General features: G+C 38.9%; 1 protein-coding gene across 1 annotated transcript; it reads right to left on the bottom strand.

The window, feature by feature from the left end:
* Positions 1–25,427: 25,427 nt before the first annotated feature.
* Positions 25,428–53,111, bottom strand: Cpa3 (carboxypeptidase A3). Its single transcript, XM_052180743.1, has 11 exons — positions 53,003–53,111; positions 52,808–52,883; positions 49,869–49,993; positions 39,020–39,122; positions 38,813–38,914; positions 37,276–37,377; positions 35,258–35,368; positions 34,120–34,210; positions 32,986–33,188; positions 30,307–30,391; positions 25,428–26,010 (listed from the first exon to the last, which is right to left on the bottom strand). Exons 1-11 carry the CDS (start codon positions 53,068–53,070, stop codon positions 25,823–25,825), a joined length of 1,254 nt encoding a protein of 417 aa, XP_052036703.1. The 5' UTR covers positions 53,071–53,111; the 3' UTR covers positions 25,428–25,822.
* Between the last annotated feature and the right edge of the window lie 6,887 nt (positions 53,112–59,998).

The raw sequence follows: 59,998 nt of genomic DNA, 5'->3' as shown, positions 1-59,998 counted from the left end.
ACTCGATTCATCAGGCTTGGCTACACGTGCCCTTACCCTCTAAGCCATCCTTGCCCTTTTTTTTTCCATTTAGGGCACACACTTTTTTACACACACACACACACACACACACACACACACACACACACACACACACACACACACACTATCACCACCACCACCATTGTGGTTCAGGAAATATGAGTCCTGGTTCCAAAACAGTTCCCAATACAGCAAGTCACTCATTTTGATGACAGTCCTCATCTAGAAAAGCACTGAGGAAGCCAGGTGCAAACTGTTATGCTATAGATGTTCACAGGGAGGAGGTGGAGCCTCACGGGGTAATGAATAGAAACTCATGCTGTGAACAAGCCAGGCCCTGGTCATAGTCATGAAGTCCGATTGTTGTTGAGTTCACAAGCTGTGGAGAGAGCGCACCCTAAGCCACCCCAACCTTTATGGCAAGGTGAATACTCGTCAATATTCTTTTATCAACTGGAAAGCTAACGGGGGAGGATAGAAGTAGGGGGGGAAGGGGAGGAAGAGAGGGAGGGAGTAAAGATTAAAAATGCTGTTAATGGCATTTTTAGAGGTAAAAGATGCAGGTCTTTTCTAATTAAAGTCAGATTAGATGCAGTAATGACAGAGAATGACATGGAGAGAAAGTTCAAGGGTGTATCTTACTTATTCCATTACCCACAAAACCTGGATGTGTGAAACAGTACAGTGGCTGCAACTCTGGGTGACAGCGGAACACAGACCCTTGGGGGAGACAAAGGGGCAAAACCCTCAGACTAATTTGAACTGAACCAAGTTGAGACGTTCAGTATTTTGTTCCGGTGAGATCCGAGCGGAACAAGGATACATTCTGAAGGCTGATGCTCCACTATGGCGAGGCCCATGTAGCCAACCTAACAGCTGCTGCGTCAAGGCTCCTTGCATTGCTACGTAACCAAAGACCATGTGCTTTCACATCCACTGAGAGCGGCTTCCTGCTGTGGCACACGTGTAACTTCCTCAAAGGCCAGGGTGGGTGCTAGAGCCTCAATCAGATCAGCTTCACTTACTCTGTTAAATATTCAAATTCTCAAATATATTCAAATCCCTGAAATGGCCATTTGAAGTCTTACAGACAAGTATTAAGATAAATAGAAATTCTTTTTAATTGTTTTATTAGCATATCCTAATTGTGTATAATATTGGGTGTAATTATGACAGTTTTGTATATGTATGTAAAATAGTGTTCATAGTTACCTGCAGTTATCTTCTCTTTCCCTCTTCCACTCCCATTTATCCTCTTCTCTTCCCAGTTACTTGCATGTGTGTGTGTGTGTGTGTGTGTGTGGTGTTTCTAATCAGTTTTTATTAGAAATTTGAATGAAATCAAATCATATTTTATTAGAATGAAATTAAAATCATATTTTATTAGAAATATGAATGAAAGATTATCTTACAAAAGCTTTGATGCCTTATTAATGACTCTTGCAGTGAAGAATGTGTCTTTTCCAATTCTATTCCTTTCTCAGCAACTATAAACTAGCTATAGATCCCCAGAAAGGGGAAGGACTTCCTTTTTTTTTTTTTTTTTTTTTTTTTTAGCTGCCCTGTGTTGATCTGCAGTTCCAGGATTCTACTTTTTTTCTTAAAAAAAAAAAAAACTTAAAAAAAACATTTTATATATACAGATGAGTAGACTGTTGCTATCATCAGACACTCAGACACACTAGAAGAGGGCATCAGATTCCCCCATTAGAGATGATTGTGAGCCACCATGTGGTTGCTGGGAATTAAACTCAGGACCTCTGGAAGTCAGTGCTCTTAAGCTCTGAGCCATCTCTCCAGCCCAAGGAAGATGGATTTTTTAACCAGCAGATTGTTAAATATGCTTATTCCCAAATTGGGCATAATGTATGAATGTATATAGCTTTGTTTTTAAATTGAAGAAGGCAATTTTCAAAGTGATTACATTTTAGAGGAGTAAATATAAAGGGATTAAATCTGTAAGACTAGTAGTCACCACATTCAGAAACAGGAACAAGAGCATGATATTAACAAATACAGTTTAATAAAGGACCACACTTAGCTCTTTTTGATGCAAAATTCAAAACAGGTTTTGGAAAAATATATTAATAAGATGTCTTATACTTAAACTCTGTGAATGATAAAAGGTAGCAAAACTAAGCACAGTGGAATGAAGAATTAACATGGTATTTTTGAGATGATTTTCATAGCATAATTTTGAGATGGCTTACTAAAGCTTTGTGAAGTTTATGTTTCACAGATATAATGTATTTATATTAGTTAATTTTGTATCTTAACCTTGTAGAAAGAATGACAGTGCTTTCATGTCTAAAGGATTTGGAAAGTTTAGAAAAGGGTAGTTGCCAATTTGGCTACCTTATAATAATTACATGAAGACTGCTTTGTAACAGAAATTCTGGGCTTAATCTGTGCTTTAGAACCCAATTATACTCACAAGACCTCCACAGTTGCTTTTCTTTTCAATCATGATCTTTTTACTTTAGGGAGTTGATAGAAAGACATTGTATTCTTGTGGCAGAAGTTATAAAAACATTTCATTACATGCTCATGTATTTAACAGTTCATTTAAAAAGAATCAATATATTAGTTTCTATTAATCACTCAATGCTGACAGGGTTCATGTTCAAGAATTGTATCTAGGGTCATAGAGATGAAAGCTTATATTGACAAAGAAGTTAAGAATTTGTTGTAGATTGCTTTCAGCAAGATGACCATCCATGTGGATTGGCAAGATAAATATAGTAAAAATGGCCATCTTGCCACAAGCAATCTACAGATTCAATTCAATCTCCATCAAAATTTCAACTCAATTCTTCATAGAGTTAGAAAAAGCAATTCTCAAATTCATTTGGAATAACAAAAAAACCCACCAGGATAGCGAAAACTATTCTCAACAATAAAAGAACTTCTGGGGGAATCACTATCCCTGACCTCAAGCTGTATTACAGAGCGATAGTGATAAAAACTGCATGGCATTGGTACAGGTAGGAAGAAAACTGGTAGAATTGAAGATCCAGAAATGAACTCACACACCTAGGTCACTTGATAGGAGCTAAAACCATCCAGTGGAAAAAAAGAGAACAGTGATTCAAATGGAGGTCAACATGTAGAAGAACACAAATTGACCCATTCTTATCTTTCTGTACAAAGCTCAAGTCCAAGTGGATCAAGGACCTCCACATAAAACCAGACGTGGAGGTCTAATAGAAGAGAAAGTGAGGAAAAGACTTGAACATATGGACACAGGATAAAAGTTCCTGAATAGAATACCCAATGGCTTATGCTCTAAGATCAAGAATTGGCAAATGGGGCCGGGCAGTGGTGGCATATGCCTTTAATTCCAGCACTTGGGAGGCAGAGGCAGGCAGATTTCTGAGTTTGAGGCCGGCCAGCCTGATCTACAGAGTGAGCTTCAGGACAACCAGGGTTACACAGAGAAAACTTGTCTCGAAAATAAAAAAAAAAAAAAAAAAAAAAAAAAAAAAAAAAAAAAAAAGAATCAACAAATGGGACCTCATAAAATTGCAAAGTTTCTGTAAGGCAAAGGACACTGTCAAACAACAGATTGGTAAGAGATCTTTACCAGTCTACATCTGATAGAGGACTAATATCCAATATATACAAAGAACTCAACAAGTTAGAGCACAGAGAACCAATAACACTGTTAAAAAAATGGGGAACAATTTGCAACCCCACCAGCAGTGGAGGAGTGTTCTTCTTTCTCCACATCCTCTCCAACACCTGCTGTTTCCTGAATTTTTAATCTTAGCCATTCTGACTGGTGTAAGGTGAAATCTCAGGGTTGTTTTGATTTGCATTTCCCTAATGACTAATGAAGTTGAGCATTTTTTAAGGTGTTTCTCTGCCATCCGAAGTTCTTCAGGTGAGAATTCTTTGTTTAACTCTGTACCCCATTTTTTAATAGGGTTGTTTGGTTTTCTGGAGTCTAACTTCTTGAGTTCTTTATATATATTGGATATTAGCCCTCTATCTGATGTAGGATTGGTGAAGATCTTTTCCCAATTTGTTGGTTGCCGATTTGTCCTTTTGATGGTGTCCTTTGCCATACAGAAACTTTGTAATTTTATGAGGTCCCATTTGTCAATTCTTGATCTTAGAGCATACGCTATTGGTGTTCTGTTCAGAAACTGTCTCCCTATACCGATGTCCTCAAGGGTCTTCCCCAGTTTCTTTTCTATTAGCTTAAGAGTGTCTGGCTTTATGTGGAGGTCCTTGATCCATTTGGATTTGAGCTTAGTACAAGGAGACAAGGATGGATCAATTCGCATTCTTCTGCATGCTGACCTCCAGTTGAACCAGCACCATTTGTTGAAAAGGCTATCTTTTTTTCCATTGTATGTTTTCAGCCTCTTTGTCGAGGATCAAGTGGCCATAGGTGTGTGGGTTCATTTCTGGATCTTCAATCCTGTTCCATTGATCTGCCTGCCGGTCACTGTACCAATACCATGCAGTTTTTAACACTATTGCTCTGTAGTATTGCTTGAGGTCAGGGATACTGATTCCCCAAGAATTTCTTTTGTTGCTGAGAATAGTTTTAGCTATCCTGGGCTTTTTGTTATTCCAGATGAAATTGATAATTGCTCTTTCTAACTCTGTGAAGAACTGAGTTGGGATTTTGATGGGTATTGCATTGAATCTGTATATTGCTTTTGGCAAAATGGCCATTTTAACTATATTGATCCTGCCGATCCATGAGCATGGGAGGTTTTCCCATTTTTTGAGGTCTTCTTCCATTTCCTTCTTCAGAGTCTTGAAGTTCTTGTCATACAGATCTTTCACATGTTTGGTAAAAGTACAACCACTCTGGAAATCAGTCTGGCGGTTCCTCAGAAAACTGGGCACCTCACTTCCAGAAGATCCTGCTATACCACTCCTGGGCATATACCCAGAGGATTCCCCACCATGTAATAAGGATACATGCTCCACTATGTTCATAGCAGCCCTATTTATAATTGCCAGATGCTGGAAAGAACCCAGGTATCCCTCAACAGAAGAGTGGATGCAAAAAATGTGGTATATCTACACAATGGAGTACTATTCAGCCATTAGAAACAATGAATTCATGAAATTCTTAGGCAAATGGATGGAGCTGGAAAACATCATACTAAGTGAGGTAACCTAGACTCAAAAGGTGAATCTTGGTATGCACTCACTAATAAGTGGATATTAACCTAGCAAACTGGAATACCCAAAACATAATCCACACATTAAATGAGGTACAAGAAGAACGGAGGAGTGACCCCTTGTTCTGAAAAGACTCAGTGAAGCAGTATAGAGCAAAATCAGAACAGGGAAGTGGGAAGGGTTGGGTGGGAAAACAGGGGGAGGGAAGGGGACTGAGGGGACTTTCGGGGAGTGGGGGTCCAGAAAAGGGGAAATCATTTGAAATGTAAATAAATATATCAATAAATTAAAAAAAATGGGGGAACAGAGCTAAATAGAATTCTAAACTGATGAAACCTGAATGGCCAAGAAGCACCTAAAGAAATGTTTAACATCTTTAGTCATCAGGAAAATGCAAATCAAGACAACCCTGAGATTCTACCTCACAGCAGTCAGAATGGCTAAGTTCAAAACCTCAGGTTACAGCAGATGCTGGTGAGGATGTGGAGAAGGAGGAACACTCCTCCACTGCTGGTAGGATTGCAAGCTGTTACAACCACTCTGGAAATCAGTCTGGTGGTTCCTCAGAAAATTGGACATAGTACTACCTGAATACCCAGCTATACCACTCCTGGGCTTATACTCAGAAGATGCCCCAACATATAATAAGGACACATGCTCTACTATGTTCATAGCAGCCCTATTTATAATAACCAGAAGCTGGAAAGAACCCAGTTGTCCCTCAACAGAGGAATGGATACAAAAAATGTGGTACATTTATACAATGGAATACTATACAGCTATTAAAAACAATGACTTCATTGAAATTCTTAGGTAAATGGATGGAACTAGAAAATATCATCTTGAGTGAGGTAACACAATCACAGAAGAACACACATGATATGCACTTACTGATAAGTGCATATTAGCTCAAAAGCTCAGAATATCCAAGATACAATTCACAGACCACATGAAGCTCAAGAAGGAAGACCAAAGTGTGGATGCTTCAGTCCTGCTTAGCAGGAAGAACAAAAAACTCACATGAAGAAATATGAAGACAAAGTGTGGAGCAGAGACCGAAGGAAAGGCCATCCAGAGACTGTCCCACCTGGGGATCTATTCCATATATGGTCACCAAACCTGGATACTATTGGGGATGCTGGGAAGTGTTTGCTGACCATAGCCTGATATGGCCATCTCCTGAGAGGCTCTGCTAAAGCTTGACAAATACAGAGGCAGATGCTCACAGCCAACCATTGTACTGAGCACAGGGTCCAAGATGGAGAAGTTAGAGAAAGGACTGAAGGAACTGAAGGGGTTTAAACCTCATAGGAAGGAAGAACAATAATATCAACTAACCACAACCCCTGCCCCCAAGCTCCTTGGGACTGAACTGCCAACCAAAGAATACACATGGAGTAAACCATGGCTCCAGCCTTGTATGTGGCAGAGGATGACCTTGTTGGACATCAGTGGGAGGAGGGGCCCTTGGTCTTGTGGGAGTTCCGATGCTCCAGTGTAGGGGAAGGCCAGGTCAGGAAGGTGTGAGTGGGTGAGTGGGTGAGTAGGTAGGTAGGTGGGTGGAGCACCCTCATAGAGGCAGGGGTAGGGAGGATGGGATAGGATGTTTCCAGATGGGAAACTTGGAGAGGGGATAGCATTTGAAATGTAAATAAAGAAAATATCCAATAAAGAAAAAAAATTGCTATTTGAGATGATTCCCCTCAAAAGAATGCATTGCGTTTTCTTTTTTTTTTTTTTTTTGCAATGAGAAAAATAATCATTGTTTTAAAAATTACCCAACTTTTCAATAAAATCTAATTCAGATGTATACACAATTGGCTTATTCTGTCTCAAAGTCAAATATTTAGACGTCTATTTAAATATCAGAACACAGCTTATTCTGCAGAGCTCAACAATGGGATACATAAGTTGTGTAATGTTACAGCACATGCCTTTTCCTCTTTAACCTTGTCTAAAATGTGACCTGGAAGAATTTGTGATTTTATAATATTTCTGAGAAGCAAAAGATATTTTTGCTGCACTCTTAAAAAAAATAGTTGGTGATAGTAAATGTGTGTCCAGAAAAAAAAATGCACGTGTGAGATAATTAAATTTGTGCTGTTTTCTGATTAGATTGAATAGTTTTTTTTTTTTTTTTTTTTGGTGGCAGTTTTTGCACAGTTGCAAGTATGTTATATAGAAAGATCACGAAGTAGAGATAGGTTCAGCTTAGCCAGCATACCCAACAGGTTTTTTGAAAGTAAACAAGTCTCATTTTTTGAAAAATCGAAACCAAGTGTTTCATGCCTTTCAACCCAGACAGGACATGTCTGGTCAAGCGTTAGAACTGTGCGTAATCTGAAAACGTAATTGATGAAAATCTCTGTCTACTCTGCCCTGTTTAATTTACATAATGGTGGTGCATTCAATGAGCTAACATCATAAAATGTACACTTTAGGAACTTGCATTTAATTAATATCATTGAATTCTAATCATTTTCTTTTCTCACTGATTGTTTTTGACATCAGAATCTGCACAGGGCTGGAGAGATAATTTACATGTCTGAGTTTTACCAGGATTTTACATAAGAAAAGCAGGCCATGGTGGCCTTTCCAGGGTAGCAGAGGTGAGGTTGGCTGATCTCTAGGGCTTACTGGATAGCACCTCAGCCTACATGGTGAGCTTCCAGACAGTGGGTGATGAGAGTCTGTCTTCAGAACTATGTGTGGACAACTGTTTTTCTAAGGAAAACACCTGAAGCTTTCTTTTGGTCACCACATGCACAAGCACACATGTGTACCTGTACATAATAGACCTTCACATATGTGAGCACACACACATATGCAATCTACACAAAAATCTACAACTACTTTTATTTGTAACAGTTCTTGCATAATAGATGTTGTAGATTTGGTATAACAGGCCAGTATAAACAATATAAGCAAAATATTGGCAGGTGGTCAGAGAAGCCAGACAAAAATGTAAGGCTGGTCATTGAGATCTTGCGAAAGCACTGAGTTCTCCAGACGTGGTCTAATCATCAAATAAAAGTGTCCCGAGAGGCTCCTCATTTCACGCTCCTCTGGACCATAACTACCATCATTGTGGACCATAACTACCATCATTGCTGATCATTACTTTAATACAGTAGGCCAGGGAGGAACATCACTCTGGGTGCTGTGCTGTTTTCTTAAATTTTTGTTTCCAGGTTCTTTGAACTTACCTTGTTGCACAATGTTAGAATGCTCTGATATCGAGAAAGAATCCAAGGCATTGGGTGAGTGAAGGATCACACCTTGTTAGAACCAGAAGTAAATCCTAAACTCAATTGTCTGCTTTGAATTTCCTTTGCATACAGATGAGGGGAAGCCATCGAGCTTATAGAAAGAATACGATGCAATTCAACACCAGCCAAGGCAATCCAGAATTACCCTTAGCCTATCTACTGCATTTCGAGTAGTTAAGTTGAAATATTTGGCTTTTCAGGAGTACTTACGTGTTGACTTTTAATTGATATCCAGAATCATAAAAGTAAAGTTGTAGGCACAGTACAGAACAAAGTGATAGTGCTAGCCAACATTTAGGTTTCCTGTTTCTAGGTACTGTTTCTAGGTACTATTTCTGGGTAGTGGTCTAGGTACTATTTCTAGGTACTGTTCTAATTCTCATAATTCTCATTGACTTCTCCTTGATCATCACTTTTCTTTTCACCTTGTAATTTTGTGTCATGCTCAGGCTGTTTTTTTTTTTTTTCCGAGTCTGCTCTAAAGACTTCTCCTGTTTGTACTAACTTAAGGCCACACATTTTGTTGTCAAAGGGTCTTGTCACAACAAATCTGATCTGTAATTCTATGGGGACTGTTGATAAACATCCTTAACAGGTGTAGACTCTAATTTTGTGTCTCTAGCTGTATTTAGTTTTTGAGAATGAGCAAGGGTCATCCACCATTCAGAGACTGGGCTTATTGCTTTAAAAAAAAATATTATTTGGTAGATTGCAGAGGTGACCTGGTTCCTTATATGTCTTTGATGACTTTTTTCTTTGTAAAAGATGGGTTATTGTTATATTTCTCAGGCTGGTTTTGAATTGATAGTTATTGCTCCTTATTATCCCCACTGTTTAGACTGCAGGTTGTGCCATTATGTCTGACTCTGGAATATGCTCAAATATTGCGTGGTCTCCCAAAATAGATATTTGATGGAACAAGAGGAAACGACAGTTAAAAATGAAACAGAGCCATCATGCAAATATATCCTAAGATTATAGTTCCTATGAGGGTCTGTGGATTCCTCAGGTTAGAGGTGACAGTGTCCAGATCTCACACACCCCAGGTAAGGGATCAGAACTCAGTCACTGAGATCACCTGACAGTTCAGCATGTGTCACAGATTTTCATTTACACTTTTAGGTGAAGACTATTACAGTCCAGAAGGAATAGGAGATAGGTCCTTGAGACTGGTGGTTTTAATTTGGTAAGAGAAGAAGGATGTAATTGGTATAGGGCAGATGATGGTACCACGTTTGATTTATTGGAAGAAGGCCTTGATCTTAAAGAACCAGGCCACGGGAGACAATATGAAGAGGAAGATTGCCAAGACTACCCTGAGCATGTTTTAGAAACATAGTAACTCAGTTAATTTCTGGTCTGCATTCACTACAGTGTTCTAGGTTGCTGATGTTTCCCCCCGAAAAAAATCTGACAAGCCACGAGGAACACGTTTGAGAAGATTATTCTTCTTTTAAGATAAGAATGCTTTTCATTGTCAAAAACTCAGTCCATGTTTAAAAGTTGTTGTGTATGGCATATCTGGTATAAATCAATTCCTTATGCATGTTGGCAGATCTGAAATTCAAACGTAGTTTTTTTCTGGTTCAAGGAGAAATAAGAGTAATTCAAACAAGAAAAATGCACTTCAGAGATATTAGGCAAAGAGATAAATCTTGGGAGGTGACATAGTGGAAGGGATGTACCACGTGGTTCACACCTTCAGTTTTACCTATATTTTTCAATGGGAGAGCGATGTTAACTCAAGAAAGAATCAAGCTTTTCAGCATCTCTCAAATTCTGAAGGTTTGGGAAAAAAATATCGTTTCTGACAAGGTTTAGGAGTTGAGTAGCAGTGCCACCTCGTGGTTCAGATTCAGATCTGCCATTGTTTGAAGCTATTCCCATCCATCCAGGTGTGATTTGCTGAGTTTGGGGATGAAGTCTCTAAAGATGCAATGGGTCCTGGGAGTGAGACCCTAATCTGATAGAAGTGAGAAAATAATTTTTGTTGCCTATAGAATTTTGTTGTTTCATGTCAATCATAATAAAATAGCAGTCTCACTTTGAATGTAACTCCTGTGAGTATTTGAGAGTGTGTTCTATGAACATGGAAGATAAGAGCAGTGAAGATCCTATTCCTTTGCTTTGTGTGCTGGCAGAGACAGAAAGACAAGGCCTTTTCATAAAGGCCCTGGCATGAGAGATGCACAGGATGATGTCAAAGGACAGAACTGACAATGGCTAGGGCATGAGGAAAGTATAGCAGTGCTGTTTGTGAGGGAAGAGCTGTCTTCACTTAATATTTTTTTTCATTTTTTTGTTTTGTTTTGTGTCTTTTTACACTCTGATACTTTTCTCAGGGCCTCCCCTGCCCTATCTGATATCTCTATCTCTGTCTGTCTAAGTATCTATGTATCTATGTATCTATATATCTATGTATCTATGTATCTACCATCTATCTATCTACCTATCTCACCATCCTTCAGAACACCTATTCTATGTATCTATGTATCTACCATCTATCTATCTACCTATCTCACCATCCTATTTTATCATTAACTTTTGCTCATGATTTCTTTGTTCTCAAAAAATTCAAGTTCAGATTAATTTCAAAATTCTTCATGGACCTCCTCACCTATACATGTGGTTGATCCTTGAATAACTGCTTTGATTCTTGTGCCCATAGTTCCCTCCATCTTCTACTTGTTGAGTCAGTTTATCTGGACGTGATATTCAATATGTTCCAGACTCACATAGACAATGTCCTCCTAACTCAAAAATCCACATATCGCTTTCTGACACAGAGATCCACATCTGTCTACCTGCTTGGGGTGAGGAGTCCCCATCCTACTCTTACTTCCCAGTCCACTTTGGAGAACCCAGAGACTCGAATCCAGTACTCACCATCCCTACATTTCTTCCTCTACTTCCTTCTCTTTTTGTGTAGTCATACCTTTCTGGTTATTGTTTGTTTGTTTTTAGAGACAGGGTTTCTCTGTGTAGCTCTGGTCTGCCTGTTTTGGAACTCACTATGTAGACTAGGCTGGCTTCAAACTCAGAGAGATATGCCTACCTCTGCCTTCCAAGTGCTAGAGTTAAAGGCATGTGTCACTACCACCCAACTCTCAATTTCTTTCTTTCTTTGTTTCTTTCTCTATTTCTTTGTTTCTTTCTCTCTTTCCTTCTCTATCTATCTATCTATCTATCTATCTATCTATCTATCTATCTATCTATCTCTATCTCTATCTCTATCTCTATATGTATCTGCCTTTCTTCTTGTAATATAAAAACAGCTACAAATCTGGAGTGTTAGCTCATAGTTCCTCTACCTGCCTTGCCCAGAAATCAGCTAATGTTCTTCGCAGATCTCCCAGTCTTTCAACAGTTAAGAAGCCCTCCTGTGCTGTGACCTTGTCCTTCCCATTCCCCCACCCCACACAACAGCAAGATATAAGTGTTATATTACCTGTTATCTGGTTCTGCACATGCTGAAGTTATATATAGTAAGTCACATGGTGTGGCATTTCCCATCAGTCCCTAAGAACTTATAAAAGTAAGATATTTCCTTTATTCCCAAGAATTTTCTCCTTCAGGTCCCCCATCTTGTGGCCCATAGTGGCTATTTCTCTTACTCTCCATCTTCAAGATACAACCCCATAGGCCAGCCTGGTCTACAAAGTGAGTTCCAGGACAGCCAGGGCTACATGGAGAAGCCCTGTCTCGAAACAAACAAACAGACAAATAGATACAGCCCCATAATGAAGATCCTTTCTAGGCATTGCTCCTCCTAGTGCCCTCCCGCTTCAAGGCCAGCTCATGGTCCCCCAAGATTGTTAGCCTCTCTCTCTTAACAAAGTTCATTCTCTGGCTAAGGTAAAAAACTCAGGAGACTGCAAGTGTTGGCAAGGATGTGGAGAAAGAGGAACACTCCTCCACTGCTGGTGGGATTTCAAGATGGTGCAACCACTTTGGAAATCAGTCTGGAGGTTCCTCAGAAAACTGGGCATGACACTTCCTGAGGACCCTGTTATACCACTCCTGGGCATATACCCAGAGGATTATTCAGCATGCAATAAGGACACATGCTCCACTATGTTCATAGCAGCCCTATTTGTAGTATCCAGAAGCTGGAAAGAACCCAGGTGCCCTTCAACAGAGGAATGGATACAAAAAATGTGGTATATTTACACAGTAGAGTACTATTCAGCCATTAGAAACAATGAATTCATGAAATTCTTAGACAAATGGATGGAGCTGGAGAACATCATACTAAGTGAGGTAACACAGTCTCAAAAGATTAATCATGGTATGCACTCACTGATAAGTGGATATTAGCCTAGAAACTTTGAATACCCAAGACATAATCCACATATTAAATGATGTCCAAAAAGAATGGAGGAGTGGCCCCTGGTTCTGGAAAGACTCAGTGCAAGAGTATAGGGGAATTCCAGAACAGGTAAGCGGGAAGGGGTAGATGGAGGAACAGGGGGAGGGAAGAGGGCTTATGGGACTTGTGGGGGGTGGGGACCCAGAAAAGGGGAAATCATTTGAAATGTAAATAAAAAATATATCAAAAAAAAAAAACCCCAAAGTTCATTCTCAAGGGTAATTTTATATGACTTCCTTTCTGGAAATTGTCACTTCTTATTTCTTTGTTATAGGAAGACCTTTGATGATTCTGGAGCAAATATCCAAAACATCATTTGATATATGTAAAGATCTTCTTGTCTCTGAGGAACTCCTCAAGGGGGGGGGACTAGATCTTGGGGACCAGCATTGAGCATTTGAATACACAGCATTACAATCCACTATGTGATAGCCCAGGGAATGACCTGTTGGGAGGTGTGGCCTTGTTGGAGCAGGTACATCCTTGTGGGTGTGGGCTTTAAGACCCTTATCCTAGCTGCCTGGGAGCCAGTATTATTATTATTATTATTATTGTTATTATTATTATTATTAGTTTGGTTTTTTGAGACAGGATTTTTCCGTATAACCTTGGCTGTCCTGGAACTCACTCTGTAGACCAGGCTGGCCTTGAATTCAGAAATATGCCTGCCTCTGCCTCCCAAGTGCTGGGATTAAAGGCCACCACCGCCTGGCTAAGGAGCCAGTATTCTGCTAGCAGCTTTCAGATGAAGATGTGGAAGTCTCAGCTCCTCCTGCACTATGCTTGCCTGCATGCTGCCATGCTCCTGCCTTGATAATGGACTGAACCTCTAAACCTGTAAGCCAGTCCCAATTAAATGTTCTTGTCAGAGTTGCCTTGGTCATGGTGCCTGTTCACAGCAGTAAACCCCTAAGACACACTACAATGTGGGTTCTTTAGAATGAATCATTGACATTTTTTTTTTTTCTGTGTTGACTCTCTCTGGTTCGTAGAATATATAGTGGTTATGTTTCAACACCTGGGTCTTCACAGCCTCTTTGAGCAAGACAACAGGTGACTGATTTATCTCCTGAGCCTAGCTTAACTGGGGCAACAGCCTCTAAAGTGTTTGTCCTTTTAACTCTTATATTTTTGCTACGTTTATTCTTCAAGTTTGGTTTTAAGTACCTGAAGGTCATTTACACTTGTCTGAAAGAAAAGCTTAGGTACAAAGCCCATTTGATTTCTTTTTAGTTTTGATAAAATAGATCCAGCTGGAGGTAATATTGAAACACAAATTGCCAGCTATTACCTATTTATTTTAAAACAATTGACATCAATTGCCAGTAGTATTTCACAAGGACAAGATAATCTCATTTATTAAGGCTTTGGTAATTAATTCATCCCAATTATAGAGAATGCACCAGAGAGGAAATCAATATGTTTTTTCTGGCTAAAACAAAACACCATGACCAAAAAAAGGAAGTTGGGAATGAAAAGGTTTATTCAGCTTACTTCTACATTGCTGTTCATCACCAAAGGAAGTCAGGACAGGAACTGAAGCAGTCTAAATACTGGTCTAAAAACAAACAAAAAATACAGTGATAAAGTGACTCTTGGTGCTATTCTGCTGTTCTCACAGTTCAGTGCCTTGCTCAGGCATCATCAGAGTAGCTTCCTCCCGAAGCAGAGGGGATCAAATACAGAGATCCACAGCCAGGCATTATGCAGATGTTATTGGAACACTCAGCCCTAAACGGGATGCTAACATAAAATCCCTCCCCTCAGAGATGAGGAGATCCTATGGAAGAGGAGGCAAAAGAGTGTGAGCCGAGAGGATGGAGGACACCAGAAAAACCAAGGCCTTCTAAATCAGCATGAGCAAAGCTCATATGAACTCGCAGAGTATCAGATATAGGACTTGCACAGGTCTGCACCCAGTCCTCTGAGTATGTATTATAGCTTCTAGTTTAGTGTTCTTATGGGATTCCTGAGTGTGAACCAGTGGGTCTCTGATTGTTGTGCCTTTCCTTGATTTCTTCCTTCTGTTTGTTTGTCTTATACAACTTTGATGTGATGGGTTTTTCTTTCTCTTATATTTTATTTTGTTATATTTTTAAATGGATGAGTGAGTGAATGAAAACACAGCCACAAGTGCAAAGGTTAACAACTGAGCTCTCACGTATGTCTGCTGGGAGAGGGAAAGCCAGTTTTCTCCAGGAGAGCAACACTGGGCCTGTCAACCACTCACGGACAGGCCTCATGTTCAGCAGTTGACCAACATATAAAATGGACTCCAGAGTTTTCTGTGTGTGGGTGTGTTGTTTTACTTCTCTATGTTTTCAGATTGATGGGCTATTTGGAGAGTTTTTTGCTTTGTTTTCAAGTTTGGGGCTTGTAGTTGTATTGTGGTTTGGGTTTTTTTTTTTTTTTTTTAAGAAAGAATTTAAAATTGAGTAAGTAGGGAGGGGAGAGACTGAAAGGACTTGAGGGAGAAAAAATATTATCCAAAGTTATTTAAATATAAAATGTTTTAAATTATCATATAATTAAAACAGAAAAAGCAATGAATATCTTCTAAAGCCCCATCTGGGTAATAGGGGAAATTTGGGAAAGGATGGAAGCTCACACTATAGCAAGATCCTACAGCTGAGCCTCATGTGGAGGAATACAGAAAAATGATTTGAAAGGAATTATAGATAGGCCTTCATGCCTTTCTACCAGAATAGGTGTGTGGGGGAGGGAGGAAGGGCCCACATTCTCTTCATCATCCCCATTCCCACTTTATGTTCCTGTTTCAGGTCCAACCCTCCCATAACTATATATTCTGTCTCTTTATCAAGATCTATCTGTTCCCTCTCATCCATAACTCTCTACAGTCTGCATTTCTATGGATTATAGCTTTATTATCACTGAGTTCATAGCTAATATCCACATATAAGCAAATACATATAATATTTATTTTTTCTTAGTCAGGGACACTTCAAGCAGAATGCATTTCCCCCAGAGATCCATCAATTTACCTTCAAATTTCATCATTTCATCTTTTTCAATGGCCGAGTAACACTACACTGTGTAAATGTGTCACATTTTCTTTATCTCTTCTGTTGAGCGACATCTGTGTGGTTTCCAGTTTCTGGTTATGATGAACAGAGCAGCAAGGTACATGATTGAGCAAGTGTCTCAATCATGATTTGTGTATTCCCGAGGGTAGTATAGTTGGATCTTACGGAAGATTGATTCCCAATTTCCTGAGGAATTCCCACCCTGACGTCCATAGTGCCTTAGGAGTTTGCACTCCTTCCTACTAGCAGCCAAAGAGAGCTTTTATTCCACATTCTCACAAGCATAAGCTGCCACTTGTTTTGTTCTTATTAGCCATTCTGGCCTAAGATGCAATCTTAAAGTACTTTTGACTTGCATTTCCCTGGTGGCTAAAGAGGTCACACATTTCTTGTGTGTTTCTCAGTCATTTGAGTTTTCTTTATTGAGATTTCTGTTTAGATAGTTACCATATATAAAAAATTGTTTTCTTGATGTCTAGATTCTTAAATTATTTATATATTTTAGATATTAGCTCTCTATCTGATATGGAATTGGTTAAAAATATTTTCCCATTCTGTAGGATGCCACTTTGTCAGAGTGATGGTGACTTTTGCCAGAAGTTTTTTCATTTGTGATCTCCCATTTATTAATTGTTAATATGAACTCTTGTGCTAATGGTTTTCTGTTCAGAAAGTCTTTTCCTGTGCCAATGAATTCAAGGCTATTCTCTGATAGGGCTTCTCTGCCAAAGAAACAAGTCAATTCAGCTGAATTAAAAGCTGAATTCAGGTGAATTATTTGAGTATGGGCTCCTGGGGCCAGTTCACCTGTCTCAGAGGACTAGACAGGCAAAAGGTTCCAGCAAGACTAAGACATAAGGTTTTTATAGACTGAGGACAGGGGCAGGGGCTTGGGTGGCTGATAACTTTAGGTGACAGGGGTTGGGGCAGCTGTCAGGAATGTGAGGTTATGCTTTTTGGTGCCCTTTCTGTTCAGAGACTTTCCAAGTGCGCAAGGTTGGAGAGGGGGGGGGGAATGGCATTTTTTTTGGCGCATATAGGGAAGGGGAGCAACCTGGAGCCTCCAACAGAACATCCCAACCTCTTTGGATGTCTGGGCACAGGCTCATATATGGCTACTTCCTGCTGAAAAGGGATGGCATGAAGTTGGGGAGTCAGGAGTTTGTGGGTCAGTGCCCAGGTGAGGCTTGGGTGAAGAAGCATTTGGTTGACTACTGGCTAGGAGACCTTTCAAATCTGCTTCTGGAGAAGGCTGGGGAGGCAAGGGGTAAAAAGAAAGATAGGCAAACGAGAATGAGGAGACCTATTATCAGAGGTAGCCATTGGAAAAAGGGAGACTGCCACCAGTTGAGGGGGGAGGTGCCCTGGTTTAGCCATCCTGGCCCCTCATTTGGGAACTAGAGGGTGAAATGTCTCAGCTGTTGCACAGACCACTCACCCTGCATAGTTGTTCTCTTGAGTGTGGAGAGTTGATACCAACACTGGTGTCCCAGGATCTTTGTAGCTGGAGGCATGGTGAAGATCACAAGGAAGGGTCCTTTGCACTGAGGCTCTAGAGGCTTGGGAGATAACTCCTTGAGGAGTACCTAGTTCCCTGGAAGGAGTACAGTGGACTCAGGAGCAGTGGGTCCTCTGAGCTCTAGAAAGCTTAGTGAACTGCTGTTTTAATGAGTCCTTTGGCTCTTTTAATTTTTCCTGAGGATTGTGAGTGGTAGGGGATGTGGAGTTCTTGAAGATCTTGCGAGCATCAGATATGAGTTCAATAATCTTGGAGATGAAGGCTGGACCGTCATTTGTTTGGATGGTCATGATGAACTGAGGAATTATGTGTTCAAGGGGTACCCAAGCCACTAACTACATCAATGGTTTCCCTGGAGATGGGAAATACCTCAGTCTGACCTATGAAACTGTCAACAAGGGCTAGGAGACATTGCAGCATTTTATGAGTAGGCATGTGGGTGAGGTTAATCTGCCAGTCCTTACCCAGTTGGTATCCTTGGAGCTGGAACATCGCCTGCAATATCTGGAAAGTTCATTGTGGATTGGTCTTGGTTCATATTTGGAAGGATGTATGGACCTGAAAAGTGTGGGCTCTGAGGTCAATAAGACTGAAAAGAGGCTCTAGAAATTGGATTAGGCCCTTAGGGCTAATGTGTAGGCTCTGATGTCTATCAGACATTATAGAAAGTGCCTGCTTTGGGGGAAGAACAAGGTATTTATTTAGGTAAAGCCATCCATTTCTGGCTTGTGTGGTTTCATCAAGGAATTTGTTTCTCCCCTCTCTGGCTGGTACTGAGGTTTGTAGGAAGATGTCAGGAAAAGAATGCCCCGTGGGTCTAGAGGAGCTAGACACAAAACTCTGGGCCACGGGAGTAGGCTCTGGCATTACCTCGAGCCACTGGGTCTGAGGAGGCCTGGTGCTCCTGGTAGTGAATTATTACTACTTCTGCTGGAAGTTGGATAGTCTTCAGATATTTGGCTTTAAGGGTGCCATTGACAAAGGCATGTCCTTGGTGGCAAGAATGCCCCTTTCCTTTCAAAATATGGCCTGGGTAAGAGCTATAAGAAAGCATACTTACAGGAAGACCAAGCTGTACCTCAGAGACTTGATGTGCCAGGATTTGGGATACCCAGGGTGAGCCCTCACCCTCTCAGAGGAGGAGGCGATAGGGGAAGTATTGTAGTAGGGGGTGACTGGGATGGGTGGAGTAAAGAAAATGAATAAAAATTAAATAAATAAATTTATAAATGTAAAACAAAAGAAAGCATACTTGAAGTCAATTTAGATGTTAGCCCTTTGGTCCTTCACTTTTTCTGAGCACCTTGGTTAAGGTAATTAACTCAGCCTTCTGTGAAGCACTCCCCACTTGGTGGTGGTTTGCCCCAACCATTTCTTTTTTTTATATATATTTTATTTTATTTTTTTAATTTACATTGCAAATGATTTCCCCTTTTCTGGGTCCCCACTCCCCGCAAGTCCCATAAGCCCTCTTCTGTCCCCCTATTATTCCATCCACCCCTTCCCACTTCCCTGTTCTGGAATTCTCCTATACTCTTGCGCTGAGTCTTTCCAGAACCAGGGGCCACTCCTCCATTCTTTTTGGACATCATTTAATTTGTGGATTATGTCCTGGATATTCAAAGTTTCTAGGCTAATATCCACTTATCAGTGAGTACATACCATGATTGATCTTTTGAGACTGGGTTACCTCACTTAGTATGATGTTCTCCAGCTCCATCCATTTGTCTAAGAATTTCATGAATTCATTGTTTCTAATGGCTGAATAGTACTCCATTGTGTAAATATACCACATTTTTTGTATCCATTCTTCCGCTGAAGGACATCTAGGTTCTTTCCAGCTTCTAGCTACTACAAATAGGGCTGCTATGAACATAGTGGAGCATGTGTCCAAACAGCTAGATCCCACTGTACATGAATGGCAACAATGTTTGAGAACGCTAGCATCTCTGGCAGAACACACTCAAGATGCTCTCAAGTTCACCCTGTTCCAGCCTATTACAATATACTCTACCCATCACCTCTCAGACCACCCCCAGTCATTCCTCTCTTTCCTTCCTTCTGGCCCCCACAGGTCCAAGCATTTCATCTCCTGTTTGCAGAAAAATCCACTTTGACCTCTAGTCTTGCCCTAAACCCTACAACCCTCCTCTCTGTCCCATTCCCCTCTGATACCCCCTCTCACTCCTGCCCAGAAGTTGTGGAAGCCATGTGTTCACCCTGGCTTAGTCTTCTAGGCCAAACCCTCAAAGACCTTGTGATGATTTATATATGCTTGGCCCAGGGAGAAGTACTATTAGGAGGTGTGACCTTGTTGGAGAAGGTGTCACTGTGGGCATGGACTTTAATACCCTCTCCTAGCAGCCTGGAAGCCAGTCTTCTCCTGTTTGCCTTCTGAACAAGATGTAGAAATCTCAACTTCTTCTATACCATGCCTGCCTAGATCCTGCCATGCTTCTGCCTTAATGATAATGGTCTGAACCTCTGAACCTGTAAGCCAGCCCCAATTAAGTGCTGTCCTTATAAGAGTTGCCTTGGCTATGGTGTCTGCTCACAACAATAAAACCCTAGCTAAGTCAGACCCCCAACTTACCCTCTTTGTGGATAGGAGCACTCACACTAACATGTGCTGTGGAACCATGACGCTGGGTTCATCTGCATTGAAATGGTTGGGGCACGTAGAAGGCTTTTGTCTGCCAGCCCCCCGGGCTCAGGGCCCGAGTCCTGCCCAGGAAGCTGTGGAAGGAGAGAAGCCCTGCAGCCATATTTGCTGTCTGCAGGGACACAAAAGGATCACTAGGTACTGTAACACCCTGAGTCTTAGATTTCTGGTGGTGCAAACCGCCAGGGGTCTGCCTGCACCCAGGAACTGAGCACATAGGCAGTTCATCTGCAAGCCAGTCCATCGTAGGACCTGTGTCCTATGTGAGAATCAACAGAGGGAGTGACACCCACCACAACTTCTTCCCTCCATAATAGAGCAGACAGAGAACACCTGGTTGACCTTGACAACCTAAGTATAGCATTGCTTGAGGCAAGATTGAGAAGGGCTCCAAAGGCACAAAAGAGGAAGCCATCATATCAGTAATCTGTGCCAGAAGAAACCCAGTTATCCAGTGTTGCAGAAATAACCTTAAAGATCCACAGTAGGTTGAAGCTCCAGCCAGTGACAATAAGACCATCTAACTCCTGGGAGAACCAGATGGCTAAAGGCAAACGTAGGAACGTTACTAACAGAAACCAAGGCATTATGGCAGTATCTGAACCCAATTCTCCAACATTAGCAAGTCCTGGATACCCCAACACACCAGAAAAACAAGATTTGGATTTAAAATCACTGGTCATGATGCTAGTACAGGAACACATGAAGGACATACTTAAAGAAATTCAGGAGAAAATGGATCAAAAATTAGAAGCCCTTACAAGGGAAACACAAAAATCATTGAAAGAAATTTAGGAGAATACAAAAGCCAATAAGGAGGAAACGCAAAAATCACTTAAAGAAATACAGGAGAACCTTGATCAACAGGCAGAAGTCATGAAAGAGGAAACACAAAAATCTCTTAAAGAATTAGAGGAAAACACAAACAAGCAAATGACAGAACTGAGCAAAAATTTCCAGGATCTAAAAACAGAAGTAGAAACAACTAAGAAAGCACAAAGGGAGACAACTTTGGAAATAGAAAACCTTGGGAAGAAATCAGGGGACATAGATGCAAATATCAACAACAGAATACAAGAGATAGAAGAAAGAATCTCAGATGCCGAAGATACCATAGAAACCATGGACTCAACAGTTAAAGAAAATGCAAAATGCAAAAAGCTTGTAACCCAAAATATCCAGGAAATCCAGGACACAATGAGAAAGACAAATCTAAGGATCATAGGTATTGATGAGAGTGAAGATTTACAACTTAAAGGGATTCAGTATCCCAGACTTTAAACTCTACTACAGAGCAATAGTGATAAAAACTGCATGATATTGGTACAATATCAGGCAAGCGGATCAATGGAATAGGATTGAAGACCCAGAAATGAACCAACAAACCTATGGTAACTTGGTCTTCGACAAAGGGGCTGAAAGCATCCAGTGGAAAAAAGATAGTCTTTTTAACAAATGGTGCTGGTTCAATTGGAGGTCAGCATGCAGAAGAATGCGCATCGATCCATCCTTATCTCCTTGTAACAAGCTCAACTCCAAATGGATCAAGGACCTCCACATAAAACCTGACACACTGAAACTAATTGAAAAAAAACTGGGGAAAACCCTGGAGGACATGGGCACAGTGGAAAAGTTCCTGAATAGAACACCAATAGCTGAGATTTCACCTCACACCAGTCAGAATGGCTAAGGTCAAAAACTCAGGAGACAGCAGGTGTTGGCGAGGATATGGAGAAAGAGGAACACTCCTCCACTGCTGGTGGGATTGCATGATGGTGCAACCACTTTGGAAATCAGTCTGGAGGTTCCTCAGAAAACTGGGCATGACACTTCCTGAGGACCCTGCTATACCACTACTGGGCATATATTCAGAGGATTCTTCAGCATGCAATAAGGACACATGCTCCACTATGTTCATAGCAGCCCTATTTGTAGTATCCAGAAGCTGGAAAGAACCCAGGTGTCCTTCAACGGAGGAATGGATACAAAAAATGTGGTATATTTACACAATGGAGTACTATTCAGCCATTAGAAACAATGAATTCATGAAATTCTTAGACAAATGGATGGAGCTGGAGAACATCATACTAAGTGAGGTAACCCAGTCTCAAAAGATCAATCATGGTATGTACTCACTGATAAGTGGATATTAGCCTAGAAACTTTGAATACCCAAGACATAATCCACATATCAAATGATGTCCAAGAAGAACGGAGGAGTGGCCCCTGTTTCTGGAAAGACTCAACAACAGTATAGGGGAATTCCAGAACAGGGAAGTGGGAAGGAATAGATGGAGGAACAGGGGGAGGGAAGAGGGCTTATGGGACTTTTGGTGAGTGGGGACCCAGAAAAGGGGAAATCATTTGAAATGTAAATAAAAAAATATATCAATAAAGAAAAAAAATGTTAAAAAAAACAAAGAAACAGGTCTCTGGTGGGAGTTGTTGACTGAACCCTGGCAGGATGGGGCCTAGCAGACCTGCCTTGTTCACTTTGCAGGAATGCCATTGGCTTACGGCAACTACAGATGCTTTCGCATGGAGTGTAGCCTTCTGCTGTAGCCTAGCCTGACAGGAAGTTTCAGCCATCTTCTCTCGGGAAGTTATAGACTTTAAAAGCCATTTATTTTAGTCAACTCCTGTATGGGGGATTTGGGAACCACCCTCAGCCATTTTTAATGCCCCGCCCCCCAAATATCTGGCCATGACTGAGAAATAAAATGGGTAGCAAGTATCCATTTTATGTGGCTCCTACTGGGGAGCCTGGGTCCACGTGGGTATATTTGGTAATAGTCTTTTGGAATCAATATAGAAAAGAGGCTGGATTTTGTCTGCTTGCTGCTTAATTGTTCAGACCTTATCAAAGTTAACAACTTTATTTGAGACTCATTCTATACCCTGAAGGATGGAGTGAGCCATGGGATCCCTCCTCTGGCAACTATCTTGACTTGGCTGGTAATCCTAGTTGGGATCCATAGGTGACACTGCTGAGTCAGCCACGGGCACTATATTATCCACTGGGGGAAGTGGCGAGCGCGCGTGCTCGTGTATGTATATGTGTGTGTGTGTGTGTGTGTGTGTCTGGTCTGCAAACTGCCTTGTGGCTGCCAAAACCTGTCCGAGTTTCTCAGGAATGAGGGTGGAAACCTGTAAGACATAAAGGTCGTGCTAAGTTAGGCCATAGGCCCAGCGCAGGTAGCAGAATTCTTTAATATATGTGGATGGTTTGGCAGAGGAGTTGGTGGCTTTTCAGTCTAGGAGTGGCCCTGCAGGGAGAAGGGAACATGAATATGAACAAGCCCCTCAGTTCCTGTTATCTTCCAGAGGAGACAGAGCAGAGCAGAGGTCTGTCAGGATCGAGTATGAGACACCACAGGGGAGAATCTAGGTGGGGCAGGCCAGTATGTAGATCATGACCAGGGTGTGGAGTGAGAAGTCATAGAAGGCGGACAGGGCAGAGTAGTCATGGAGGAGAGAAGAGGATGGGGAGGAGATGGGTAAAGAGGAGATGGTTGATTAGATGGAGCCTGGGAGGAGAGGTAGGTGGGAGGTGGGTAGGAGGGAAGAGGCTGGCCCTTGGCCTGCCTGGTCTTGGAGGGGGGAAGGAGCGGGTGAAGCAAAGAGGGATGGTCAGTAGGTGGAGCACATGGCAGTGTAGGAGGGAAGAAGCATGTGGGTATGGGTAAGGGGTGGAGGATTCAATGACTCAAGTGGCTCAGTCATGACAGGTGACTCAGGTCCAGGTTCCCAGATAAAAGGGAATGCTGTAACCCTGGCCAGCAAGACTTGGGTCATCAAGCATTGACTATAGAGGGAGGGGCAGGGGCACAGTTCCCAAAAAACCCGAACACAAGGGAGCTCAGTCCACTTGCCCCTACCCCGACTGAAATCATCCATGCCATAGAGAATGTTACTGAAGATTTTAAAAGATCATTATAAAGAAACACTATGTTCCTATTAGGCTTACTTAAGATCTATCCTGAAGTTTTCAGATTTCTCCTCACATTAAACTACTATGCTATCTTTTCTTCCTACTATCAGGGCTGTTCTTCAAGTGTTTGGTAGTCTTTCTCACAAAAACAATATGTATTAAATCCAAAATACAAAGACATATACTTAAAGTTTAATCCATCATGGCACTGAGTCTTCAACAACGAAAAGTTCATGATGATGAATACTGTTGCATTAGGTAGTATTACTCTTAACTTATTTTTCATATGCTCAACTTGATTATTTTAACTGTAATCTTGAAAGTAAAATGATGTGCTATAATTGATCTCTGCATCTGCTGAATGAGAATTCCTACTCCAAGTCAAAGGGATGCCAAGTGAGCTTGCGTGTCACAGCAGGTTGATAGGGAACACTGGGAAGGTATGATAGCTATTCTTGGTTGTCAACTTAACTACATATGGAATCAACTAAAATCCAAAAATGGAGGCTATAACTGTGGTGGATTTTTGGGTAATTTGAACTAGGGAGATCCACTTCTAACCCGGATCTATGATGGAGGGGTGCTGATATGTTATGGTCTACAGCCAATTATCTGAATCTATTTTTCAATCATCAAAGTGCTATGTATTGCTCACTTCTGTGTTTGACCTAACATCTTAGTGACTATTAGATATACTCTTTGTGGATTTGAGCTTTCACCCAAGATGCTATATGAAACCTACAGAAGGGATTTTTATGCTTTGATTCAGTTTGCCTACCTGAGTCTTACCATTTTAAAAAGCAACACAATTTGTGATTTTATTTGTTCTGTTTCTAGAAAAACATATGGGATTATTACTGTATTGGAGTGTTGTATTTAGGACAAATGGGATTTGTGTTCTTTGTCTATGGTCACTTACATTTGGCTCCTGAATAAACTTTGTTATATTCTTTTTGAATTGAGCATTGTGGTTTTATAACAACATAAGTGAAGTGTGCCACCCCACCTCTCTCTGTGTGTTTCTCTGTCTCCGCCCCACCCCACCCGACCCCTATACCCGAGTCCTTCCTTTGGTCAACCTGACTTTTAGTCACCAACTTTTACTGTATTGACTGGCTTTGTTTGTATGCATTGGAGGCAAAATTTCTCAGTTGTGCTTATAATTGCCAAATGATGTTGTCTGAGAAAGTTCCCTATGAATATTGCAGGTTAGGTTAAGCTATTTTTCATTTAATGAACATTGTAATGATGGAAACTGGATTGCTTGTTTAAAGCTCAGAAATTCATCTCTCCAAGAATTATTTTATTTACTCCACTGCTTTTTTGTTATTTTGAAGATATAAACAATGTTCACACCTCTCAGACAATATATGTTTGAAAGGCAAATTACATATTTGAAAATTGAGAATACTGTTTCCTGTCATCAGACTGAAGAACCATTGATATAGACTATTAAGGCAAATTGAGAAATGCTGAGAGCACAGTTTATTAAAAACAGAGGGTACCTTTGTAAAGCATCCAGATACAACTTATTTTTTAGTTTCTTATCATGTGGCATGAAGGAAGTCAATCAGATTCTGGAGGAATACATTTTTCATTCCCAGGCTCACTACGTATCATTTCAGAGTATTCAAAATATACTTTCTACAAGGCTTAAATTTTACTTACAAGCAAGAAAGGTATTTAAATGGATTTACTTAAAGCTTTATTGTTGTGGGGCTGTTGGGAGTAAATAAAAACAAGAAGAAAACGCAGGACTTCATGAGCAAGAGAAGGATGGATCCCGGTGATGCAGAGGTTGTCTTTCCAGGGAAAGACTCCACCCAAGGATTGATTAGCACATTTCAAAACAAGGGGAATTCATTATGGAGTATGCTTGAGGATATACTTGGCAATAAATTTGACAGAAAGCATGGTTTCTTTACACGTTGGCTTTATCTGGGATTCTGGAAGAAGGAAACCAGATTTTCCTTTATCACGAAGCTCAAAGGCAAATGTGTGTTTGATGCCCAGGTCATAAGCCCAGTCTAAAGAAGAACCTGATGTCTTATCTGCAAAACAGAACCAGTAAACATTTTATTAGAGGTGAGTACTGAGGCTATTTTGGTTTATAAGCCATGAGAATTTCTGGTGTAGACGATGGGACGATGACTCAGTGCAGGCAGTGCAAACAAGTAGTGTTTTATGGGTGCTTGGATTCTCAGCACCTATAAGAAAGCCAGACACGGTGGCTCATGCCTGTAATGTCAGTGTTGAGAGGATGCTCAGGGCCTGTTGGTCATCCTGTCTAGCCAACTGGAGTTTCAGGTTCCATAAGTGAACTTGTCTCAAAAAAAAAAAAAAAAAAGAAAAAAGAAAAAAAAAGAAAAGAAAAAGAAAGGGTTTAGAATAATAATGAAAGAAGTTGGCCTCTGGCCTCTTCAAACAGAAATTCATGCTTATGCACACACACACACACACACACACACACACACACACACACTCCTAAAATTACATGTGTAAAATTAATAATAAAAATAATTATATGTATAATTAATTGCAATAATGACAAAATAGAGCAAATGGTACTGAATGCATTTATAATTCACCATATATTTTAAATATGTACTTCCTTTAATTTTTAAAAAATTTCTTCTTATTACTTTTTAAGATTAGCATACAAAATTACTACATTGTGGCATTTTAATGCACATCTGTCCTTATATCTTTTTCGTATTCATCTTGTTCTCTTGTCATCCACCATCCCCCTGGTCTTCTCTAGGGGAGCCCTTCTTCCATTCAGATTTTTTCTTATGATTTCATGTCATGTGAATTGTATTCTTGTGGGTCAGGACTAGATTGAATTTATTTTCTGGGCTCACATTGATTAGCTGGAGGAATTTAGAGGGAGGACTGAAGAAACTTTGCTGGCCAGTGAAAACTTCACCCACCAACTGCAAGATCACATTCTTTCTCACACTTGTTTATGTGGTCAGAGAAAAATAGTTATAAGGCCAAGAAAGCTAACTATTTTAAGGATGTATTTAAAACTCTAATTCAAACTTTTTATCAATTTTTGCAAAACTTTGTTAGAGATGTCATTATTTGGTAAAAGGTAATTAAAGATTAGAACACATAAATACCACAGGGAAGGCACCCCACCCACTATCACTCCTCCTTTTAACTCTTGTCGAGCAGTGTGCCTTCCCTGTGGTGTTTACATGTGCTCTTGCTAAGACTTCTCACTCTAGTTTTGCCTTTACACTGCAAGATTCTGAAACCACAACTTATATTTGAAAACTTGACTTGCCTGTCCTCCCCGAGGCCAGGTTAATCTATTGGTTTGGGGTTTATTCGGTTGGTTAGGTTGTGTGGTTTTATTTTGTGTTTGGTTTTGTTTTTGTTTCTTTGTTTTTCTGTTTGTGACATGGTCTTACCATGTAGCTTGTACTGGCCTCACATCTTGCTCCCGTCTAAGCTTCTGTACTATTGGGACTACATGGGGGATGTCAGAGTTCAGTTGCTGACCAACATTATGGGTGGAGGTGATGCTTAGGATTATTTCCTCGTTGGTGGATTGTTACACTTGTCATTACAAATGTTTCTTTGGTTTTGCTTTGATATTTACTTTGTCTGATATTTAACAGAAATTTCTCCTTTATTTTGACTAATTTTTACCCTTTTTATTTCTCAAGTCTTCATATACATTGACTGTCTGATGGAATAATAATTTTTAATTCAATCATGAGGACTAGTTATAATTATATTATGTGTGAGTGTATACATATATTTCTATTATTTACCAACATGCCTATTTTATCTCTACTCTTAGTCCACTATTCTTCCTTTCTGCATCTCTCAGCTGTTTTTGCTATTATTTTCTTTGTATTTGGAAAGATTCCTTTAGCAATAATTGAAAGGATGATCTGCAGGTACTAAGTTCTGTTTCCTCTGTCTGTTTCCCCTTTTGCTTATTGCTTTTATTTCAGCACCTGAGATTACCTTTTTAAAACAATCATTATTTCATATGGAAAATAGTCAAATAAATATTTTTGGATAACTTAGGATACAAGTTTATAGGGATCATTTTTTTTATTTCTTCAGTGGTTTTATTATGATTAACTTTTTTATTGGATATTTCTTTATTTTCTTTTCAAATGTTTTCCCCTTTCCTGGTTTCCCCTCCAGAAACCCCCTAATCCATCCTGCCTCCCTCTGATCACCAACCTACCCACTCCCACTTCCCTGTCCTGGCATTTCCCTATACTGGGGCATCGAGCCTTCACAGGACCAAGGGCCTCTCCTCTCTAGGGATCAATTCTACTCTTGTTCCATCTTCTGCACTGTGGTGTTAGGAGCTCTGAGAGGCTGACTAACTTATACACATACTTACTTAGAACTATAACTCTTCAATTTTTTCTTTTTATTGAAAACAGATTTTTTTCTCACATAAAATATCCTGATTATGTTTTTTCCTCTACTTTTCCAAGTTTCTATTCACCTCCTTTCCTATTTATATCCACTTCCTTTCTGTCTCTTTTTAGTAAAAAAAAAAAAAAAACAACAACAACAAAAAAAACAAAAACAAAAACCAGGCTTCTAAGGGATAATAATAAATGAAACAGAACAAAATAAGACAGACTAGAACACTGACACATTGGAACATTGGAGTTGGACAAGACAAATGTGGAAAAAGGCCCAAGAGAAGGCACAAAACTCAGAGTTCACACACTCAGTAAGCCTAAAAAACACTAACTGGGAGCCGTAGTATGTACACAGAGGACTTGGTGCCAATCCCCGGGTGCCCCAGTCTCTGTGAGTTCATATGAGCTTTGCTTTTATTGAATTAAAGGACCTGTTTCCTTGAGTCCTCCATATACTCTGGCTTTTACACTGTTTAAGTCTCCGTTTCCACAGGGTTCCCTGAGTTCTGATGGGGAGGGGTTTGATGGAGACATTCTGATAACTATAGCTCTTCCTATAATAAAGAAATGATCATCAATGATCATTATTCACAGAGTTTTGTCTTTGGCAAAAATACAATGATGTTTGTGTTATTAATTTCTTGAAAATAGAAAATCTTGGATAGTCACAAAATCTCAATAAGGAAAGCAATATGCGCAGCAGTGAGGACTTTGGTTTTGTTATAATGTTGACTTTGTTGTTCCTTTGCCATTCAGTGGAACTGGTAGGTTATGCTTGCTCATGTTTTGGGTGTTTTTTGTGAGGAATAATTTTGATCATGAGAATCAAGTGCTGAGCCCAGTGACCAGCTTGTGAGTCAATGAACAACTACAGATAATGTCTAGAACACAGCTTGAGACTTGATAAATTATATCTGCTTCATTGAGGGTTTATATGAGCATAGCCGTGCTCATTTTTAACTTGTCATCTGTGGCTGCTTTTGAACTATAATGCCCCAGTTGAGTAGTCATAACAGAGGCCATTCTGGCCTTAAAGTCTAAACAAATAGTTGACCTTGTAAAAACTTTTCTGATTCAGTGTATAAAGAATAAGAGATAAAAAGTCAATCTGAGTAAAATCTAAGTAAAAATGTCAATAATAATAAGTCTATAAAATACTGAAGAATTAGAAATGGTGGTGAGGATATAAATAAAAGAAGAGAACTCACATCTTATCATCTCCTTTCCTATACTACCACACAGATTCATTTGCCTATAACAGGAAGAACAGATCAAAACCATAAGAAATATGAGTCCATGCCCAAAATGACTGCAATACACCACCCACATAGATAAGTAAGAAGACACTACCAGAATGGAGACATGGCCAACGAAGAGAAAAATTCAACTCAAGTTGAATAGATGAAACCAGATATTGCCTCTACCCCAACTAATTCTTGTTGGTTCTGCTGAATATGAAACATGGATATTGGAGAACAGGAAAATAGATGAATTAAGCTATAAACTTCTATTGATTTAATAATTTTTCTTAATTTTATAGCCTTATAAAAAGTTCATGTAGGACTGGAGAGATGGCTCAGTGGTTAAGAGCACTGACTGCTCTTCCAGAGGTCCTGAGTTCAATTCCCAGCAACCACATGGTGGCTCACAACAATCTAGAATGGCATCTCATGCCCTCTTCTGGTATGTCTGAAGACAGCAATAGTATACTCATATAAATAAAATAAATAAATACATCTCTAAAAAAAGTTAATTGTAATTTGTTTAAAAAAAAACAAACCCAGCTCTTTCTCAGGAGATAGGCACGCTTTATCCTTTCTGTTCACATTTAACACAGAATCCCCTGTAAAAGCTGGAGTTTATAAACTACAAATTTGCTATTTTTCCTTAGTATTTACCTAAGATTTACAGAAATAGTCACAATAAATGACAGAAAATACTTACAAATTGTGGATGCTATTGGGCCGTAGATGTAACGGGTTTCATATCTAGTTGAGAGAACATCAGTGGCAATCCTTGAAACCTTCATCTGGAGAGGAAAGGGGGAGGGGATTACAGAATGCTATATGAATACAACATATTTTATGAGTTAAAAATTGATTTTTCAGGTTGCTTAGTCCTTGAAGATCAAAATAAGATAAATGCACATTTTCAAAGGTCAATCAGTCAGTTAAACAGAATTATAATGTGTTCATTCATTCTGTACCCTTTCTATTTTAAAAAAAGTTTGAATATTTGTTTATTTATGTATATGAATGTTTGAATGTCTTGCCTACATGTATGCATTGGCACCATATGGGTGCCTGGTGCCCATGGTGGTCAGAAGAGGGTATCAGACTCCCTGGAGATGAAATTACAGATGGTTGTGAGCCACCATGCGGGTGCTGTAAGTAAGACCTCAGTTACCTGCAAGAACAAATGGTCTGCATTTCAAAGTCATCTTTCCAGCCTGATGTGTCCTTTCTTTTGTACTCTTTTTGGTTTTAGATATTAGATTATTTCAAAATATTTTTCTTTCATCTCTTTCTCTGTAATAGGTATATTATGAGGCAGAACTTTCTCTACTTGTGCTAAGAGAAGAAAGGTAGTTGATTCATTTTTATTTTAATCGCCATTAACTGCACATCTCTGTGTGTATATACACACACATGTGCATGTGTGTACATCTTAGGTTCTAACACAAAACAATGTATGTTAGCCAAACACTTGACCACTAAACTACATGTCCAGCATGGCTTGTCCGTCTTTAAAATGGTTCTGTTATATTAGGGTTTCTTTTCTGGGGTGGCATTTTATCACATTTAATCATTTGTGTGTGGTAGGAGAATAATTGTTGGAATGACCAGTAACAGATGTAGCCTCTAACACTGGTACTCCAAATGAATGTTTTTTCTCTTGCTATGTGTAAATGTATATAATTAAGAGTGGCCTTTTGTTCTAGAAAGACTCAGTGTAGCATTATAGGGCAAAACCAGAACAGGGAAGTAGGAAGGGGTGGGTGGGAGAACAGGGGGAGGGAAGAGGGCTTATGGGACTTTTGGGGAGTGGGGGGCCAGAAAAGGGGAAATCATTTGAAATGTAAATAAAAATATATCAAATAAAAAAAAAACTGCATGGTATTGGTATAGAAAGAGACAGGTTGATCAATAGAATAAAATTAAAGACCCAGAAATAAACACACACACTAAAAAAAAAACCCAACCCCCCCAAAAAAACAAAAAACAAAGAAATAAGAAATATATTTTATTTAACATATAAATGAATTAATGTAGCTACAGTGTAAAACTTTTAATTTACTCAGAATGGCTTGTTCTGTATATCTGTGTGCATTTCATCCATACCATCTTTTCTAATAGTATGCAATTGCCTTGGTGAATCTGTATAAATTAATCAGTTCATGGTTCAGATTCTTAGCTAGATTGGATCATAAACAACAGTATGGTCACAGAATATTAATTTATTTTCTTCATGTATATACATAGGTGAAATTAATGGCTGCTTGAAATGTGGATGTAGCTATCATTAAGTATGACTGTGATGAATACAAGTGAGTGATGTCAAGATAAAATCCACTACCCATCTTTTTCTCTAAGTTGATTTTAGGAAGTGTCTAAGTCACAGCAGTGACTGAATATGCTGTGTCTGTTGACTACTGTAGAATGTGTGATGCCAGACCTTGCGTGCTGCCTATCTTTTCTTCTATGGTAATTCAAGATAGTTATGTGTGCAGGTTAACTATGTTCAGAGAGTTCTTCCTAAAGCTAATGTGATCAAATCAGTTTGCACAGAAAGAAAGATAATGCTCAGTGGATCATAGATTTGAAATGATACCACATTCTTACTGACAGAGCACTGTGACATGTATAGTGTTTTGGGTTAGTGAAAGTATTACTATTTCTAGTTTACTAATAGAGAAAATTCTCCTGGGTCTCCTTAAATCTGGCATTCAGATCTTAGAACTAGCTTCTGTCTTTGCTGTTCAATTAGGCTTTTGCTCTGCAGGGTTTTAGAGTCTGATCCAAAGAAAGTGTTAAAGAACTACCTTATGAAGGTTTCTTAGAATTGCATTCAAATATGTGTTTACAACAATCCAAATAAAGTCTAAAGATCATCATTTTAACTACAGAGTAAACTTCACTGGTTATTTTTTATAGTATTTATAATGTGGGGTCTTGATGTGGTGGCCAAACTGTAATTCTAGAATTTGTGAAGCTGAGACAGAGCAATGGTGAGTGTGATGTGAGGCTGGGTCCGCATAGTGAGTTCAAGGTTACCCTGAAGTGTGTAGTAAGACCCTTTCTCAAAAGAAACAAAGAAACAAACTGAAGCTGGTTCAGTTCAGCATACCTCAAAGTTGATCTATCTGTCTGTTTGTCTGTCTGACTATCTATATGAGAAACTGAAAGTCGATCATGTTGTCAATGTACACACCACAGATTTTTTTTGGATTTTGTTTTTTTGAGACAGGGTTTCTCTGTATACCGCTGGCTGTTCTGGAACTCACTCTGTAGACCAGGCTGGCCTCGAACTCAGAAATCTGCCTGCCTCTGCCTCCCAGAGTGCTGGGATTACAGGCATGCACCACCACTGCCCGGCCAGATTTTTTTTTTTTTTTTAACATACCAGGTCCTGGTGGTTGGATGGCAGTTTGAATGTGTAGCCATAAGGAATTAATAGCATCTGAGAGTAGGAATGGAAGGTGATATAAGCCTTGATTGAGTTCAGATGGCTTCGAATGAAGTTAGTGACAGCTTTTGTCTCTTTCTCAGACTCCGGTGCAGGTCCCCTGTAGACAACGTGGCATGGGTTGCCGGTGTTTGGAGAAGCTACAGAAGAAACATGGAGGGGATCAGAATATGCTGTTTATGAGCTCCTCCACTGCCTCTTCTGATGGGGGTTCACTTGATGCTTAAAACATCAGATATATCCTGTTACACAGTCTCTAGAGGCTTTGTGCATGTATGTGCACAGACTGTCTGAGGGGGAATTCGTAGCCTAATTTGCCCTCCTTTTCTAGGTCATAGAAACACAGATCACAGTCATCATAAGGCTTAGAGTCAGATCCATGCCAGCTCCCACTCAGCTCCAGCCTTGACTGTTAGAGAACGTGTATAAATCACCTGTCTTGAGACAGAGTTTCTTCAGTTTCTTTCAGGGGAATTCTCTTGATTACTGCTATTTCAACATTCCTTATGGTAGAATAGAGTTAAAAGATGTGGTGTCCCTTTAAAAACCATATTGGACAAAGAAGAAATGTCCAAGACAGGGCAGAGGTGTGGTCTCCCCAAAAATCTCTAATGTAAAGTTGTCATTGTATAGAAATGATAGTATGATCTGAAGTAGCAGATAGACAATTAGTATTCCTATTAAATATTTTCACTGTCTACTGTCCCAAATGTTTCTTTGTTAAGCTTCTGAAGAATTACTACTTATACAAATAATTGGTATTTTTCAACTTCTATCAGATTAGGAAGAGGAAGGAGGCCCAAGGTCACCTCAGATAACCTGACTTTTGAACATTTATTTTTAATGTTCTGTAAGAGGTGACTTGATAGACACATAACATCTTCTCCCCACTTCCTCCCACAGAAAACCTTCATAACCTACTAGGCTAGTGATGATTATCTTCCACTTAACAGATAAGGAAATCATCACTTACTCAAGAGACCTCTAGTTCTGATGAGTTAAGTAGGTGGTTTATATAAACTCAAGGTCTAAATGCAAAGCCAATTTCTTGACACCAAATATGCAACTCACAGTCCCATGAGACATCAAAGTTCCTGTTGAGGTCAGTGCCAATGCAGGTGGAATTTTGGTTCTTGGAACGGTTTTTTCTCCACATTCGATCCTGTGAGAAGGGGCAAAAGAGTGCACACACATGGTCTGTCAGTTTCCATTGTTACTGTCTCAGTTCTCTTTGTAGCTGTCTACAAGTTTCTCTGTAGTTAACTTGAGCTCCTTTATTATCAAAGAATGTTGTCTTCCTACAATTTCTAATATTTTCAGATACATAGTTTCAATCTTAATTTTTTTATCATTGGTGGATTTTTTCAATAAGTTGAAAAATGGTTGATTAGTTTTCTGCATTAGAAAACGACCATTGCATCCATCAAAAAGCCGCAAGATGCTCATATTCTTTTAATGCCACTTGTGCAATCAGAATATCACAATTGATCAGTGGCTGGACATAAGGAACATGAGCACACTCAGCCTGAGGGCACTTGGCCCTAAGTGGGATGTTTGTAATCATCTTTCCCTCAAGGCTGAGGGATGCATGAGGAAAAGGGACAGGGAAGATTGTGAAGAGCCAGAGGTGGTAAGTGAGGTCTAGGAAAGAGTGTTTTTTAGACACAACGGGGCATATACACATGAGGTCACAGTGACATGACATCATGCACTGGAGCTGCACTAGCTCAAGCCAGACAAAAATGTAAGCATGGGGTAGGGAGGTGGGCATGAAGTCCGTGCCAAACTGAGGAGCTACTGATATTTTATTGCTGAGGGGAAAGGAAGAGTAAATTTTCTTTGCTGGAGTGATGCAGTGTATCAAGCACTCTGGACAAGCCCCATGCTCAGCAGTAGTTGACTGACACAAACTGGACTCTATTTTTCTTTTTTAAAGAGAGAGAAAACATGAAGTTGAATGAGTAGGAAGGTGGTGGGGGGTGGATCTGGGAAGTTGGGAAAGGAAATTGATTACGATGAAAATATACTGCATAAAATTCTAAGAGATTAAATAAAAAGTTTATTTTAGAAAATAGAAAAATACATTTTTTTTTCTGAACTGGAAATTAAGTAGTTACCCAAATGTTAAACCTAATAAGCAATAGTAAATGCACATTAAAGCCAGTGACTGATACATTACTTCAGTGCAGCAATTGTACACAGAGCATACCTGTGTCCACGACCAAATGTATCCATCCACATTGAATACAGGCAGTACGTAAAAATTTATCCGGTCCAAAAGTTTGGTCATGATTTTATTTTTTCCATAACTCTTGGTTGCCTAGAGGGGATAGGAAGTTAGGCTACTATGGAGAAAAACAGACCCTATTAACCATAGCTACCACTGTTTGAGTTGAGTTATGATCAGTGTTAAATGATCGTAAACATTGCTTAAAGTACACAAAATAAGTGACCCATATAGATAAATAAACCCACATATTAAATGCAGAAATATGAACTGAAATGAACATTATTTAAAGGTTCATTAAATTATCAGGCAGCCAGATGTAATCTGTTTAACCAGATCCACAGAAGAAACAGAGCCAATTGGAAATTAATAGCACCAAGTATTTGAGGAGTTCATTCTCTCATGCCCTTAAATAAATATAGATATAGCCTGTAAGCACGGGGAGATAGGAGCATTGGAGAGGGTTCATGAATAGTTACAGAGATGATTGATTAAGACAACCTCTATATTTCTGTGCATTCAACCCAAATTCTTGTGCATACTAAATATGTTCTCTACTGCTGTTCCATAATTTTGTCCAAAGGAACTCACATGTGTGCATGCGTGCAGGTGTACCTATGTGCACCTGAGTGTGAAGGCCAGAGGGTGACAGGAGCTTTAGGTGACTGCCTTAATTTCTCTATTCTTACTGACCCCAGAGCTTGACAATTTGGCTACAGCAGCTGCTAGCAGGCTCCAGGGCTCTCTGCCCCTCCCTAGCCCCTTGCCAGAGCTAGGATTACAAGTGTGTGCTCTGCCCAGAATTTTCGCACAGATGCTGAGGGCTGAATTCAGGTCCTAATGCTTGGTCACTAGCACTTAGTGACTCAGCCATCTCGCTCACCTCAGAAAATTAATAAAAACTCCTGGCAGTAGTATAAGGCTTGGAGCAATCTCAAAACTCTGGGTTCAACTTTCAACAATCATAAGATAAAATTTTACATGTCACAAATCTGGAGATTGACCTGTTAGTTCTTCTATTTTCTGGCATAAATTACAGTAATTATTCAAGCTTTCTCTGGCTATCAAAATTCTCAAAAGCAAAGCAAAGCAAAACAAAACAAAACAAAACCTCTTTCCATTCTTGGAAACTTCATCCCAGGAACACCTATATTATAAACAAAATGTGTGTGTTTGGTGAGAGAGAGAGAGAGAGAGAGAGAGAGAGAGAGAGAGAGAGAGAGAGAGAGAGAGAGAGAATAGGCGAAGAGTATTGCAATGGACTCTGTACATAGTCCAGAATGGCCTCAATCTAGTCCTTCTGCCTGCCCCAGCTGTCACAATGATGTAGTTTCAGGCATACAAAAGATTTCTTGCAGCCATATGTTTTATGCTCCTTTGAAAGTAAACAAGAGCTTTTGCCTTTTAGTTTGGAGGGGCAAAATAACCAAACTTATAAGCCAATACTCTGCAGCATCTCTCCTAGTGAACATATCCATGGCCCAACAACCATTTCAAAGTGCATTGTGACAGAGTGAGTAGAGAAAGTTAAAAATAGGTGGGTCAGAATAAATTAGCAATAGATATTCAGAAACATATGAACCAGATCTATTTTTATAAAACACGTTATTTCTAAGTTGAAAGGAAATTAAGTAGGATCATCCCAAAGTCACGCATGACCAATGAAATGTGTAAAGCAAACTTAAGTGTTTATTTTCTGACTTTATCAAGTGACATTAAGTCTGTACTTTACAATATCAACAGTGTATTCAATTCTTACCTACTTAGCTTCAGGATAAAAGTCAGTTATTTTCATGGAAACTCTCAGGTGGAGTTTATGAAGTTTGAAGGAAGGTATAATTTCTACACAAACTGCAAGAACTTAGGTCTTGTATGTGCTGGAAGAGGTAAATGTAGACTTCTCTGACTAGGGGAGCACTTCACATTCAGAAATGGATGTTGTCAGTCAGTCAGGCACTGGGGACAGTTGGAGAGCTGTTGATTATGATTTGTTCACTTACCTGATAGACAAACCACTGACAGAAAGCTGGGGAAACCCATTCACGTGCGTGAATGCCACAGTCCATAAAGATAGCCTTCCTTTCTCCATCCTTTTTCCCAACCTATTGAAACACGGGATTAATTTGTACTAGCTCAAATGTTAGTCCATTGTCGATCAATAGTTAATTTTCTCAGACAATTATTTTGAACCATGCTTATGCAGACTATCTCCAGGGAATATGGTGGCAGCTATCCTGTTTATTCATAGTTTATCTTCTGTTACAGGATACTTTTTCAAGAAATTTTCCAAGGTTCAGAGCTGCTTTTAGGGTTTTAAAAACAAGCAAGCAAGCAAACAAACAAACAAAAGAAAAACAACACTGTGGGGCTGGAGAGATAGCTCAGCAGTTTAAGTACTTGGTGCTCTTGCAGAGGACCTGAGTTCTAATCACACTGTCCACATCTAATAGCTCACAGCTGCCTGTAACTCCAGCTTCAAGGCAACCAATTTCCTCCTTTTGCCTCCTTGGGTACTTGCAAGTACACATCCTTATGCAGACCTACACACATACAAATACATCCTTTATAAATAGAATACATCTTCACAAAACATAATCTTGTTTCAGTTGATAAAGGCACTTGTTGCTAAGCCTGATTAACTTTAGGATCCACTTGGTAAAAAGGAGAGAACGGACTCCTTAAGTTGTCCTTAGACATCCATATGTGTTATCCTCCCCCCACACTTAAATAAAAACAATAAAAATTTAAAACCCACAACCTGTTCTTGGACAGGACATCACATGAATACCAGCACTCCTGAGTTGTAGGTCAGTCTGTAGCAAACTAAAACCTATGTCAAAAAAATATCCAATTCCCTCAAAAATAAAATAGCAATAAATACATTGTCTTTCTTACTCCAACGTTAATGTTCTGTGTTGAGACATGGATTATAAAGCTAGTCTGTAAATTGGAGGTGTTTTGCCTGGAGTGAGGCCTGGTGCTGTGTGTAGATTGGGTTATCTGATGTTGGAATGACTTTTGTTTTAAATGGAGTTCAGAATTTCTTGGGTGACACTATGTGAATAGAGACATAAGATGCGAATGCCTTCCCAATTACTGATGAGCTGCTCAGGGAGCAGAATTGTGGGGTATACAATGACAATGACAATCCCTGGGCTCCAGCACATAATCTGGTGCTCTGGTGTGACACATGTGTGATAGTTAACTTTTTTTGACTTTCATTCATTAGTTTCGTTCCATTACAATGGACTTGCAAGGAGTGTGTAGACAAACACACTGTAAACTGAGTTGTAACACAGCTATCCTGTGAAATAGGTTTGCAATCTCTAGCAGGTACTTGCTTCTGCTTTGATTGCATGGAAGACTATTGATACTTATATTCTTAAATTGATACCCAGAGTTTAAATATTCCCCAAATCATTGTTTTAAAACTTTAGCCTAAAAATTACTAAAAATTTAGCCTAGCTGCTACAAAGTGACTTTCATGTCCTTGTTTTGAAATAACAAATGAATTAATGGTTCTTTGATTATTTTTACCTTGAGAACATATAATGGATTATCTTCAACAGTAGATCCAATTTTAATCCTTGAAACCATTTCAGGATGTTTTTCTACCATTTTTTCGGTCCAAGAAACAATCTTAAGAACAAAATTAAATTTGAAGAATTAAAATAAAGGAAAATTGCATAACAACGAAGGAAGAAAGTAATTTTAAAAGATGATAATAGATATTGTATAGCCTACCTTGTTCCAATCGTTGTATTTTGCATAACTGTGCCTGCCTGCAATTTCATCTTTCACATCAAACTGTTTCTCTATCTCTTCTTGTAGGTCTTGTATCAGAATTCTGTTTGACAGAAGAATGATAAAAATATACTTGTCATGGGAAAATTTTATCATAAGAGGACATTTTATCTTTCCTTTGCAGGAAAATGCCATTTCCTCTACTTTATCTGAAATAAAGTCCAGTTCCTCATTTCTCTGCCCTGGGCATCTCCATTGGATAAGTCATTGGATGACTTCTGATACCACATCTATTTGAGTTATGCTGAACTTTTATTCATGTTGCTACCCAGAACATTAAACAGATTCCTCCAGAAGTAAAGATTGTGGTAAACATATATTGTTTATGAAATTTTGAAGTTTGTATGTAAAATATTTCATTAATAAATCTTATATTGGTTACGTGATTAAATAATAGCTTTTGGGACTGCATTTAGTTAAATAAAATTAATTATACCTATTGCCCTTTTCCTTTACAATAAAATACTAGCATATTTGAGATCATACATTTGACTCATACTTTTATCTCTATAATGTTCCTATCTCTCTCCAGAGTACACACATGCATATCTATATCACAGACAGCAATGCACAGATCTACAGAATAGAATTGTATTATGTTTTAGCTTTTGAAACTTGGGATGAATTTTGAATAACAACAGTGATAATAAAACTAGTGACTTAGCACTTAGCACAAGCCAAGTATTTTTCTAAGCTTTAAAGTACATTAAGTCACTTTGTCTTCACAAGAGCTATTTTAACTTCATTGTACTGATAAAACCTGACCTACATTGTGTTCAAACACCTTGTCTAATGATAGAGGTAGAACTGGCTAGGGTGGTTTTGAGATGGTGAAAAGAGTCAGGAAAAGTGATCAGGAGGGAGACACTGTTGGCATCAAAACACTTATACCTCCATTTTCAATTGTCATCTCTTCTTAAGTCAACTCATCTCATGATTTCATCTCACGATCTCAAGATCTCACAGATAGGAGAATGACTGGCTACCTAGGACTGTCTCTGTTTAATTTTCAGCTCTTACCCCTATCCCAGACTTCTCCCAAACACATCAAATCTCCTATTTTTCATTTTTCCCCTTTATTCTGTCCTAAATTTGTTTACTATGGGCCAGTTTCTGCTTCATATACATTGTTAATCCTGCCAATATTATTACCACTTAACTAATGAGGAAAGTACTGCTTAGATAGATTATATATTTATAATTTGTAACCTTTTAACATTTATTTGTTGTTTTATTTATCTTGTGTGCCTGTGTAGGTCAAACACAACTTACAGGGGTCAGTTCTCTCCTCCCATTTGGACTTCTGGGATGAAACTCAGATAGTCAGAGTCCTCAGCGAACTCCTTCACCTGCCTACTCCCATTGCTAGCCCTGTCTTTATATTTAGAGCTGGGAATTAGGATCCAAATGCTTCAGCTTTGTCTCAAAAGTGTGATTTTCAATGTGCACACAAATATTTGAGTGTGATTTTTGTTTATTTGTTGATTTACTACCCAGGTTCACAAACTTATTTTTAAACTCATGTAGTAGAAAACTGTACTGACATATGATAAAATTTAATGGTGAGAGTGTACCTCCTTATTCTTATTTTCAAAAAGTATTTTGTTAGAATAATTTTATAAAATAAAATCATCAGAAAAGTTGCTTCTTGATAGAAATCTCGATATTAAATTATGGATAAGTTTGAGAAGATTTTTTTGTTAGAACCAGACTAAGTTGTTTTGATACTTCAGTAGAATTTTATATATTTTGATTATCACATCAGGTATCTTAAGTGGCATTTTCACTAGTAAACTTTTAAATTGGTTATTATGCATATGAAATATATAAGTCATCTTAATGACTTTACATTTTTATTGGCATTTTATTTTTAAATATTAATTACATATTCAGATATATATCCAAATGCACTTACTTTTTCTTTGAGTAACTGAGTTTTCTTTCTTTCTTTCTTTCTTTCTTTCTTTCTTTCTTTCTTTCTTTCTTTCTTTCTTTCTTTCTTTCTTTCTTTTTTACTTTGCCCATTACTATTTCTTTGCTTTATTGTGTTGGTTAATTAAAACAGAAAAATAATAGAACTGGAAGAGGGCATTCTTTTTTTTTAAATTCTCCTCTTGATAGAGAAACCTATCTCTCACCAGCAAGCATGATGCTGAATGCTACTCGGGTTGATATAAAAGGGTCTACTTAGAGGATCTTTACAGTATTGCTCACTACGGCAAAGTTGCATTCCTGTCTATTACTCATCCCTGAGTGTATTAAATACTGTATTATAGCTGAGGGAGATTTACAAGCATCCCGTTTTGCTTCTTTTATGTACAATCTTAAAATCCATGTTTAACCTAAGAGATAGAGTGAATTACTGAGAAATGAGTTGCTTAAAAACAAACCACATTGGGTCAACCTATCTGACAACAGGACACAATGAGCACATTGCCCTAGATGTGGGTCCGCATGGTCTAACACATCTTGGTAGCTACTGCAGTCTATGAGAACTTCACTCTCTTATAACACACTATGAAAATCATGATTAAAATGACAATGTTTTCTTAACACTGAACTAGTTAATATATTCTATTCTGAGACACAGAATGGTACATGATGATATAAACATTTCAAGCAATATTTAAAAGAACAAATTGAAAAAATTTGGAAATGTTCTTCATGTCTGGATTAATTCCTGTTAAACCTATAAAACAGCAGCGTCCTGTTTTTGCTGATGAGATGACATTTTTCATTTGTTAGCATCAAACCCAGAATTCAGGAAGTGGCTCTATGTTCTTTACCGTGCTCTATAATCATTTACTAATCATCTGTGATTATTTACTTAGTGAGCTAATAAGATAGCAGCAGCTTAAGTTCATATGCTTTTGATTTTGGGTCCTTGTTCTGCTCTTGATGCTAAATGTGACTTTGAGTGGCTTAAATACTTTTTCTGACCTTCATTTTTCTCCCTTTTGTAATGGGACCAAATATATCACCCATGATTTTGAAGACGTTTTATGAATCGGTGGTGAGATATCCTCAACATTCCTTAGTTATCCAGTAAACCTCAGAACAGTGAAGGTGAGTTTCACAGTTGATAACCACTGTACAGAGTTAATATCCTTTGCCTATATATGATTTTCTGTAGTCATGTGACTCAATGATCCAGACCCCCTACACACACCGTTCCTTATGAGGAGCTGAAACAGTGTAGAGGTTCTCTACTTAGTTTCTTCTTCTAACTTGGCTTATGGATCTGGCTCTGAGGCAGAACATAAATGTTGTATACTAATTAGAATTAATTTAGCACATAGGACCAAACATGGTGTGCATTTGTATTAGCAGCACTGACAGAATTATTATTTACATCTTATTTAACTCACTGTGTATTTAGCCTTTTTTCTTATGAAATTTGGACTCCTGAGAATGCAAAAGTGTAAGAGCAATATTGGAATTCCGTGGGGCATGCTGCGCTAAAACTCCCAGGAAGCCTGAGGAGGTGTGAAATCATGCTTTGAGGAGGTGCCACAGATATAATTAATTACTTCAACCCCTAAAGAGAACATAGCATTTGCTCCACCTGTATTAACAGAAGTGGAATAATCAACAAAAAGAGCATTTTTGTGCCGCCAGAGTCCAGTTCACAATTCAAGGCAGTATTCGCCAGTCACAAATCCTTATCGCAAAGAGAATTTTTAGACTTAACACCAGTCGATTTGCTTTCATGATAACAACAGCAAAAAAGAAAACTATGCAAGTGGAAATACAATCTCTCCACAAAGGCATGAGGATACCAGACTATTGATATGGACAAGTTAAGCCTAAGACTGGGACTTAAGACCTAGGGGCACATGTCATTTTTGTGAGCCCTTCTACTAGCTAGAAACCAGGTTTAGTAGAAGGAATCAAATTGCTTTCTCTCAAATATTATTTCTTAGATTTATCTACTTTTTTTGAAAAACATTCTAATTATAAATGTAGAAAAAATGATAAGTAATGATCTATCACTGTGGATTTAATAATATATACAGGTGATACTTATCAAGTCTTTATTTTTTATCAAGTACTGTGCTTATATCTTGTTAACATTATCAGCAACAGAGGTTGTCTACTATTATCACTTCTTATATACAGGGTTATGGAGGACTTTAAATCGATTTCAAAATTGCCATAATCTAAATCACTTGAGTTGGAATTTTTAATCTACTATGTGTGACTCTGTTGGCATTGTTAGAACCATTGCACATCTGTGCCTTCATTTTTAGGGGACCTCTGTACATGGTCAGTGGTTCATAGTCTTTTTGGTCTTCAGAAATTTTTGTAAGGTTTTCCAGTCTCCCTTTCCCTATGGAAGTTTGCTTTTCAAAGTCAGTGAGCCCCCACTTGGTTCCAAGAAGGGGCCAGATGGACTTTCAATTTTAAGGTTGCTTTTAGAGAGTATCAAAGAAAGAGGAGAGCAGTATGGGACAGTGTTTCACTGGTATGAGCATGAGTGTGCATGTGTGCATGTATGCATGTGTGTGCACATATGTGTGCACATATGTGTATGCATGTGTATGTGTCTGTGTGCATGTGTGTGTATGTGAGAAAGAGATGTCATCATTGTTAGGGTGTTTTGTACAACTGGTCTCGGCTCTCTTGGTGCTCATGTTATTGCAGAGGTGTTTTGAAAATATGTTTTTAGGTTTTTTTGCACAATTGAATTTGGCGACTTCTTAATTGGGTTACCATGCGCATTAAACTCTAGATTTGCTGACACAGATTCCTTAATGTTTGTGGCATATCATATATTGAAAACAAACATTATGGCACAGACTTGTTCTCTAGAGGGAGGGAGAATATCTGATAGGAACCTTCAGTTCTCTGTTGAACTGAATGTATGTGTGTGTGTGAGCTTATATATCTATGCATATAAATGGCCTTTTCTCCTGGGCTAATAGAAGGAACCAGCCATACAGAACCAGTCTGTCCTCATGGAAATCATGTGAAGCAGCTCCCTTTATTGCCGCCATTTTAAATAGTGTCAGACACCTGATTAGGATGAAACTGAGTGCAGGCAGCTTTGCTTCAGAATATTTTCCCCTTCACACATACCACATTCTTCTGTTTCTGTTTGTTTGTTTCAGTTTAGCTTAGTTTTGCTTTTACCGTGATTAATACATTGTCAGTACTTACAGCCAAGCTCACAAGCCTGTTATTCGCTTGAGCAAATAATATGTAGGAGTGTCTGCAGAACAGGAAGAGAAATGAATGAAATAGCACGCAGAATAAATCATGAGCTTTACCCGATTGAGAGAATTATTCAGCAGGGTGGATATGGAGCATGAATTTGTATGTGGATGAACCTTAGGTAATCAACCATTGACTTGAGTGTTGAATGTATGCTACTGTGTCAGTTTGTATACTTCCATGCAATCCTGGGTAGTTCTTATTATCATTTTATTCTATTGTACCATTTGTGTTTTATTGTATTAACATCTGGTTTATAAATTATTTTTTCTGACTAACTTTATTTTCTAATTTTCTAACTTTTGATTAAGGAAAAGACCATGCTGGAGACTATCTCAATGTGACAGAGTCCTAAAAGCACTTAGACTTTTAAGAGCTGAGTTGGAGACAGAACTCTCAAACTTGAAATGCTCAGTTTCTTTTAGACTGGTCGCATGGTGGGTTGTGTTTTTTTCCTTTGGAGTTTCCAATTCTCTGCTATTAAATGTCTTCTGTTTAGCCCAAGAACTGTAGTCTGCTCCTACTTGCATAGGGTTTGAATTTTACAGAGAAGCAGTGAACTGAGGGGAGTATTGGCAATTTACTTCATTTGTTGAGAAATATGCCAGCATGGAGGTATGTCCCAGACATCATTTACTAATGGCAAGTGCATAATTAAATAAATATTCAATTGTGCCACTATTTGTGAGAACCTGTTCATTAAAAATGCATTTGAAGCCAAAAAAAAAAAAAAAAGAGCTGAGTTGGAATACGGTGTGTGCACCTGATACCCAGTCTAGTATGTGCGTTTTCAACACCCATTTGTCAGTCTCTTTGGGCTTGTTAGTAAACATTCATTAGTTGCCTTTTAGATTTGGCCTTTTATGATCTTGTAAAAGTATAAATGAAAAGGAACTAGACATGAATGCTACTTAAAATCAAATCTGTTTTAGTAACTGAATTTGCTGAAAATTAAAAGATATCAAGCATAGACCCCTCAAACTGAATAATGGTGTGTGTGTGCACTGTTTAATAAAGAGTGTCTATGTGAATTATCTTATCAAGCTATCTTCCATGTTTTGGTTGGCCTGGTGTCTTGAACATAAGTAGACATTTTTTGTTCTAGAATTCTCTTCTATTATTAACACCAAATAATGCACATGATTCACGTGAAAATAAATTATATCCTTGAATACAGTATTTTGTGTGGTTTTTATCATTACAGATCACCTTCTATATTTACATTTCTGAGGGAGGTATTTAATTGCATGACTTTCCCATGCCTATAGCTAAATTGAGACACTTTCTAGAAACCCTGTCATAGATAGATAAGTCTAATTTTAATAAATAGTTTTACATTTTGCTTCTTGGTACAGGAAACAAGAAACTATCTGAGATGAAGTGGCACTTGTGAGGATCTCATTCACACGTCATTCACAAGTGAGAGGCTTGGTTATGATAGAGTGAATCTCTGTAGAGGGCATGCGATTTTTGTGCTCACACATAGCACTAGAGAAACCATGAATGCTAAACTCACAGCATTTTCTGTTTAACAGAAGGGATTTACACTTGTTTTCTGCCCAGAGAAAGCTGGGATTGGTTGTAGTTTACAATGCAGTGATCTTTTGCTACTGTAGAGCCAGCCCTCATCCAAATCCCCCGACTGCTGAGCATTGTTTCTCAGTCAATAGAACCAATTCTTATGAAAGAGGTCCCATGTGCTTTGCAAAATAATTTACTATTGTGCTTCCAGACCCTTATTTCCTAGATCCTTAATCTGAACACTGTCAGTCAATAGAATGTATTTTCATGGAAGACATCACAGGTACATTGCAAAGGAGTTTTGATACAGTCATGTCTTATACTTTATTGTAATAATTGTCACAAGGAAACTTTTTTCCAAAGTTGAACTATGCTTAAAGTATATCAAAAATAAACTGCTCGGGGTCCGACTCTAGATGTTTGTACCCAGACCAGCTAACTAAATCTTGTTGAACTGGATTTCTTTCTTGCCTCATGAGCATCATTTCTCTCACAGCCATGATGTTTGTATGGTGTCCCACAGGTCTAGAGACCCAGTGCTCAGCATTATTTAGAGGGGTGGGGGGAGCCAGTTCTTTCAGATGAAAAGATCAAAATGCCAGCTAAATGTAGTATAATATGGCAGCCAGAATGGCCTAGGGGTTCCTTCCATCTTGGCACTGAAAATCTGAGAATTCTGCAAAGTACCTGTATCTATTTTTAATGGCTATATTTATTAAAATGTAGAAAAGCATATACAAGCATATTATTCAAAAGGCTTAAATGCTTACATTTCTTTCTTTCTATAATAGCCTTCTTGAAGCAATAACAAAAACAAAAAAACCAAAATGGTGATCAATAATTATTACAATAGTATTTTTTATTTTAAAAACTAGGAATAAGAATGTTTTCATACTTTAATAATTAATGCATTTCAAACAATAGCATGTTTATACAATATCATTAATTTAATTAAATTGTAGTGAGTCACAGTCTACTTCACTATGCAATACAACATCATAGATGTCAATAACTCAAATAAAATTAAATTAAACAAAACAAAAAGTTTAAATAAGGAGAACTTATTTAAAATTCTCTCTTCTGATATGATTTATTTATTGATTATATTCTTTCTCTTTTTCTGATATGTGTGCATGAACACACACACACACACACACACAGTGCTGGCCACTACCCATAGCTCATGTACCCTGGGCTGACTACCAATCAGTGGTATTGATGTGCCCTGCTTAGGCTGTCCTGCTGGCTCACCATGAACTCTCTGCTTATGGAGCAGATTAGAACAAATATAAAACACAGTGTGAGCTGTCAATAACCCTATCGGCTCTACAAACGTACTCCAATAGCCTGAAAGAAACTGCGAATTCTATCTTGTACAGATAGCACTTTAGTATTTAGCAGGCTCAATTTAAAAATAGTTCCTTTGTGTGGATGGAACTGGAAAATATTTTACTGAATGAGGTAACCCAGACCCAGGAAGATAAATGTCAAGTACCATATGCTCTCTTCTATTTGTGATACTGAGTCCCAACTCTTAGATGTGAGTACATAACCTAGAATAATTGCAGAAGTCAGGAAAGTAGAAAGGGAAAAGGGAATAAGTAGGGAAAAGCACTTATCTGAGGAGGGAGGATAGAAGGAGAAAGGACAGATAAATAACACCAAGGGTATTTGAAAAAGTTTCAGGAAAACACATTGTTTTATAAACTTACTTGAACACACCCACAGTTAATATGGAGCTAGTGGAGTTCTGATGCATGAGGTGATAATGGTCCCCTGCAAGAAGCCACAGACTAGCAAAATCCCCAGAGCTGTTGGTCAGGGGGTTCAAGGCACCCCCCCCCCCCACCAAAAAAAAAAAAAAAAACCAACATAAGCTATTGCCGTTGCCTTTGGTTGCTTCCTAGTACCTGAAGGTAAGAGTGTATTAATGAAGACACAATACTTTCAGACACAGGACTTAGAGCAATTGAGATGAAGCTGATGTGTAAACATTCTCCCTGAGATAATCCTTTTACAGGATCAGGAGGTGTTGTGAAGGCTGCCACAGGAGAGAGACATTCAACAATCCTACCTGGTTGTAACAATGACCATCTGGCAAGGCAAGATATCCCCAGTGGTAGAATAGTGATTATCATAGCCACTTTTTCTTTCTTTCTTTCTTTCTTTCTTTCTTTCTTTCTTTCTTTCTTTCTTTCTTTCTTTCTTTCTTTCTTTCTTTCTTTCTTTCTTCCTTTCTTCCTTCCTTCCTTCCTTCCTTTCTTTCTTTCTTTCTTTCTTTCTTTCTTTCTTTCTTCCTTTCTTTCTTTCTTTCTTTCTCTCTCTTTCCTTTCTTCCTTCTTTCTTTTTTTCTTTCTTCTTTTCTTTCTTTCTTTCTTTCTTTCTTTCTTTCTTTCTTTCTTTCTTTCTTTCTTTCTTTCTTTCTTTCTTTCTTCTTTCCTTTCTCTCTCTTCCTTCCTTTCCTTTCCTTTCCTTTCCTTTCCTTTCCTTTCCTTTCCTTTCCTTTCCTTTCCTTTCCTTTCCTTTCCTTTCCTTCCCTTTCCTTCCCTTCCCTTCCCTTCCCTTCCCTTCCCTTCCCTTCTCTTTCCTTTCCCTTCCTTTCCTTTCCTTTTACTTTCCTTTCTCTTCTTTCCCTCCCTTCCTCCCCTCCCTCCTTCTCTATCTCCCCCTGTCGCTCTCTCCCTCCCTCCCTACCTCTCTTTCTCCCTGTCCTTCTCCTCTCTCTCTCTCTCTCTCTCTCTCTCTCTCTCTCTCTCTCTCTCTCTCTCAGCAGGGTTTTGACAGTAGTCTGTCTCTATGTGGTCCTGAATGTCCTGGAAATTTCTATGTAGACCAGATTGTCCTTGAACTCATAGAGATCTTCCTGCTTCTGACCCCAGAGTGCTGGGATTAAAGGCATGTGCCACCATTCCTAGCCAGTTGCACTTGTATTTTGAGGGTAAACAACAGCTGTTTAGTTGGATTTAAAGCCCATTTAGTAGGAGTGAATTCATGTCTGGTACTGTAGACCCATGGCTGGAGAGGTCCTAAACCTTAGGTTAGTGATTCCCAACCTTCCTAATGCTATGATCCTTTAGTGTAGTCCTCATGTTATGATGACCCAAATCATAAAATTATTTTTTGTTGCTTCTTTATAACTGTAACTTTGCTACTGTTATGAATCATAGTATAAATATTTTTGTAAATAGAGGCTTGCCAAAGGAGCCACAATAGGTTGAGAACCACTGCCCTAGAGGACCACCTATTATTGCCATTTCCCTAAACCAATATAGCTTCTTACTGTACATTAAGCCCACATGCTATCCATAAACCCATAGATAGATTTACCTTTCACCTCTCACTAAAGAAGCTTCATTTTGCAAGAGATGGAAACTTAGAATAGTTCATGGCTGCCCACAATTGCAGAGAATAAGTGACTGTGGGCCTTTTGCTTTAGTTTGACCATCTAGGATATATATTTTCTACCTAAGGCGTGGGGAGCACCTTGAAAGAGAAAGAAGAAGGACTGTAAGATTTGGAGGACCCAGATGCCCAATGCAAAACCATATCTTCTAGACACAACAGGTTTGTCATAAAATTCATGAAGTCCCAACAATATAGTTGCCTATACAATATCTGCATAATAACCACACCAATCATCATGTCAACACAGTTGGGACAAATTTCACAAGATCTACCACGAGGTGAAGATTTACAAGAAGCAGAAAACTGCTGAAGAAGCAATTATCAGTCTTCTTCAGGGATGAAGCCTGTGATATGTTATATAGTCCCATGTGGTCATCCACACACACGTACATACAAGCAACACTAAGTGGACTCCGTAATGGCGTGCTTGTGTGTGTATCAATAATGATTATAGAAGATGAAGCCATGAATTCCAGAGGGTGTGTATGGAAGGACACAGGAAGAGTTGAAGGATGGAGACAGGGTTGAAAATGATGGAAATTCAGTGTGTATAAAATTATGATACCTCAAAGACTTTTAAAAAAATCCTAAAGAATTTAAGGTTATTCAAACTCTATGAAACATAGATGGATATGTGCTCAGGACTTACTCATAATGGATTTTATGTTGTTCCAAGGTAGACTGGATAGTCTGAGAGTCCTTCTCACTAACTCGGAAATCCACCGTCATATTAACAGCGATATCATGGATAGCATCTGGATACCAGAAGTCAAGCTACAAGACAAGACTATTGTTAACTGTGGCTTGTTTGTTTACTAAACACACACACACACACACACACACACATACACACACACACATATAAAATGCTGAGTGTGGCTGTGTATACCTATACCTTTAGAAATTTGGGGTATAAAAACATGAGGATTCTTAAGCTTGCTGGTTGCTGGGTTCAGTGAGAAATCCCGTCTCAGAGGAATAAGGCAGAGTGATAAAGACATTTGTTCATTTCTTTTGGTTTCTGTTTTTTTATATGGGTATCTATACATTCCCTCCACACAGGAGAGGAAGCACTATATAGCACATATAGATACTATACCCACACTGGCCATACATTGTGCACCATAAATGGATGTAGGGTTCTGTGTAACTAATAAGCTAATGAGAATCTTTTTTTCACCAATGTTAGTAGTTAAGAACTTTTGAATATAAAGCAGTAGGGAAGAAATCATTTGTACTAACTAACATTTTAGGACAACGCATTGATCAGAGCAATTAGAAGAGACAACTCTTGATGAATCGTGCTTTAATGGGTGTGTACATGATTATTTAATAATTGATTTGGCCACAGTTGTCAGTAATCCAGATTTTACAATTATCTGGCTCCTTCCCTGAATTTCTCTGTGAATTCTAGAATTCTGGTAAAGTTTGTTTCTGACAAGAAGGTACAATTTATTAATCTCATTTTTTAATTTTACTATTTTAGTAATATGTCCTTGATCAAACTGGTTATTTTCAATGTGCTTTAATTAAAAAAAATGTGGTTAATAGACTTCCCTGATGGGTACTCTAGGTGTAGTGAGGTGGATAAATGTCCTGAGATATCATGAGCTAATGTCCTCATTTCTATGTGCCTCTTTTCTATAGCTGGAAATTTCAGCAATTTTAATATATGAACTTACAAGAACAGCACAGAGATTAAAACAGTTTGAGAAGGTTCCAACTTTTAAGTTTCTTTAAAATCGCAGTCGGTTTTGAAACCCAGTGAAGCACACATTTCCAGTCTGAGAGATGTGAAGATGATGTCCTGTCTCCACCATCACACTCCGCCTGGGAGATGTGAAGGAGCTGTTCAGTCTCTGCCATTACACCAAGATTGAGATATGTTCCAAGTCACTGTGGATATCTCTTAGTTACATTTCACTTTAGGTTTTGGGCAGTCCACTATGGGACAACATGTGGTTTTTATTGACCAACCAACACATTTGTTTATTTTGAAACATCATAGGGTAAGTTGAACATATCAGGGGCTAGTACATAAGCCAGAAATCACAACAACTTTGTCTGTATTATAGCAAAAAATGTGGAGGAAGAGTTTCATGCTCAAAGTTCTGTTGTGAACATTTATTAAGTAGCAAGCATATAGGCATGCCACAGGGAAGTTATAAGAGGATGTTTTGTGTGCCAGGCTAAGCTGTGTGTAAGTATTTCCATCATGTGAGTTAACGGCAGAGGGAGGAACAGAATATCCTAACAGAAAGAACAAGGCAATTTCCTGCAGGAGATATTGACTGATCTGTCTTGTAGAAACAGGAAGATTTAGTGAGATAAATAATTAGAAAATAACATTCCTTGTGAAGAAAAAGGATATAAGGTGAGTGAAGTTGTGATGTCTGTGGATCTCCAGGGTCAGGAAACAGAGAAGAGGGGCTGTGGTCTAAAGAAGGTAGCCTTATGGAAAACCATGGAGGACTCTGGTCATACTAACCACCCCCAAATATTTTTATAATTTTTCTGTCACAGAAGGCTGTGATATCTATTGCTGTGCCTACTTAGTGATGCTCCTATGTCTGGAGAGCAGGTGACAATCAGCTACATGTCCTAGAGGATGGCCTGTGGACTTCTGTAACTTGCTTAAGGCTACAAAGCCACTATAGAAGCCTTACATCTGGCTCTGAAGAACATGCTGCCCTCGTGGACGATTGCAAATGTGGAGGCACAGTTGTCAAGTTTAAAGACTGCTGTGAACACGTGGACTTTGGGGAAGGCAGAACAGAAATGCTGGACACCGGTGTTCTAGAGAAGAGACACTGAAATTGCTCCCATCTGAGGCAGGCCAGAGTAGCACAGAGGTGAGGATCGTGTGGGTTGAAGAATACATAGGAATTAGACTAGGCAGAACCTTTGACTGGTTTGCTGAAGAAAAGTGTGGCTTGAATGAAAGACAGGGTGGGTTCTGGCTTTAAATCTGATGCGTGATGCTGGAGGTTTCAGTTACTAGCTTTTTATGTCAGGTTCCGTATTCAGGGATTTACACTGTAAATCTGATGGTAAATATGAAACAAGAGCAAGGTGGCTGGGGGAAGCTGACTTGTGCACTAGGAGGGGCTTAACCCATGAGAGAGAAATGCTCTCTTTTCTGTTGGATTTTAAGATACTGCTTTACATTTTAGAATCTCTTTTGAAGGTGTCCTCCCTGTTGACAAGCTAACATCAGCCAGTTCTTTACTGTCATCAGATTGTACTTGAACAGAAGTCACCAGAAGAAATTGGAGTGGATGTTGGGGATGGGGGAGGATTCAGAGCACAGACAGGAGAGTAAGGGGCAATGAGAAAGGTGCTGAGAAAGCCCCTTGTTTTACAGATTTTCTTAGGAGCTGTTGCTTGTAAAGTCAGAAGGAAAAGTAGTGAATCATGGAAATAAAACTCAGCGAGGGGCTGGCTCCTGGCTGAGCTATTCCAATGGTTCCTGCCATCCCCCTCCCCGGTTGCTCAACCTTTCATAGCCCATGGGCACAGAAGACAAAATAAAAGGAATGTCCCTTAGAGAATAGAAAAGACAGAGAGAAGACCCTCTGAAGGGTTTACCTCAATGGTTTGGGTCAAGTCCTTCAAGACACCTGCTTGTTTTTCATCCTGGAGCTTCACACGGAATACCTTCTCCCTTCAAGTAGATAAAGAACAGAAACCAAAGAAACAAAACCTCCGTGAATTTTAGAGCCATATTCCTTAATTCTTTTTTTTTTTTCACTCGGAGACTGGAGCATAGGGATTGAAATTTACCTGTCAAAGTGGACAGGAGCCATAGCAAGTGTGGCACAGATGACTCCCATAAGCAAGAGGAACCTCATGATTCTTCTTTGCTTGATCCTGACCCACTTACGGTTTTATACCTCAACTTTTATCTCAAGGGGCAGCTGATTTCCTCTGTGGTTCCGGGGATAAACAGTCCTTCCACCTCATACTTTTACAGTTGGGAAGGGGGCAGGCTTGTGAATATCCAGGCCTCTCTCTACTTATATTTTTGGCTGTGAGCCTAGCTTTTAACAGCTGAGTCATCTCTCCAGTCCTCTACTTTCTTAATAATATGCAATATACATTTTTCTAAAAGAGACTGGGGAAAAAATCCCTTTAGCAAGTAGCTTGCCCAAGGTGATTGGATGAGTCTCTTCACAGAGGTAAGACAGTAACTTACTTCTGTTTGTTCTAAAATACTAGCCTCCCAGTAAGCTTGACTTCAACATCAGATGAAGCATATTCATAGGTTTTAAATTAAAAAATTAATATAGTTAATTTTTTGCAAGTATGTGTTTGGAGTGGAGTTTGTGCATGCTGTGACATATATGTAGAATCCAGAGGACAACTTAAATAGAGAACACATTCTGTCCTTCTATCATGTGGGTTTGGACTCAGGTCATAGGTTTTGGTGGCAAGTGTTGCCAATGACCCACTGCACTGGCCTCTGTCCTACATTCTAACAATTACATTTATAACCTCAAATGAATTTGAGTATCTGCCACAGAACTTTGTATAGTCTTATGTAATGAAACTTTATAAACTTCTTCTTCTTCTTCTTCTTCTTCTTCTTCTTCTTCTTCTTCTTCTTCTTCTTCTTCTTCTTCTCTCTTTCTTTCTTTCTTTGGAAGGCGGGGTGGACAAGATATTGCTATGTTTGACTTAGGTTTATGAGTTCAAGGTTGGCCTTGAACTCAGAAACTTCTTTCTCAACTTTATTTGTTCTAGTACTGTAAGTGCATGCTAGGATGTCAACTTGGTTACATATTATAACTATAAAACTATTATTATTAGAAGATATCCTTATTATCTGAGTAACAATATATAATCTGTTTAAGAGTTTCATATATTCTCCCAAGAATCTTGTCTAAACTCTGAAGATTGTGGATGCCAACAAGTGCTAGCTAGCAGGAACCTGATATAGCTGTCTCCTGAGAGGCTCTGCCAGTGCCTGACAAAGACAGAAGTTGATGCTCACAGCCAGCAATGGACTGAGCACAGTGTCCACAATGGAGGAGCTAGAGAAAGGACCCAAGGAGCTGAAGGGGTTTGCAGCCCCATAAGAGGAACAACAATATGAACCACTCAGTACCCCCAGAGCTCCCAGGGACTAAACAACCAACCAAAGAGAACACATATGTAGCAGAGGATGGCCTGTTCAGACATCAATGAGAGGAGAGGCCCTTGGTCCTGTGAAGGCTTGATGCCCCAGTGTAGGGAAATGCCAGAACAGAAAAGTGCGAGTGGGTGGGTTGGTGAGCAGGGGAGGGGAATGGAATAGGGGGTTTTTGGATGGGAAAAGAGGAAAGGGGATAACATTTTGAATGCAAGTAAAGCAAATATGTAATAAAAATGTAAAAAATAACAATAAAAAGAACATGTAAATTTTTACAAAGTGCTGGACGTCTTCATTGGTCAGTGTTTCCAACACTAGAAACTCTCAGAGCAAAGGCTTGATCTGTTGGTTTTGCCTGACCATGTGTTTCACAAGAGCAAACTGAAAAGGAAAGCTTGATTTTAGATACAGGCTTCAAACAGTTCCTAAACCCAGTTGTACCCATGTGATCAGTGTCTTGCTTCAGTTCCTTATCTGTAAAGATGCTACAAAGATGTTCATGAATGACAGGATTAACCAAGATAGTGTATGCAAAGAAATTAGCAGCTGGTACATGACTATAAAGTATGAGCTCGCTTTCAGGTTCTACAGACAGAAACTTACAGTTGGCCACTGTCAGGCTGCAGGGCTGATCAGTATCATCATGTATCATGTGGTCGATTCTAGTAAAACTCCTGTGGGAGTGAAATGTCTTCCTGCATTTATGTTGATGGTTTCTACTTCAAGAAAGTGAATTGTTTCTAGGGACTTCATCTTCAGATTTAAAAACTTCTAATCTGAAAATTATTTTGCCAATTATATAAGAAAATAGAAAAAAACTCCTTTAATTATGGTAGTCTATGGTATTTTTTTTTTCCTTTTGGTCTTAAGACTTTGACACCAAGTCTGACGATCAGAGCTGGATTTGTGGAACTCCCATAGAGAAGGAGACAACCAGCTTACCCGAGTAGTCCTGGGACAATCTTAGACTGCTTTTGTATAAAGTTCAGAAGAGGCTTGATTTTCCTAAGGATCTAGATAATTTGGGGCAAGTGGTAGCCTCATGATTGGATTCTGATGATAAAGTACATCTTTTGACTTGTAATATCCATTGCATATTGATAAGTCAGTGTTTCTGAATAAAATCTTGCCTTGACACACATTCAGGCACACATCCAGGGTCACTCTCCCCAACCATCTACTTACTGTTTGAGGCAAAAGACAACAGATTTCAGAAATATTCATGAACTTTTATTCAGAATGCGTGTTATTTCTTGGCATACAGAGTTCAACATGGTTTCCTATTATCATAATCACCATATCAAAGTTTATAAATTGGCTTGAACTGTGTGTAAACAGGGTGAAAAGTTATGAGAATAATGCCATTTTAGAATAGACTGTATCAAACTGTGATATCTCAGGTTAAATGAGGATCCTCAAATTAAAAGTTTAACACTTCACACAGAAATAAATTTCTATCCTTCAAAGCTCCAGGATCCTAACACATCTATGTCCACTCTAATCTAAGCACATGCTAAGATATTGCTTCATTTTTGGCACTGCTTTTATGCTCTCTAACATTATTATCGTCAAAGAATTGTTACAGAAAATGGAAGTGAAAAGGTTTTGTTAGTATGATCATTTTAATGATTCTCCTTCTTAAAATTCAATCCAATGAACTGTTAGAATATCTTTAGATATATCCCTAATGGTATGCTGAAAGAGGAAAAAATTCGAGATTTAGTTGTAAGATGTTGGATTTATTAATTTTTCCTATGGTGTTTGGGGTCAAACAAAGGTATTGGGTCCCATAATTTAAAAAAAATTATATTGATTGATTGATTGTGTGTGTTCTTACCTGTTAAAATATCTCAATGGTCCAGAATAGGTTGAGTTCTTAAAATTAAACAAAAGTACCTTGTAAATACTGTAGAGAAATTTGTCTTCATTACTTTCAGACAAAGGTAGCATTTCTCTGAACAAATATGTGTGTGATGTAGGAAGAGGGGGAACTCTGCTCCAAGGAGAAAGCTCATCAAAATTCCATGCGGCTCCCAAATTAACATTAACTTTTCACGTTTTCTTCTAGGAAATTTGTCTTTGATCAATCCATATAGTTCATTTAAAAAATCTGAGAACTAGAAAGCACTGGGTAATAGATATTCCAGTGGACAAATTCCAGAAAATATCCTGCTTTTTTTTTAACTAAAGGATAAGAGACACAGATACTCAGTACAACCTATAACAGTTGTTAGGACTGCTTGGAGCTGAACAAAGAGTTACAAGGTGGCCTGGAACTCACCAAGTGGAAGAGGCTAAAGAAGAAAGAAGAAGCTCTCGCAAGAGCTGAGGATGGGCACTCTTCTGTGGATGAGAATGAGACGGGGTCAGTCAGCTGGGCAGGTATTTATTAGAGGAAATCACTGGTGAGGAGTGAATCAGACTTCTGCCTTTCCTGTTTTTCTTGATATATTTTACATGCATAGAGCGCTTAGCATGCTTGTTTTCAGTAGATAGCAATTTATAGAAAAAATTGTCCCAAGTGCTGAAAGTCTCAGATACTTACAGACTCCTGATCATATGTGCATGTTTGCTTTCCTATCCCTTACTAGCCTTAAATTATCTCTCCAAATCTTAGGAAAGTCCACATGCATTCCTGTACATTTCAAAATGTATTCAGGTTGGAACTTTGGAGGGTTCTTGTTTGAATTATCTTCATAATGTGCTTATTTTGGTTGGCTTCACTCCTTAGTTAGGGATGGGTGTCACGGTCCAGAGGCAAGGTCAGAGAGTGATTTGTGGAACAGGAATTACATACTGATTAGTACTTCACTAATAAGTGCAGCTAAATTACCCTCCCATCAAGGAGGTAGAGCCCATTTCAGGCTATACCTGAAAAACATGGAAAAGAGCTAAGGAAGTTAACTAGAATCTACACACACATAGACACAGACACAGACACACAGACACACAGACACACAGACACAGGAACACACACACACACACACACACACACACATATATATGCCAATGTATATATGCATACACTTAATTAATTTATGGTAATTTACTTTCTGCACTTAAAGAATCTCCCTTAATACAAGTGATGGATTCCTTTTTTTAACCTTTAACTTTCTCGAATTTCATTGATAATTTTAGTAAAATAAATATAGAAAATACTGATCTCTACAAAGTATACATTTTCATGCCTTGTGCCTATCTCAAGAAAACAAAACAAACTAAAATGCGACATTCAATTTAGTAACAATTCAACATAGAATTCAATCTTATTTTACATTGATTTTTTTTTTTTTTACTTTGCTTAGTATTAGCTTTTCTACTAGGAAAAAATTCAACAAGACAGCTCAAACAAGGAATTAAGAAAGGATAATAACCCTGTCAATATGATTATACAACAATCTCAATATGATATACAACTAGAAACAGCAGATATTCTAGTAATAACAGAAAACTAGTACTAATTTAATAAGATTTAGGGAAACAAATTTTTAGCATGGGCCTTGAAAGAATATAGCTTCAAATGACCTGGAAGCCTTTGTCCTGATCACTAGCTCTCATAATATTGAAGGTTTCTTTGCAAGCTTCCAACGAAGAAAAGGAAAAGGATTCTATAAGTCAATAGAAAATCAATGACCAGTTAGGTAAGCTCTCGTCAAGTGTGCAATAGTGGCCCTTTTATAACCAAAGTAACCAATAACTACATATTTGGACTTAATACCCAATGAAAGGGAAGGGCTTAATATCTGGATTGTAAACATAGCTAATTTCTAGAGGTTAGAGATAACTCCAGAGATTTACACTTTGCAGCCATTTTCCTAAACCAATATAATTGTCTACTATATTGCAAATAATTATCCATAAAGTTACAAATGCCTATAATGTCCACCCATCAAGTAAGTCTGTTTTTGCCATAGATGGAGATTAAGCTGATTTGATATTGTGATCTGATATACAGAATCTTAAGTTCTTGGCATCGATGTGAAGTATTGGCTGAATATACACTGAACCTTCTTGATCAATACAAATGCCTGGTTATATAATTTCAAACCCCAAATCCCTACAATACCCACAGGTCCTATCTATGATTGGTAAGTTGTAGTGGTTGCACTGCTGCCATCTTGTGAGAAATCAGGGCATTAGTTTTTTGACTTGACAGCTTCTCTTCAGCTCCCAGAATGGCTGTGACTTCAAATGAATTTTATACTAGAACACTGTTATATTTTAACATATTATGTTCATATTACATTAAATATGAAATCATATTTTCTCTTTCTTTTTATTGGATATTTTCTTAATTTACATTTCAAATGTTTCCCCTTTCCAGGTCTTCTCTTCAGAAAACCCCCTACCCTATAGCCCTCCCCCTGCCTCTATGAGGGTGCTCCCCATCCACCCATCCTCCTACCACATCCGTCTTCCATCCCTGGCATTCCCCTACATTGGGACATCCAACACATTCAGGCCCAAGGGCCTCTCCTCCCATTGATGTCCAACATCACCATCCTCTGCCACATATTTGGCCAGCACCATGGGTCCCTCCATGTGTATTCTTTGGTTGGTGGTCCAGTCCCTAGGAGCTCCAGGTGGGGGTCTGGCCTATTGACATTGTTGCTCCCTCCATTGGGCTTCAAACCCCCTCAGCTCCTTCAGTATCTTTTGCAAGTCCTCCATCTGAGACCACCGTGCTCAGTTCAATGGCTCTGTATTTGTCAGGCTCTGGCAGAGCCAGTCAGGAGACAGCCATATCAGGCTTCCATCAGTAAGCACTTCTCGGCATTCACAATAGCATTAGGGTTTGGTGGCTGAATATGGGATGGATTCCCAGGTGGGGTAGTCTCTGGATGGCTTTTCCTTCAGGCTCTGCTCCACACTTTGTCTCCATGTTTCCTCCCATGAGCAATTTGTTCACCTTTCTAAGAAGCACTGAATCATCCACACTTTGATATTCCATTTTCTTAGGCTTCATGTGGTCTGTGAATTGTATCTTGGATATTCTAAGCTTTTGGGCTAATAACCACTTATTGATGAGTACATACTATGTGTGTTCTTTTGTGACTGAGTTACCTCACTCAGGATAATATTTTCTAGTTCCATCCATTTGCCTAAGAATTTCATGAATTTGTCATTTTTAATAGCTGAGTAGTATTCCATTGTGTAAATATACCACATTTTCTGTATCCATTCCTCTGTTGAAGGACATCTGGGTTCTTTCCAGCTTCTGGTTATTATAAATAAGGCTACTATGAACATAGTGGAGCATGTGTCCTTGTTATATGTTGGAAAATCTTTCGGGTATATGCCCAAGAGTGGTATAGCTGGGTCCTCAGGTAATACTATGTCTAATTTTCTGAGGAAACACCAGACTGATTTCCAGAGTGGTTGTATCAGCTTGTAATCTTACTAGCAATGGAAGAGTGTTTCTCTTTCTCCACATCTTCACCAGCATCTGCTGTCACCTGAGTTTTTGATCTTAGCCATTCTGTCTGGTATGAGGTGGAATCTCAGGGTTGTTTTGATCTGCATTTCCCTGATGGCTAAGGATGCCATTTCTTTAGGTGCTTCTCAGCCATTTGAGTTTCCTCAGTTGAGAATTATGTTTAGCTCTGTAAAAACCCCATTTTTAATAGGGTTATTTGATTCTCTGGAGT

The sequence above is a fragment of the Apodemus sylvaticus genome, chromosome 4, assembly GCF_947179515.1.
Source record: "Apodemus sylvaticus chromosome 4, mApoSyl1.1, whole genome shotgun sequence".
Classification (NCBI taxonomy): Eukaryota; Metazoa; Chordata; class Mammalia; order Rodentia; family Muridae; genus Apodemus; species Apodemus sylvaticus.
This window is presented reverse-complemented; position numbering and strand designations above follow the sequence as displayed.

Bases quoted from the DNA above. Each gene is read 5' to 3' on its own strand.
- Cpa3 (XM_052180743.1), bottom strand. From the start codon at position 53,070: ATGAGGTTCCTCTTGCTTATGGGAGTCATCTGTGCCACACTTGCTATG. The intron at 37,378-38,812 runs GTAAAAATAATC...GTGTTTCAATAG, and splicing joins ATCCATTATATGTTCTCAAG to GTTGGGAAAAAGGATGGAGA. The intron at 30,392-32,985 runs GTATGTTAAAAA...TTTCCTCTCCAG, and splicing joins CATCCAACCACCAGGACCTG to ATGAAGGTTTCAAGGATTGC.